At 40.0% G+C, this 56,528-nt stretch overlaps 2 pseudogenes; both read right to left on the bottom strand.

The window, feature by feature from the left end:
* Positions 1 to 23,465: 23,465 nt before the first annotated feature.
* On the bottom strand, positions 23,466 to 54,091 carry LOC118534199 (importin subunit alpha-1 pseudogene; annotated as a pseudogene).
* LOC118534205 (small nucleolar RNA U3) lies at positions 25,740 to 25,846 on the bottom strand (annotated as a pseudogene).
* Positions 54,092 to 56,528: the final 2,437 nt, after the last annotated feature.

Genomic DNA, 56,528 nt, shown 5'->3' with positions numbered 1-56,528 from the left:
AATTTCAAAATCAATACACACCATTTGACTGCTCATAGAGGTCATCCCCGGAGTGTGTTAAACGTTACTCAAAGCAAATATCTATTTCTTGGGAGTGGGGGGAGGTGGTATAAACTTAGCACACGAAAAAGAAAAAACCACCTTCGTCCCTTCCAAATTATAGGAGCAATATTGATACCTGCCTACTGCATTTTTTCACAGTGGCAAGGCGTTTGGTTTTTATTTGTTTTGTTGGAGGGATAGAGGTGGCTTTTGTTTTGTATTTGAAATATCGTAACCTAAAGTTTATTCTATGAAAGGGTTCCTCACGTGTTATGTGCCATCGTTTATCTTCAGTCATGAAGGAGAAATATTGTATTCAACAATGTAACTTGTGTTAAAGAAAATTTCTTAGGATTATATATCTGAACACCAGTAAATCCAGTTTAAAGCAACAGAGTTTACATTTGAGGAGATGAGGATGGTAAAATGTATCGCATTATACGAATGCCTTTTTCATGCCTGTTAGCAACCTAGCAGCACTGTGACAGTCAACTGAACGTTTATGGTTCTAAAAAAAACAAAACTGTATCAATATAAATTATTTCTCATCTTATTTCAGATGCAAGATCAAAATCAATGTTAAACACAACTGATGTTGTTAGTGTAAAATTAATCTGCTAAAAAATTTGGAACTAGGGAACTTAAACACTAGAAAATTCAAGAGAACATTCTCTTTGTTTTGAATATATCGTATTGCTGAATGTTCCATATATTGCTTTGACAACTTACAGTGCACCTAAAGATTTGTAAATAAAGTGAGAGATTCCAATTAGAAAATACGTGTAAAGATAAATGTTGCCTTTATGGGCGCCTGGGTGGTTCAGTTGGTTAAGCGACTGGCTTCAGCTCAGGTCATGATCCTGGAGTCCCGGGATCGAGTCCCGCATCGGGCTCCCTGCTCGGCAGGGAGTCTGCTTCTCCCTCTGACCCTCCCCCCTCTCATGCTCTCTCTCTCTCTCATTCTCTCTCTCAAATAAATAAATAAAATCTTAAAAAAAAAAATGTTGCCTTTATTATTAATACATATTCTCCCAGAACATGTAGCTAAAAATGTAAAAACATACACACACACACACACACTCAGAGCCTCGCCTCTACCTAATCTGCTGAATTAATGTTCCTTCTCAGAAAATATATACTTTGAATAAGATGGATTAAATATGTTGGTTGGATTTTAGAATGCTATAAAATAATTATGTTAAAAATGACCGTCTTTAAAGGGAAAATAGCTAAGTTGGGCTAATTTATTATTATTACTCGTTGCATTTAAAGAAACTTGGCCTAGAGATCAAAGTGCATTTTGATTTGTTTGAAAATTGTAAATGAGCCATTCCCAGATTTCCAACCCCATAAAGTTAGAATGCAGTCTGTGAGTACTCTGTGCTCTAATCAAGAAGGAAGGGGCTTCAGCTTCAAATGTCAATGCTGTAAACATGTTAAATCTGGAAAATATTTTCGAAGCAAGCAACCATGTGTAAAATTTACCGAACTTGTCATGAAAGGGCTGCAGCTGCAAACCTGCAAACTTCCCACTTCCGTGAAGACTCCAGATGCTGAGACGAGGAAGCGAGGTTTTCATCTTGGCTTCCCAGCTGTTGCACCTCGGACTTTGCCTGCCACTATCCTCACCACCAGTTTTTCCCCAGGTAAAGGAGCAGCGACCAGTTCACGCCAGGAAAGCAAATCCTGGGCTTCCTTCAGAAAGTGCTCCATGGCATTTACGACATTGCCAGCCCAACATTCCACCATACATGAGTGGTTGCAATCTATCCGGCTACCCAGAGAAACCAAGTTAGTTTAACAAAAGCTTCCAAAATGCAGAGGGAAAATCATCAGCTAATTATAAAATTAAGCAATTGTCTTGTGCTACAGCCAAAGAGGATTGCCAGTAAATTACACTTATGCATCATTTCACGAAAACTTTTTTAAAACCATGTTTGGTGCGTATAACTAAAAACATCTTGGGATAAATTTAAAACTTTGCTTTACTACAGAAATATAAAATCTGCCAAATATCATCATAAACAAAGACAATTTGATGAATTTTTAAAAATTACTCACACTTTTTAACACCACTACCATTATATGTAATATTTACAATATGCAATCTTCTTTTATAATGTGAAGTGTTTTTAAAATGAAATCTGCACTTAAATGCCAATATCCTCTCCTTCTGGCTTCTCACTTTATGACACTAACATAGGATCTCATTCACCGAGCCAATTGAAATTTTAATAAAAGAAAGCAGGAGTTTCTAATAAACTCCTGCAGTGAGCTGATAATACTAAACATCTTTAGCAGCATGGTGTTTTTTATTATTATTTTAGCTGTATATTAATATGCTAGTATTTCTAAACTCCCCAGTGCCACTAGATTTATTTCAGAAGCCTTCACTACATTCTTCTATTGTGAAAAGTTTATCTGACAAAGAAAAATTCTTTTTCAGTGGTTTTCCACCCAACAACTCCATGACAGGAAAATATATGGTTGACAAATGTGTTGTGACTATGCATTCAGTCCTGGAAGGAAGAGTGACTGATTTCACTTGTGTGGTGCTGGTTCTGGGCTAACCAGGGGAACCGGCATGATCCACAACTGCAAGGGAGGCACTGTTTGTGATTTAGCAAGATATATACTGACCTGCATCCTACGCCACCATACCTCCGAGATAACCTTATCTTCTATTACATCCCCTCAATACCTCCACCGCCCCCCATTTCCCCACCCCAACATCCCAACTAGAACACCATCACTCTTCTATCTGAGCAGTAGGGACTGTGGCTGCATGAAGAGTCCACTTAAAACATAATATACAAGGATCCGTGTTTACAATGTAGTTTGGAGTATGGAATTCAAATAAAACCATGGGGGATATTCTTTTATGATGCTGTGTATGATGTGGAACTGTTACTATCAATGGGCAATGAACTCCAACATATATTGTATGTAATAAGAGTCAACATTTAGACCCTGTTTATTGTGTGTCAGGCGCTGTTCTAGGCAGTTTACATATATGGAGCCCATTTGATCCTTTCCACAGTCCTGTATGGCAGATACCGTTAGTCCCCACCTGATAGATAATAATAAAACTAAGATGCAAGAAAGTGACTTGCCAATGTCATGCAGTTAGAATGACTGTGTCAGATACAAACTCAAGTAGTCTAGGCAGAGAGTCCAGCTATCCATCACTCTGCCTCGGTGAACTACATTGTATTAAGATTGAAACTATTTTAACAGTTAGTTTTCACTGGGGCCGCTCCTATGGATTACACCCGTTCCACTGTTTCTTCACCCACAGTCTCTAAGTAAGCAGGATATCTCTGGTTTTCTTAATCTTAAATTCAGGAAGGGAAATGAATCCCCTCACCCTCAATCAGTACTACTCCTCCCAATCTGATTAGGTAACAACAGTAAATAGATACATGGTTGGTGTCTTTAACACAGAGCTGAAAGGAACACAGAAGTAGCCCAGGCTGTGCTGGCTGTTATGGGCCTTGTGAGTTTAGGATAAAGCCCAGAGGATGCATGACTTGAGAAGCAGGGGATCCTCGCACAAAATTTTTAAAGGTACCCTTTCCTTGAGGCTGTCAGAGCCCAGGTAGAAGGCTTGGTGAGAAGGCTCACCATTTTCAGTGAGCACCCCGTACCGGGCTGGGCTGGTCCAAGGTGAAAGAAAACATATGGGCCCCTGGGGCCTGGCATGGAGAACCCTGATGCCCAAAGCACACATTTCAGGAAAGGAAAACTTTGTTTCTTCCAAAGCCAGGACACCGAATCAGCTCAACAGGATAATGGCAGCCCCAGGGGCGGAGGTTGGGGGAGAGTTTAAGCAGATACACAAAATGCATCAAAGCTAACCCCCAAAATTGCAAGCCTCCGTTTTCCCCAAAACGTCTTGTCTCCATCATAAGGCCAGGTATTGGTTTTCAGCAGGTCGCATAGAGGGCAGCCCCATGCCGTCTCTTGAATTACAGCTCCGATGCGCTCACATTAGATTACTGACCAATATGGCTCCTAATAGTCAATCACATATTGTCCATTAGGCGTTCTGGAACTGGGTTCTACAAGCAGGCTACCAGAAGCTATAGGCACATTTGAAAAAAATAAGGTAACATTTGGTGATAGAAATACCATATATCTTTGTTTAGAAGTAGTGGCTTCTATTAAATTTAATGACTTCCCCTGTGGCTTTAAATCAAGGGCAGCTTCTGTTAAATTTAATTACTTTCCCCTGCGGTTTACATGGCAAAGGTGTCAGTGCTACTTGCCGAGCGCTTCTAGCCAGAGTAAAAGCTTGGGTGTGATTTGCTCCCTTATACGAATGCGTTCCCTCATAATTTTACTTTCTCCCTCTATCCAACATTTTTGTGGACATTTTATTCATGAAATCTGCCTTTGGTATCCTGAAAATTATTCAATTAGTAGCCTACGATTGACAGCTGAAATCTGAAGAAAAAAAGAAATTCTAATAAATTTCAACCCAAACATAGCCTATACTCATTTTGCCGCTTTATTGTACCAATGTTTAGTGTTTGTCACACAACAGCACATTAAAAGTATTATGCGGAATCTGCATAAAGGGGCACTGTCTTAAATTCTCTGGATAAGGCTCTTACTATTGCTTTTGTTTTATTAGTTGCATGCCTAAGCTAACAATTTTTACTACTGGCCATGTCAACAGCAATTCCAATTGCTCTTCTGCCCCCAGTTGTCAAAGTGCACATTCAATTGCAGCTACCTAGGAACGTTGCCCTTTATTGAGTTGCCACTGGGATTATTCACAGAAGTGAATTCCTAAAAGTTTGCTTCTCTCAAGATGAAGTGGATCTTCATTAACATTCTGAAAATGAAATGCAGCTTCATAAAAAAAATAAGGCAGCTTTCAGACCATTTTAGAATTTCAGAGAAATTTTGCATTATCTTTCCCATGATTCTATGCTGATGTCAGGCTGTATTTCAACCGAAATGACAATGAAATCATTTCAATTCCATGCAATGTGCAAAAAAACAGTCAATTTTTCACTTGGCAAGCTGAAGTCTAAAGTAATTAAGCACTGCTGTGTGGGAGGCAGCTTCCTGCTCTGAAGTCAGCCTGAGATAATTATCATATTAAAGTCAAAACATCATGTGCCGCACTGATAGATAGATGGATGGAGAGATTGGGCATCTATTAAATGATCCATTTTGTTATGCTTCCTGGGAAATGTGCCATTGATGCCAATTAAGAAATATATATTCCAAGTGAGTATTTCTAAGTGACAAAACTTCTATCCAGTAAATTGAATTTATTATTTACTGATCATGAAGTACTTAAAGTCATAAAATCTAGATAGAGAGCAACCTATGAGGAGAATTACATGCTCTGACTTGCTTTACAAACCCCTCATTACCCAATTGCCACGTTAGCATAAAGTTCCTCATGATGACATTTCTAGCCAAGGTACTAAGTTTTGTCTGTCAGGAAAACTCGAACTGGAATAATAAATAATAATAATAATAATAATAATAATAATAATAATAGGATATCACAGATAAAATGTAAGCATTCAGAAGATTCAAAGGCACAAACAAGTTCAGTGAAAAATTCATGTTTTATGTGTTTAAAGGAAGGTAAATGAAATACACCTCAATGAGTAATCTTTCTTAAATATCTTTGAATCTCTGCTCATGGCATTGAAAAATGAAATGACTCCCCCCAACACTGAAGTTGGAGACTAATCTAGTCACACAGTACAGCTGAAAGCACTGCAGCAAGATTAAATTATGTTAAAATTCTTAGCAGGCTCATTTATTAAAAGTTAATAATTTATTAATATTCTTTCTCCAGTGACCAAACATATGGTATTATTTATGCTTTTATAATGATACTTGGTTAAGAATATACTTAATAAAGCAGTTTGGTCTGTGATTTAAATCTGTCCCCTCTTTATCAAAGTTCACATTCCATTATAACGGACAATAACAGGCAGTTTATTTTCGTGTAAATATTAGCGAAAGGAGAGAAGACTATGTTGGCTCTCTGAAAGAAGAGGGCATCTCCAAGTCAGGATCTTTTTTTGAGTAAAAAAGAATAGGCACCTCTAGGTCTGCAGTGAAGGTTATGTTTGATCTTCTCTAACTACTTTCTATGGGGTTTATTCGCCATCATTTCCACTAGCTTATTGATACCATAAAGGATGGAGAACTAAAGCAATAGCCCTTTAAAATCAGAGACAAGAACTTTGAGGATCAAAACTAATATTTCTCTGGTTGACAAAAAAAAAAAGTAGACTTTAAAATACAAAAATCCACCCATATAAAGATTAAATGATAATTATTTTCCCAAGGAGGTAATCTAAATAGGCTGCCTTAATATCCGATTCCGTCCATGCCCTCTAGCACATCACTTGATTGGGGTTCCAGTGAGTTAGGCACTCATCTGAGCAAGGCTGGCATCGCTAAATTCCAGGCTGTTCTGATAGACAGTTTCAGGCCTTTGGTTCTCTGTGTTTCAACAGAAATCCTAAAATGAATGCAATTTTAATTACCTGGTATGGGGGAGAAGGAAAAATGGAGTTTTTATTAGGGCTGGTTTTGTGTGCCCTGGAATTTAGTGGGGAAGTTTGCTGCCTGACTTACCGTCCTCCTCCCTGCATTTTCAGCAACACCATTGTCTCTTTACTACAAATGGCTAGAAAAATTGAGAAAAAGTAATAGTAACGGAGAATAGGAAAGAGTAAAGATTTCCTTTGATTCTGTGTATGTGATGTGTACATGTGTTTATAAAGACAGACGCACGCATATCCACACATGCGTATATGCAGTAAAAGCTTCCCATTTTAAACCAAAAAGGGAAGCCTCTGGATGAGTTAAAAATGAAAATCAAGATGTTTTTATTTTGTCCTTAGCAGGAGTTATTTCCTAGTAAACTACAAAATTTTGTTTTGCTTCTACTTTGTTTCTACTTGCAAAATTTTCTGAAATGAAGACATGCATCGTTGAAAAAACAGATTCACTTTTCAAAAACAATTTTTTTTTAATTTAGCAAGAAATATTTAGTCATTTTATAATGCAGTCCAAAACAAAAGGGAGCATATAGGCTTCAGGGTGGGGGAGACCGCTTTGCAGCAGACAGCTCTGCTAGAAGAAACCAGAAAAGGGGTGCCTGGGTGGAGCTCAGTTGGTTAAGGGACTGCCTTTGGCTCGGGTCATGGTCCCGGGGCCCTGGGATCAAGCCCCGTATCGGGCTCCCTGCTCAGCGGGAAGCCTGCTTCTCCCTCTCCCACTACCCCTGCTTGTGTTCCCGCTCTCGCTGTCTCTCTCTCTGTCAAATAAATAAATAAAATCTTTAAAAAAAAAAAAAAGAAACCAGAAAAGAGGCGCGAGGTCTCCTCCAGAGCAGTCAGGAGAGGGAAGCCAGCCCAGGCCGGTGGAAGAGCACTTATCAGGGGCCACTTGTGTCCCATTTTGCAGATGCAAATAAACGAATGCATTTAGAATGGCCCAGAGAGAGGGATTTTGGTTCCGTGACTAGAGCAGCTGTCTGCGAGTAAGGAGATCTAGGTTTCTATTTCTGACCCTGCCACTGACTCACTTTGTAAATTGGGACATTTAGAACGCCAGTCTTCTTTTTCTCCGTCTGTGAAATGGAGGTAGTAATATGCCCAGCTTACCCTTTAGCAAAGCAGAATTAGCAAATAGTCTGAGAAAGAACGTGTGTACATTCAGAGCATGATTCGTTCTGAGAGAATTTCGGTTCTTCATTGTGAGTTCTAGCATCGTTTTCAGCTGCCAAAATCCAGGTGCTATTTAGAGAATTCAACCTCAAACATTGCATTTATTTTCTGCCCTTTAAATGTCCATGGTTTTGAGGGTTTTCTCACCATATTAACTGCAACAGTGAAATTAGATTATTCAGCTTCAGTTTATAGCCCATTTCATTCTTTAATTTCTGTGTTCAGAGATGATGAGTTTTGGTTTGCATTCACCCTGTTCCAGAAAAATAATAGATAAAATGGGTTTTCATTGAAAACATTTAAACTTCATGGAAAAAAAAAAAAATCTGGCTTTCCCTGCCACACTGGAGTATTGTGAATAGAAGTAGAATAATACACGTGAAAGCAGTTTAGGCTTTTCTAAAAACAGAGTCCCCGGCTCTCATTCCCGCCCCCCGGCACACAATTTTGTACAACTAAAACTGAGTTAAAACTACCTTCCGAAGCTTATTTTGATATATTTTGGTTATGTATGGGAAAGCATATCTTTAAGATAGTTCTCCTAACATGCTAAAAACTGAAATAGATTAATTCTATCTCAAACTCCTAAATCAAATAAACAAGACATCAATGCATGTAACCTTTCATTCACACTCCATCCACCACCTCATCCTTTACTCGGCTGCACTTCACCCATGGTAATCTTCCATCTCTCAACAAATGTCATATCCAGGAACTCAATCATACATCTTCATCAAAAGCAGTAAGTGTAGCACCCGACATGAAAGAACACCTACATAAACATAGGCTTTTTTGCCTTCAAGTCTCTCTCATACTGACACTGTTAACACAAGACAGCACTTCTCATCACTAGAAACACACCCCGGAATTCGTTAAGTGTTCAACACCTTCTCTGACATCATATGACGACACCCAGCAGCGGTGTCATCGGATTTTAAAGCAGACTGGCATGGAGGAAGTTTAGGCTTCGGAATTAAGAAGAGATAAAGGGAGTATTTCTTGCACTATCAAGATAGTTCCCCCAAGGTGCTAGAATAATTACCTGACCCTCAAATATTATTTTTATGCCTAATTTGTCCAATCACTCCTGACAACTAAGGCGATAAGAGGGATTTTCTTCTGTCTTCAAATTTCAAACCAAGGCAAAGAAACAAGGTTTTTGGAAGGGATGCGCTAACGGGTTTTCATCAGATGGAGTTTCCCGCCACGTTCACCAACGCCGTCACCTTGGAAAGTATGATCATTTTCACCGTGTACATGGGCGGAGTAAGAAAGGCAGTCATTCTCTTCCCTCTCGTGTTTTTACAACTTGATTTGCCTTCTAATACTGTGGTAATATCACCTTAATAGTCAAGAGGATGCTAACATCTCTGGAGCCCCTTGCACAGAGTCGGCGCCCTGCTGGGTGCCTTCAAGCATCTCACGACAATTCTCACAACAACTCTGTTATGCCAATCTTGTTGCTCCCAATTTTTCACAATGAAGAAAAGTATTAAGCAAATTAGGAGTAAAGCAAGCACGTCACAAGCTGGAAAGTGGCAGTACCAGGCTGGACTACATATAGCAGGCGCTCCACGAATATTTGTTAGTCTGTGTGTGACTCCATACCCAAATACGTTCTACTGCTCAGGACTGCGCTAAATTTTTAGTTTCAGTGTACAGCACCCTACCCCATGACCTTCCATCAGTACAGCTGAGGAAACTGAAGTTCAGAGAAACTGTAGTCGTATGGCTAGTTAATGTCAATACCAGGCTCACAGTTGGATTGCCCCTTCGATGAACTCATATATGGGTATTGATGAAGAAAAACAGACACGGTACCACCAACCAATAAATTTACCACTGGAGAGAAAAGTGATGTTTGTCATGAATCTGTGTAATACTTTTTCCAATCTGCATATCTCGTAGGCACAATTATTGACTTGAGCATACCGAATGCAAGGTCAGGAGATTTGGTTCGAGTCCTGGCTGCGCCACTTATTGCAGATACTCAGTTTGACTTGCAGAAACGGCGAGTGAAGTATCTCCTTCCACTTTGGCTTACCATGCACTCCAGGCATCAGGACCTGGAACAAAGCAAGTCCTCAACAAGCACTTGTTGAAAAGATACATGAAATGATTGTCCTCACAGGCAGTTACACGAGCAGTGCTTGTTCTAAGTGGAGTTGAGGAGTGATAACCCCACGTCTCTAGGCCTTGGGTTTTTGTTTGGGTTGTTTTTTTTTTCCCCATTGAAAATACAAGTTCCTAAATACTTATTTATAGAAAGCAGCTGCCTTTTAAAGTTGTCCAAGACTGTACGTTGTGTAATTTATCTTTTAATAGTTCATTTGAGCTGATTTTTACATTAGTCTTTATTATACTTTAAGCCAATAATTGTCTTCTTACTGTGGTCAGTGCAAAGATTTAGGTCAGGGGTCAACAAACTTTTTCTGTAAATGGCCAGATAATAAATATTTTAGCCTAGTGGGCCATATGGTCTCTGTTAAAACTACGCAACTCAGCCATTAGAGCACAAAATCAGCCAGACAATATGTAGACAAGTGAATGGGCTGAGCTGGGTGTCAATAAAAATTTATTTTAAAAAATAGATGGCAGGCCAGATTTTGGGCTGTATAGTTTGCCAACCTCTGATCTAGTATCTAAGTGACCACCAGAGAGCTGCGTGTCATCATTATGTTATCGCAGGTGCTTTGTAGGTAGTTAGTGCTCAGTACTACTTTGAGGAGCTAAAAAACTTTTTGAGCTGTGCGAGGCACCATACTGTGCATCCTACAGAACATAACGGAAAAGAAGATGGCGGCCTCGATCGCTTCTGTCCAATGTCACACCTGAGAAAAGAGTTTATCAAGAAACACACCCAGGAGGGCTAATTGGTCCATGCAGTCCCTTCCTTGATGTTAACACAGGCAATAGAAGGTGTTATAATAGGATGTTCCTTTTAGGTTTGGGGCACGTTTGTTAACCTACAACATATTCAAGTTTCTGCAATAATAAACTATGAGCTATAATATCACACCAATGACAAATGAGAAGCACACCTGAATGATCCTTGTCAAGTCAAACACTTCAGGAAAAGCTCTTAGCAGGAGCTGATTTTAGAGCTGGTTTTTGAGAGGAAAGCATGTAGAGGGGAAGAGAAAAGAAAAGGCATCCCAGGTGGGAGGGAAAACATATGCAAAGCCATAGAACAAAGCCAAGTAAAAGACAAGTAGATTAGCTTACATGAAATGGTTGGTAAATAACAAGACACAATATCAAAGATTTGCACAAGACCTTGCTCACTCAGAGTTCCTCTTATTTGTACACATTATTTAACTTGAGAACTGGAACTATAGTCTAACAAAAAGTTCTAACAAGCTAGCCACGTGGAGTGAGATGATTTGTGGAAATGGTTCTTCCTAAGCACGTCTACCAGAGGTGAATGTTTTTATATCATGGGTAGTAGACGAATGGCAACAAAGGAGTGAAACTCATAAAGAAATTTCCTGTTGCTCCACTAGCTTTAACCAATCGAGGTTCCATCAGGTAAAATTCCACCTAAGCAGCAGGCTATCCCAAGTATAAGACCCAAGCACAAGAATTTCCTGGACTTGCCAGCGATGCTGAACCACCCTCATTCTACGGTACACGTGTGTATGGTATAGCATCGTTCATCATGTGGCTGTCCCCTATACCGGCTTGAACTGACAGTCCTTGCAACAGGCCACAGCTATCAAAATGCAGCTGCCTTTAGTGGGCAGGTAAACCTCAGGAGCCAAATCTTTTTTTTTTTTATTTTCGCTTTCATAGAAAGCAAAGTTCGTTTTTAAGGCAAGGGGCAAAATAGCTAATCCATATGCTCCGCACTTGGAAAAGCCTCCTGTTTGCCCTGGGGTTAGAGTGTTGGCCTTTCCGCATGAAAAGCTGCTCTCACAGCTGGCTGAGAATATTCAAAGGTCTCTCAGGTCAAGGCAATACATATGGCTCAGAGATGGGGTCTCTCTTCACCATTCATCCTGGAAAAACAAGTGTTAGGGTAGAAGGTGGGAAGAGGCCTTGGTTCACAGACTCGTTTAAGAATTTGTTGGTTAAAAAAAAAAAAAAAAAGATTTTTTAGTTAAAAGAAAACTTAGGTACCTGGAGAGTACCTCGTGAAATACACATTTCATTTTCCTAGCAACTCAAGTTGGCTAGATTTCTAGTTTTGTGGAGCCTCCAAGGTGGCGTAATTCAAACAAGAAAATGAAAAAAGCCTAATCAGTGAAAATTAAAATAAAAAGGCAGAGCACAGAAACAAAACCAAATGGACAAGGCATGTACTTTTGTATGGCAACAAATTATCTCCGAGATTCTCTGTGGTCCCGTAACCTACCCCACACTGCAGCTTTAAAAACCAAAGTCACCCATTACCTAGAATGCTTCAACTGGTAGACTGAATACACTTCTTGGATTGACATTAATTACGATTAGTAAACTGCTTCGTTTCTTTTAAAACACAAGCCTTTTCCTGGAAGACTGAGATGGAATTTGCCTTTGATGGAAAGCAGGAGAGCAAGTGCTTCAAGTGGGCAAAGGCGCCAAGAGGAAGCACCACGTCTCATCTCCTGCACCAGATCTGCAGCGCACATTCTTGAAGACAGAGTGACATCTAAAGGGATTTTGAAATAGCCAGGGCTGCTACATGGCAGCGATCCTGACAAAGTCAAGGGCATGTCATATTTTGGAAAACTGATGAGTTTTCAGGTTTCCTGTGCTTGATTGTCCCAAGTAACCATGAAAAGAGGATCAAATTCCGATTTTAATGACATGCCTCAGGGTGCCCTCAGGACAACTGCCATTTTTATCTTAGATTCTGCAGGTCCTCGGTGAACAAAAGGGGGGAAAATCAGCTTTGAATAGATTCCTTACGCTCTTGTCAAAAGTAATCCAACTCTGAATATCTATATCCCAAAATATCGTCATGTGGGCAGTTTTTATTAACCTAAAGAATTAATAGAGCAGAATATTTAAAATGGGGTTTCAGTTATTGATTCTCCAATTAGATCTTGTGTTCCCTAGGTGCTGTGTGTAATCATGGTTTTTGCTCCGTCTCCCGCGCTCGCTGGCTTGCTGTCGCTGCTTCTCTTTCTCTCGGTGTCTCTGTGTTTCTCATAAGCAGGCATGCTCTGAATACACATGTGGTGCATAATGACCAGATCTGGGAGGCGAGGCTGCATTTGTGGATTCCGATTATGCTTTTGAAAAATACCCCCGACCCCCAAATTTAGTCTTTTCCAAGCTTATAATCCCCGCTCTCCTTCCTCCTGCACAAAATAATTTTTATTTTAGAGTTGACTATCATAGTATGTGGCAGCTTAGCCAGAGAGCAGGGCCTGTGTGCTTGTTAACAGCACCCTGATGTTAACAATGAACTAATTACTTTTACTACTGATGTGCTCTGGGGCATTATTTTCTTTCTGTATGCTTTCCTACTCAACTATTGTCATTACTCAATCAGAGGACTGAGAAAAGCAAAAGCAAACAACAACAACAACAATGAAAAGTGAATACATTTGCCTTCCCAGGGCTGAAAGCAGAGTCCATATCCTAGGTCTCATTTTTCTCCACTTTCTTTAATTGTGCATTCCTTGGGAAGTAGGAATGCCTTCTGATGCATTTTTACTTATTTATGAAAAATAGTATAAAATCATGCAAGGCTCCTGGGATCCTCTATCACATTTATAACCATGATGCCCCAGTGAACTGCTTAAGCATGGATCAGCTGCAGACTGAGAAGTTACTCTTTCTTCTTTACAGAAGCTGCGTCAAAGTGGTAAAACAGTTTGTGGTGTATTCCCTTTTCGATAAAAGCGCCTCTGGAAAGGAGAAGTATGTGCGTTTCTCCATTTGCACCATAGTATTTCCAGTTTTATTGGAGTTGGGGGGCATGGCAGGGAGGGGAAGCGATGAGAAAGGATCACATTAGCCCAGAGAAAGCGATGATCAGAGAACATTTGCAGTGGGATAGCATTTGCAGCAAAAGTGTTATTTTGCCTGAAGATAGAATTTGCTCACACAACTGATTTTCTGTGATTGTTTTTATATAAAACACCCACCCTAGACCCATTCGCACATCTACCCAAACAACAATATTTCACTTTCATGTCAAAAGAAGTTGGCATAGAAAATTCAGAACAAAACATGGAACCTGAGGCATTGAAACGACAAATTATGACAGGACCTTTCAGCTAGTCTTAATAAAGAAGATTAAAGCAACATGTAACCTAAGATGTATGTTAATAAAACAAGCGGTGAAAAATAATAATTTGACTAACCTAATAACAGACGCATATCTTTACATTTCAATTAGTCTTTTGCCAAAGCTGTCTTTTTTTTTTCAACACTTACGAATAGATCGCAATCGTAGAAAAATGATGATTACCAAGCCCGAGTGTTCTCGAAAATATGACTATTTGGGTTGTTGTTTGAAAATAAGTCATCTTTCGCATACGGTAACTTTTCCTTCCAAGCTACCTCAATTAGAGCAAAGATCAATCATTGTGTGTTCAGACGCTGCTCAGTTTCCCAGAGCTGTCAGTGCCCACAGTCTGCCTGCCTCAGAGGGCTGGAATTCTGATAAGAAATCAGAAATGTAAAGGCGGGGATGAGAAATCTTGGGGCAGGGGGGCAATAAGAATTAGAATAGTCTTTATCTCTTCTAATTCACAGACCAGTGTGTAGGGCCAGAAGGAAATCGGCTTCCTACTAATAGTGCAGCTTAAACTTCGTTGCTAAAATATTTCTTCAAGTATGAGTTAGAGATTCTCATTTTGATTCTTTTGTTCTTCCAATAGTTATTTTCGCACTGAGATGTTGAACGTTTAGCTGTTTTCCTGCAGGAGAGAAACTATGCTAATACAATAGGGCTTTGTTCCTGCTTCTTGACCGAGTTGAGCAATAACAACGTGAAAAGAAGCCGTAGAAGTAAGGAAGCAGCCTGATGGCATCCCTCGGCTATTATGCTGTATTCGCTTCACCATTCAATTTGTAAGTCTGGCTCAGTTCTCGTTCTGATGTAAAACTGTAATTTTATGTTGCCATATCAGAATTTTAGGAAGTTGTTTCTTTTATAAAGGAAACATCTTGAAGACAGGATTTATGAAAGAGTACAAAGGTAAGCAGTGAAAACTCTATCAGAAGAAATATCTCTGAGAAGGATTATACTAAGCTATACCACTCAGGTATCTTTCAATAGCTGTAAATAGAATCACAAAACTAAAATGTGGGCCAGTGCATGGATCCAGTGAAAAAATGAAAACCCTAAACGATGTCAAAATTTAAAATCAAACATCACCAGAAGTCGCTGACTTTGTATTTTTAAAGAGGTGAAAAAGCGTCTGATTAGAAACCAGATCATTTAAAGCTTCTATGGTATATTTCAGCGAGAGAGGGAGAAGGACAGAGCGCGAGAGCAACATTTGGGAGTGAGGCTGTCGATTCTTTGCCAACTACAATTTTATTATTTAGCCTCTGTGGATTTTTTCCTGTGTCGTATAAATGATAGACTTGACTTAGACATAAAATTTTTATCTTGGTAAAAATTAAATAAGGCTTGAGCAATACCAAAATTCAACTAATGTTTTTTAAAAATATTTTCTCAGGAGTTTCTACAAGTTTACGTCTGAATTATTCGGCCGCAATTTGGACTTTCTGTTATGAAATACCTGCTTTTCCTTGTATTAAAACAATAATCCATGATATTCCCATGCATCATGTGTCATAATTTTTTTAATTGTATATGATTTAAGCAACAGTGGTGTAGAAGCCAAAATGAAGAGAAGGACAAAACACTTATCTAGACGGCTTTAATTCTATGAGCCTCACGTGGACAAAAGCAGGGTCCCAAGCACTATTTTCTCCTTGACCGGATAACAGTCATTAACATCCGGGGAGAGTACATACAAGGGGTGTTTTGAACAGACTGCGATCAGTTTAAGTCCTAATGAACTGAACGATGCAGAAATTGATGAATTCCACACTGGGCTTTTCCACATATTCATCCATATTGTGATTGGAAAACACAAGATGTAATTACAATGTCGGCTGAGCTTAGCTCTCACTATTTCTATCCTGAGTTACCAACCACTTCCACTCCTGGCTACACAGGCCCCCCCAGCCCCCAAAAGGAGGGTATCTTTTCCTAGTTCTAATTTTAACTTGAAAAATCACATCGCAGGAAACCCAATATCCTTTTTAAGAGTAAGAACAATCAAAAAATGTATAATATATTCAGTTCATAGCAGAGTGAATCATTGGGGCAACTTCCAAGATATGAAAATGTATCTGTTAAAGCTTAGACTTGGCTTTGTCGGAAAAGCAGTATTAAAAATAGCAAGGTGATTATATAACTGTGGGAGGGAAAAGTAAGGCATTAGCAAACAATGAATGAAGGAAAAAAATAAATCTAAATACCATCTTTATGAAGGAATCAAGAAATGAATTGTCCCAGAACAAGAGTGTAAGTTTCCAGCCAATGAGTAATCCATGCAAGAAGACAGATGTATTTTCTTTGGAACTAATGCAGCACAAGTTACTGATAAATACTTGGAATCGCCTTGTACCTTCTCTCAAAGTATGACCCTAGGCTATTTTCTTTCTTGTCATGACTGTGGATTTAGAACAGGTATCCTTAGCACCATTTTGCAGAGTGACAAAGCTGTGGTCTCCATTGAATTCTCCTAATTTTCGTAACATCAACTCAGACCTCTTATCTTTTTCCTTTCTTTTTAAATACCCTAAACCCCATCTAACATAAAAGACACATAAGTGTTTTCTAAGTGTCTATTGAATGAGGAAGCAATTGAATAACTAACTCTGTAGGCAAGGATGTACAAAAAGAAAAAAATATTCTCAAAGCGCAATTCCAAATTTCTGTCTCAATTACTTTTATTACGGACGCTACCTACAGCCAGAAGACATCCCAGATTGGCCACTGCATTCATTTATTCAAGAAATATTAATCAACCACCACTGTGTGACAGGTGCACAGATACAAAGATGAATATAACACGGTTTGTGCTCTCAAGAACCCCAAAGGACTGTGAGACAATGTCCCTATAGTTATAAAATGATATGATAAGTATAATAATAGAGACAGCCACAGGATACTACAGTAGTTCCAAGGAGGAATACAAAATACAGCAGAAAGGTGTGGGAGAGATTCGGAAGCAGCTTATCCAGCTAAAGAGGGAAGGGGACAGGCATGGGCAGGGATTTCAAGCAGAAGGGTTGCATTGGGGTCCCCAAGGCTACCCTCAGGTTTTATGGTTCTCTAGGAGGACATATGGACTCAGCATATACTCACAGCTATGATTTCTTACAATGAAAGGATACAAAGAGAAATTGGCAAGGGGAAAATGTGCATGGCGGTCCAGGGGAAACCACAAATAAGCTTCCAAGAGTCTTCTCCCAACCGAGTCACACGGGATCCACTTAATTCTCTCAGCAGAGTTGTGACAACATGTGAGAAATATTGCCAACCAGGGAAGCTTGTTGGAGACATAGAACCCAGGATTTTTACTGGGGGATAGTCATGGAGGCATCCTTTATCTAGAACGTACCAACATTCCAGACTCTCAGAAGGAAAACAGGTGTTCAGCACAAACCATATTATTTGCATAGTTATCAGCTCCCAGAATGGTTGGAACCCTCCCGAAATCCACATTTCCAGATGCAAGCCAGGGACATCCTTGTCACCAGGCCTTTCAAATGAGAGCCGTTAGGCCTCCTGGATCAACTCTTTTTTACAAAGGGGTTAACATGAATAACTTCAGATAAGCAAAAACTAGCTAAAGGCTTTTGAGTAAAAGGAAGATCAATTAAATGTTAGGCTAGGATGAAAAATGCGCTGGGTATGGACACATGAAGCAATAGTTCTGTGTGGCTAGAGAGAATGAGTCAGGCAAGAGTTGGCTGAGGCTAGATCAGGGAAGGCTTTGAATTTTCAGAAGTTTAGGTTTTATCCATGGGTGGTGGTGAACTAATGAAGAGTTCTCAGTAGGAGAGGGACAAGGCCATAGTTGCCTGGAAACTCTAATATTTTTAATTGATGAGAATCGCAAAAGAGAAACTGCTCCTCCCTTTCCCTCATGTACCAAGGCAATATAATGTGTGGTGAAGAGCATAGACCTAAACCCCACACTCCGACGCTCTAATCCCAATCTGCCACCTACTAGCTGTGACCTTGAACAAGTTAACGCCCCGAGCTTCAATTTACTCACCTCTAAAAATGGATAATAGTTGGTCACTTCATGGGCATTTGTGTAGGAATTAAATGAGCTACCTAAAATTTCATCAATTGGAGTCACCATCCACTGTAAGACACATCAGACAAAAGAAAATACTACCAATTAAACCATGGCTCACTGCCTTTTTATCACTTAAAATTTTGTTTTAGTTACAAGTTAGACATAGCTTTTCCCCAATATTACTATTATGCATACATAAAAGGGAAAATACAATGAAATGAATTGGCTGTTGCTTTACAGGAAAATGTCCAAATTATGAGCAGTCCTCCTACAACATTTGCTTCACTAACACTACATTTTACTGGCTTTTCCTGCTTTTCTGAACACACGCTATCTTTTGGTTTCAGTGCTGAATCATAACGTAATCATTTTTACAGTGTTCACCACTGAAACTCAACGTAGGTACCAAAACTGCATACAGCTCAGCCGAAATGATGACGGTGCGAAACGCCAGCCGTCCCCAAGGTCATCACACACGTAGGCAACAATGACTGTGCTGTGACTTCTGCCTGGATGACAGCAGTCACAAGGTGCCTCAGCTTATAACACATATTCCATTGCCACAGATGTTAAAACGTGGGGGGTGGGGGTGGGGATGTGCATCTCAAAATAAATGAAAGGCAGTAATAGAAGAGGTGGATTATTACGAGCCTCAGGAAGCTTCAGCTTCTCAATCATAGGCCCTTTCCAAAGCCCTGCAGAGAGCCCTAGGAACGTATTCACACGGTCACATTGTCTTGAAAATTTTGTTTATCTATTAAAAAATTAAAAAATAGTTAAAAATCAGTGATCTAAGCTTCTAGTTAAAGAAGCTAGAAAAAGAAGATCATATTAAACCAAAAGTAAATAGAAAAAAAACAAAAATGAAAGTAAAGAGAAAACAATACAATAAGTTAGGAAATCAGTGAACAAGAAAACAGGTAAAACCTAGAGAAAAATCAACAAAGTGAAAAGTTGGTTCCTTGGAAGGATTTATAATATTGATAAACCCTTCGTAAGAGTGATCAAGAAAAGAAATGAGAGAAAATGCAGATAGTTAATAGCAAGAATAAAAACAGGATATCACTTGACAAATATTTAAAAAGATAAGAGGATACTATGAATAACCCTATGCCAATAAATTTGACAGTTTAGATGGAATGAAAAATTGCTTGAAAAACACAACTTAACAAAACTGATAGAGGAATAAATGGAAAATCTGAAACAGCCCCATATGTAGTGGGCAGATTCTAATAATTCCCTAACAATTGTCCCCACCTCCTAGTATTCATGCCCTTGTGTAATTCCCTTCCCTTCAGAGTAGGTGGGACCTGACTTGCTTCTAATAATAATGTAAGGCAAAGTAGGGGGGATGTCACTTCCATGATTATGTTACATAAGACCATGACTCCTATTGTGCTAGCGGACTCTCTACGGACATTCTCCTTTCCCGGCTTAGTGAAATTGCCAGGTAGAGAGGTTCACATGACAAGAAACTGAGAGGAGCCTCCAACCAACAGCCTGCAGGGAATCGAGGCCCCAATTTCATGAAATGAACTAAATCCCATCAACACCCAGATAAGCTTGGAAGCAGATCTTTCTCCACTTGAGCCACAGATGAGACCTCAGTCCTATCCAACCCCTCAATTGCACCCTTGTGAGAAACTCTGAGGGAGAGAACTCAGCTAAGCCATGCCTACCTCTCTGGCTCTCACAAGGTGTGAGGTAATAAATATCTGATGTTTTTAAGCTGCTAAGTTTGTGGTAATTAGTTATACCTGGAGGACAGGCCTTGATGAGAATGAGGGGACATTGTCCCCGAGCTTCCTCATATCTGTCACACCTGCCACCTTTACCCACCTGTCCCTGTTCATTTTATTTATTTATTTATTTATTTATTTATTTATTTTTAAAGATTTATTTATTTCAGCGAGAGAGAAAGAGCAGGAGGGGCAGAGGGAGAGGGAGAGAGAATCTCAAGCAGATGCCATGCTGAGTGCAAAGCCCAACATGGGGCTCGATCTCACAATCCTGAGATGACCACCTGAGCTGAAACCAAGAGTCCCCAATGCTTAACCAACTGAGCCACCCAGGTGCCCCTCACCTGTCCCTGTTCTAACAGTGAAAACTGTCCTTTCTTAGTGTGATCAATCCATTTCCTCAGGCCACAGGGTGACTTCTCCAGTATGGAGGGGGATGAAAACAGTTCATGAGGGGGACGGGGGTCAGTCGGAGTCAGGGTACCTGGGGGATGTAGGGGGTGTTAAAATTCTCCCTGGAGGCAGCACAGGGCAGGGGAAGCAGAGACATGCCCAGTATGTCCTGTTCCATCCCTTAGAAAGCCATCCCTGCAATAGATAAATACAAAACTCATTTTTTATTGAATGTGCAATAATGTTCTCACTTCAAAATTTCAGGGCCAGAAGACTTCAGTGGTGAATCCTATCAAACAACTAAGGAAGAAATAATACTAATCCTACAAAAACGTATTTCAGCATACAGAAGAGGATTTTACGAGGCCAGTATAACCTTGAAATCAAGATCTAACAAAGTTTTTACAAGAGAAGAAAATTACAGACAAATACATTTCCTGAAGATGGATATAAAAATCTTTAACAAAATATAAGCAAATTAAATCCAGAAATATATAAAAGAGAAAACACACCATGACCAAATGAGTTTATTCCAGGAATGGAGACGGCATGGGCAGGGTCAACATTTGAAAATCAATCAATGTAATTCACAGCAGAAGAAATGGGGGGGAGGGGGAAGATCATCTAAATAGAAGCAGGAAAAAAAAATTGGCAATGCCCATCTATGATAAAAACTCTCAGCAAGCTAAGAATAAAAGGGAATTTCCTCACCCTGATAAAGGTATGTAAGAAAAACCTGTAGCTAACGTCATTATTTAATTGTTGAATGTTAAGATTGAAGACAAGGGAAATACGACTGTTCTCACTATTTCTTTTTAACAGTACATTAGAAGCTCTAACTAGTGCAATAAAGGAAGACAAATACATAAAAGACGTAACTATTGAAAAAAATAGTAAAACTGGAATTAGTCATAGACAATATGATCATGTACATATAGAACCCCATGGAATCCACAAAAAATGACAACTGATAAGTGAATTTAGTAAGGTTACAGAATACAAGGTCAATATTAAAAATCAATGTCATTTCTATATACTAGCAATGAACAATTGGAGCATGAAATTTAAAAAAATGCAATTACAATACTACCAAAAAATATCAAATACCTAGGAAAAAATTTAATGAAAATGTGCAAAAATGCTATACCAAATACTATAAAACAGAGCTGAGAAAAGTTAATAAAGATGTACATAGATGGAGAGATACATCATATTCATGGATTGGAAGACTCAATAGTGTTTCTATGTCCATTCTTCCCATGTTTACCTATATCGTCTACCCAATGCAATCCCTATCAAAATTCCAGCAAGCTTTTTTGAAGCAATTGACAAGTTAATTCTAAACCTTAGATGGAATACGATAGATCTAGAATAGCAAAATGTATCTTGAAAAGAAGAGGACCTGTATTACCCAAGTCCAAGAATTATTATGAACCACAATAATCAAGACACTGTGCTACTAGCATAGGATATTAAATCAATGGAAAAATCAGTCAAGAAATAGACCCTCATATAGAAGGTCAATTGATTTTTCACCACAGTACCAAGTTAATGGGGAAAAGAAATATTTTTAAAAAATGGTGCTGGAACAACCAGATAGCTATGTGAAAAACTAATAACAAACCTGAGTCCCCATTTCACTCCACACACAAAAGTTATTTCTAAATGGATCATAGACCTCAATAAACAAACAAAAAAACCCAGAACCATGAAGCTTCTAAAAGAAAACATAGACACAAGAGCATGTTTTTGCAACCTTGAGCTAGGCAAAGAAATCTTGGACAGGACACAAAAAGCAATAACCAAAAAAGAAAAATTTGATAAATTCAACTTCATCAAAATGATGTTTTTCTGCCTATCAAAAGACACCATCAAGCAAAAGAATAGGCAAACCACAAACTGGGAAAAAAATCTTTAAAACATGTATGTATATTGTATGTATATTGAAAGGCCATGTAAATATATACATATATAAAGCATACATAAACAAGTCTTACAAATCAAGAATAAAAAGACAACTAAATTTGAGCACCTGGGTGGCTCAGTCGGTTAAGCATCTGCCTTCGGTTCAGATCATGATCCCAGGGTCCTGGGATCGAGTCCACTGTCGGGCTCCCTGCTCAGTGGGGAGCCTGCTTCTCTCTCTCCTCCCTGCTCGTGCTCTGTCTCTCTCTCACTATCTGTCTCTCTCTCTCAAATAAATAAATAAAATTTTTAAGAAAAAAGACTACTAAATTTTAAAAGAGCAAAAGACTGGGACACTTTACTAAAGAATATAAACAAATGGTCAAAAGCACCATTCAGTGTTCAATATCAGGAAAATGCAAATTAAATCCACAATACGATACCACTTCACACCCACCATAATGAAGAAAATTTAAAATATTAAAAATGCCAAATATGGGTGAGGATGTGGAGCGACTGGAACTCTCACAATGGTGGACATGTATAATGGCATAACCGCTTTGAAGAACAGTGTGGCAATTTCCTGTAAAGTTAAATATACATTCATCCTACAAACCTGGAATTCCATCCTAGGTTCTTGCCAAGAGGAAATAAAAATTATCCACACAAACCATTGTACTAGACTGTCAAAATGTCAAAACCTGGAAACATCTGTTTACTACCCATCAGTAAAACAATGGGTAAACAAATTGCATTATATTCCTAGAATGGAATGCTACTCAGTAATAAAATAGTGAAGTACAAATTCAAGCAACAACACGAATGAATCTCAAAAACATTAAGATGAGGAAAACAATCCCGATGCAGAAATATACTGCATGTTTTCGTTGGTCTGAATTCTAATAATTGGCAATGGAAGTAGGAAGTAGTTGAATTCAAACATGGGCTGGGACTTGATGAAGAGACCTTGAATTCAACTACCTGAGTAGTTGAATTCAAACATGGGCTGGGACTTGATGAAGAGAACTTTCAGGGTGGTGAAAATGTTCTGTTTTGGGGGGAGCAGTGCTTATAGGTTCGGAAGAATTGTCAGAACTCATCAAATGCATAACTGAGATGTGTGCACTTCATTGTATTTTTTTTTTTTTTAAGAAAAGAGTGGAATTGAATCTTTATTTACAGGACACTGCAAGAGAGGAGATTCCACATAGAAATAAGAAACGCACTGAGAGGAGGCGCTTCATACAGGTTGGACAGCTTGGAACTGGTCAAGTAGAGTTTCGTTGTAAAAAGTGCTACAATAACAAAACACATTTAAAAAGAGTTCTTAGTAGAGAAACAGTAAGACAAACTTCTACCAAACAGAGTACACAACCAACAACTTTCTGCCTCAGCTGCACAATCTAAAAGTTAAAGGTCCCAGGAGTGCCATCCTGAACTTGGAACATATAGCCTTCAGAGGTAGTTTCTGGCACAACATTCTGATCTTCCTCTTCCTCTACAGAGAAATACTTCTCAATCAAGTTTAATGAAGCTTTGTACACAGACTCATTTTCATGGTTTTGTAGAGCTTCAATTTTGTCCAAACCTCCACATTCTTCAATCATTATACTAAGTTTCTCAGTTTCACCTAGTTTCTCAGCAGCCTGAAAGATGTTTGAAATGGCATCCAGAATAAACAGAATAATTTTGGTATCTTTTGCAGTTAAGAGGTTCATCAATGGTTCTATTATGCCACAATGAATGAGGTATACACTCTGTTCAACTGTCCCACCACGTGTATAGTTGGTCACAGCCCAGACAGCTTCCTTTTGTGTCTTAAAGTCTGCCTTAGAGAGAACACCAACAAGGAATGGGACTAATCCATGATTCACAACTTGCTGTATCTGGTCCTGGCGACCAGCTGTGATGTTTGACATTGTCCACGTAACTTCCTGCTGAATATAAGTTTTGGGGTTCGTTAGGAGGCTGGGAAAAGCAGCAAGTGCTTCTGCATCTATTACAACCTGAGTCTGTTCATCTGTCCCAGTGACAATATTTCCTATGGCTCTTAGCGCAGGAGTCACAATGGGCAATTCAGTAGCTCCTAGAAGCTTCACAAGCTGGGGCGCAACTCCTGTTTTCACAACCATTTCAATCCATTCATTTGGACCATCAGTAAGGTAGGAAATGGCCCAGCAGGTATCTGCCAATACTTCTGGATCATCATGATGCAGGAGACGAACTAAGGTAGGAAGAATCTGCTCAACAGCATCTAATGGGGGTGCAGGATTCTTGTTGCGACAAAGGTTTGAAAGTGTCCAAGTAAGGTTACGTAAGTAACCACATGCTAAAGATGACATATGAGGAACTGCAAGGAGAGCCAATAGTGGGTCAACTGCACCATACTTGATAACCAAGTCTCGAAAAACTGAACCATCACCTGCAATGTTTCCTAGAGCCCATACAGCTTGTTCACTGATGTGAGCATGGGAAGATGCCAAAAGAGAAATGAATGCTGGGATAGCACCTCCATCTACCACAGCCTTGGTCTGTTCTGATGTCCCAAAAGCAATGTTAGTGAGAGCCCAAGCAGATTCAAACTGAATGGGACTACAATCAGTTCTGCCCAAGAAGGACACAAATTTTGGAATCAAACCAGCCCGGATTTTGTTGTCTATGGGGGGCTGTTTTTCCCTAGAAAGCAGTTTCCTAGCAGCTTGAGTAGCCTGGAGCTGGTTTTCCAAATTGTTGCTACTTATGCCTTTGACAATGTCATCAACAGACCAATTTACAGTGTCCTGGTTGTTGCGGTTTCCTGTAGTGGAGAGGTAGCATCATCAGGAAACGAGCTCACGTTTCTCCTTTTCAGCATCTGGTCATCCTTCTTAGCTTTCCTCAGCTCCACATTAACTTCTATTCGGCGCTGCCTCATTTCTGTACTGTCTTTCCCCTTGTTCTTGCATCTGTTAAGGTGGGCAGCTGGTGAAATAGCATTCTCATTGGTGGACACGGTTATGAGACAGAGGGAGAAAGATCCACGGCCAGCTCAGGCTTCCACAGGAGGCGGTCCGGGGCATGCAGGCTGCGGGTCAGCTGCCCTCAAAACGTCCACCATGGATCACCCCAAAGACGGTGTGGACTTCATTGTATGTTAATTATATGCCAATTAAAAATTTTAAATTCCAAATCAGCAAGCATATATTGAACACCTACTCTTTAGAAAACATTATTGTACTGTGAAAATGGCACATTTTCTGAGATTGAGAGGAAGGTAGATAGATCCACACCCTCAGCCAGGTAGCCCTATCTCAGCCAGCTGGTTAGTTAACAAAAGTTTTATCAAACCTGTATATTCACACCTAATGCACATTTAGGAAATACTTCTGTTCTTAAAACTCAGAAGAAAAAACAATTAAACTTACTCCTCCAGACTAAATGGAAAAACACCTGCCAAGAAATGAGTTTCCTTGAAATGAAAAATCCAGGGCATTCAGACAGGTAGAAAACATCAGAAGTAAATATAAGGTCAGCAGGAGAGGGAGGATAAGGTCGATCACCCAAAGGCCCTTTGGCTAAGATACCGTGACCTCTCCTAGTCATAAAGTGACTGGCTCTATCATTGTTATCACTCATGGCTCCCACCAAGTTTCTCATCACAAAGACCAAGGCCTTATCCAATTAGCACTCACTTTGCAAGCAAGATGGTGGGAAAACCCATTCCACTTGCTTTCAGGTACTCCACATGTTCGGAGAAACTCCTCTAGTAACAAACTATAGAAATGACCCCTGAAAGTATAGTCTTTCCACTTGCTTTCAAAACGCTGCACTAGGTAATTTCATTTGATTTTTAGTGACTTAGTTATTGCAATAACGGGATAAGGGGGACTCTTTATGGAAGGATTTGAACTTAAGGTACCCTGATCAGTTTTTATTTGTATTTTTGTGAGTTTTTTTGCTGCTGCTTAACTTAAATATTTTGTTTTAAAACGAAATAAATTAATTTAAATATTTTCTGGGATCAAGCCTTAGAATGATCTACGTTTGCATTTGATTAAACATCTTCATCCTTCTGGAGGCTTTCTGTGGTTGAAGAAATATTGTGCACTATTTTATAAGCCACATAGAAGCCATGGGGACATACCACATGGTACATAATACATAGGTGCCTGATAAATATTTGTTGCCTGAATAAATGAACAAATGTCATGGTCATAACGAACATTTCATAATGCCCTACCCAAATCCAGAACCGAACATGGTTCAAAATACTGTTCGGATTATGGGCTTTGGGGTCAGTCTCCAAAATCTTGATTCCCAGGTTGCAAAATTATGAGATTATGAGATTATGGGTAAGTGTCTTAATTTTTTTTAGTCTCAATTTTATCCTGTGTAAATGGGGATTAAAAACTATTCTCACCTGGGGTGCCTGGGTGGATTAGTCGGTTGAGCATCCGACTTGGATGCTCTTGGTCTCAACTCAAAGACTCAACGGTTATGAGTTTGAGCCCCATGATGGGTGTGGAGCCTACTTCAAAAAAAAAAAAAAAAACTATTCACACTTAATATCATATAATGCTTACAAAGCATTTTATAGCTGGCTTGTAAAAATCTCTCAACAAGTACTTGTTGCTATTATTTTTAAGTTGTTTTCCATCACTGTTTTATATTATTTTGTTATAGTCTGATAGCAATGGCGCAAACTCTGGAGCTCACCCTCTCTGGCCGTTAGTTTCCCCATCTATAAGATCACCAGTAATGGTGATGGTACCTACTGCATAGGGTTGTAAGGAGGATCAAGTAAGTTAACAAGTGACATGCCTAGAATTGTAAAAACATCAGTAGAGTTAGTTGTTCCTGTTGGTGGCATTAGTGATATGTCCACCTGGGTAAGTGTGCTTTCAGTGTCACCTAGGTTTGAATCCCAGCTCTTCCCATTACTTTGCTATGTGTTCTTGAGCAAGTTAATTAACCATCCTGTGCCTCATTTTCCTCATGTGCAAAGAGAACATAATAACAGTACCCATCACACGAAATTACAGTTAGGATCAACTGAGAGAATACACGTAAAGCACTTAGATGAGGGCCCCGAGGAAAACAAGCAAGTAACGAGCATTTGCTGGTATTGTGAGGGAGTAGCGATCATCATCAACCTCATCATCCCTGCCAAAGGAATCCACACTTACAGTTGAAAACATCAACAGATAAGAGCTCTGTCTAGAAAGAATGCATAGGCAAGATTCTCATGTAGCATTTCTTTCATACCCGAACCTAAGAGTTCATGGTTTAAAGGTCCTAAATCTCTGAGCTGTTTTTTTCATTTTCTTACCCATCTAAATAGTTCAAAACCTCCCACCAACAAAGGCAACCCTTCCACATTAGCTTTGGAGACCATTTTCACATGAATTCTGTTATTTCTTTAAAACTAAAAATATAATAACTGCAAATCCTGCCCCATAAAAATCAAGACTTGTGAATTCTGTGCCCAAAATTGCCACTAAATTAAATGTCCTTGGCTTACTCATCAGTTCTCTGAGTTGTGTACATTCTTCCTCAGTAAATATGTCCACAAACTAACCTATAAACTTAGGTACACCCAAGGCTGCCTGCGAAAAATAAACCAACTCAGGACACCAAACAAATACTCTACATTGGTTGTAATTACCATCATTAAAATTCCAAGAAACTGCATCAGGGATGTGGTTGTAGTTGACCTTCAGTATTATTGGCCAGAGCTGGCTATTGTAAACCAGCCATGCCTCCTTAACTCTGTCCAGTGGGCAAGCATTATTCAACAGCTACCAGAAAAAAGAAGAAAGAAAGAAAGAAAGAATTAAAAGACCCCAAAGCTGAGCGGGAAGAGCTATTAGAGACCAATCTGCGTAAGGAGAAAATGATAGTAAAAGATGTTAAGTAACTTGACCAACACTATAAATTATTTGGGGTAAACTTAGAAGTCAATTACTAGTGATGGTAATAAGAATATCTTATTCAGAAAGCCCTTTACAATTTTCAGAGCACTTTTAGACTATTGTATTTGATCCTCATGGCAACTTGATGAGGTAGAAAAAAAAAATAAGTATTATTATCTACATTTTACAGCTACAGAAACAGGCTAAGAGTGGTGACATGATTTAACCAAAGTAACCCAGCAAGTGCATAGCAGAGCAGAGATCAGAAGTCAGTGCACCTGGATTCCTGTCTCCTGCTTTTATCTACTGTCTTAGACTATAGTATCAAGTCATCTAATAAAAGAAAAGCTATACATTATTATGGTCTGAATGTGTACCCTCAAAACTCATGTGTCAAAATCCTAACTCCCAAAGATGATGGTGTTAGGAAGTAGAAGCTTTGGGAAGTACTCAGCTCATACAGGTGAAGCCTCCAGGAATGGGACTGGTGCTTTATAAAAGAGGCTCCGGAGAGAACCCCAGCTCCTCCACCAGGTGAGGACACAGCAGGAAGGCATTGGCTATGAGCTAGGAAGAGGGCCTTGCAGAACATGATCATGTTGGTGCCTCGACCTTAGACTTCCCAGAACAGTGAGAAATAAATGTCTATTGTTTACAAGCTACCCAGTCTGTAGTATTTTGTTATAGCAGCCTGTAAGATTAAGACATTAGGTTTCAAGTGTGTGGCTTCACTATTTGTTTTGTGGTAGGAAGAATACAGAATATTTCTTATGTATTTTCCTCATATTGTAGAGACAGAAGGATCTCTGAGACTTTGTTTTATCCTCCTGGATCAAAGCAGGATTTCATATAGGTCATATCTGGCAGACCAGGCATCTATTTGAAGATAATGTGTTTTTCAGAATCCTCAGGGAATGTAGTCTCAAACAACTTCATCCACAATATATTTTTTACAAAATAATTTGACCAAATTGGTCTTTTATGCTTTACCTAATATTTTATGGAATTCGTAGAAAACTAAGATTTCTTTTGTATTCTAATTCAGAATAATTCAACTACTCTAAAAGTGAAGAGTACGTTTGAGCATCAATATATATTTTATTTTAAAATAGCAAAAATAATTGGTGGCTTAAATACTTATAAAGGCCCCGATTAACCGAATCTTACCAGTGAAACGCATCTCTCGGGCTATTGTGATTGGTTCAATGATGGGCACATAACCCAGTCTGGACCAATGAGTCAACAGAAGATGTTTCCTAAGGCTTCCGGGAAAGGAGCAATATTTTCACTTCCTGCTGGATGTGGAAGAAAAGGCACAGTACCTCAGGAGCTGTTCAAAGCACTTTGATTCAGCAGCCTTGGGTGAAAGCCAACACTGGAAGTTTGGAAAACAGCAACAACAAAACCAGGAGTTTGGTGAAATGGCTGATGCACAATATACAGCCTTGTTTAAAACATATCCTATTTATTCACTTTAAGTGACTTGAGCCACTAAATGCCCTTAACTCTTTAGTCATTCTGATACCAAGTTCCCGGTTCAAATGCAGTGTATGCAGTGTGTGTGTGTGTGTGTGTCTGTGTGTGTGTGTGTGTGTGTGTGTGTGTAGCAGGCCGCAGATCCTGGTCCTTCCATGAGGCAGAGGAAACAGAGAGAGGGAAGAGGCCTTTCTCTGGCCACACAGACAAGTGACATGTGGCATTACTAAGCAATGTATCTTGTGGCCTGGCCAGCAGGAGATAGCCGATGATACACTGGCAGGACCCCAGGGGGATGGAAATGCTGCCCACTTCCCTGGGGAGTCTTCTTCACTTGCCCAGTGGTCCAGGAACCTAAAAGATGTAGACAACACAAGCTTTGATATCAAGGCCTTTAGGAGCTAGTACATCAGGCTACCAAAAGCTAAATGCTCTAGGAGCTAGTAGATCAGCCATCATGACCTAGAGACAGAAAAACTTTGCTACTCAGTCATACCCCCAACTATTGATGCCTAAGGATAAGAGGTGCCTCCAGGTGAAGCGGCTGATGGGGGAGTGTCCGTCATTTTTTGAGCACTTTTCCTTTTTCATTTCACAAGTATCAGGTACCTCAAAATAGTGGATAAAAGCCCTACATCGGAAACAAGATTACAAGAGAAATTTCATCTCCACCAACCTGCTACTTCCACCCTTGCTTAATGGAGAGACTGCCAGCTTCTGTGGCCTGTCGTGCTACAGAAAATTCAACTGCAGCTCTTAGAAGCTTTCAAAGCTCGTAAGAGGACTGTTTAAAATTGTCCAAGTTTTAATGGACCCATCCTAAGACTAACAATCAATTATTATAAGTTGGATCCTTGAAGAATAACTCTGCTGCCCACTTCCTGTAGACAGCAAATCCAGCCACATCCTTGGCTTATAGAACTCACCACACTCCTCAAACCACAACACTCCTTTAATAGTAACTATAGCTTACAGTCATATGACCCCTCCCTTTCCTCAAATTACATACAGTAGGAAATAACATGTCCTTAGAATGACCCTTAGGAAATCCTTGGGTAAGCCGAGGAATGGGATCATCATTTAGCAGAAGTTCTTGGATAGGATGTTTCATGGGAGATAGTCTGGCTTTTCCCTAAACCCATACGCACCACTAAGCCACAGAAAGAAGCTGAGGAGGGATATATGTGGTTTTTCACTAATGCTTTTGGTCTTCCAAGCACAATTTCTTTTTTCCTGGACATCCCCCTCATATTCTGCTTACCATATTCTACTTAATAACAGGAGTACTCAGGAAGGAAGTGCTAGTGTCTTAGTCCATTCAGGCAGCTATAACAAAGCACTAGAGACTGGCTGGTTGACAGACAGTAGAAATTTATGTCTCATAGTTCTGGAGGCTGGAAGTCTGAGATCAGGATGCCAGCATGGTCAAGTTCTAGTGAGAGCCCTCTGTGGGTCACAGACTGCTGACTTCTCATGGTATCCTCACACAGCAGAGAGCAGAGGAATGCAGGATTTCGTGATTGTTATAAGGGCACTAATTCCAATCAGGGGGGCTCCACCCTCATGATTTTATCTAATCCTAATTACCTCTCAAAGGTCCCACCTTCAAATACCATCACATGCTGTGTGTGTGCGGGGGGTGGGGGGAAGGGGGTTCAACATATAGATTTGGGGGACACAAACATTCAGTCTATAACACCAAGATACACTGAGATATCTTGGCCAGCTTAAATACTTGATCCTTTGGAAAGTGTGTAGCCCAGATCGCCAGTTGCAGGAATATGACTCCTACTTCATACCTCTTTTCATCAGATGTTAACTCTGAGTAAATCAGGAAAACCCCAGCCCATTTATACCTTCAAACTAGTCCAGTACTCTCAACAGCTATAATATTTTGCCTCCTGTTTGCCCTAAACATGTCTTATCTTATTTCTATAATATATAGAAGATAGTTTCACCTGTTTTCAATGTGTTCCCTAACACTGAAAATGTAGTCCCAATCTAATTTTTAAGTATACTCACTAGAGTTATGTATTTCCTAACTGATAGTGTCTAGTTTAAAAGGTAACTTTCTCTCTATAGGGAACATTTTCTTGATTTGGGGCTTTAGTCAGGCTATCCCTTATCAGTTTGTAAGATCCATGACTCTTTTTCTGGAAAGTAGGTAGACTCTCAGAAGAGCAGAATGAATATCAGACATTGACACATTAATGAAAGGTATATAAATAATTGTATTAATATGTGAACAACAACTTTGAGTGAGTCATAAATTCTTTCTATCACTTAAGCCCAGAACAGACTGGCACTAGGGAAAAAAAATCAGAGACTCTTCTTTCCCTTCTTCCTGTAATTTTCTTGCAAAGAGCATATTCACTGATGTTTTTGGAGAGCTCAGTTACTGAAATCTTAGGAGAAGTAGGCTATAAGATTAAATTATCAATTGATAGTTACCATATTTCCTGCAAGAAATAACCTCTTTCTCATGTTCAAAAAAAAAAAAAACAAAAACAAAAACCTAGAATATCTTCAGGTAACCAAATTCAAATAGTTACTAGACAATTATGTACGGCATTTTGTAGGACATGAAAAGAAGCAACATACCATTTCTGATCTTAAAAGCACACAAACTTGGTCAGAAAGATAGTAAAGATTTATAAATGCTAGGATATAGTAATTTTTCTTTAAAATAGAGAGCCACATTTTTTGAGACCAACAAAAAAGCTTTATGGAGATGGAAACTTCAAATCAGGTCTTGAGAAATTAGGTAAGATTCCAGAAGGAGCACTCTGGGAAAGATTGAAGTAAGTCGGTGAGGAAATAAGTAAACTCATTGATTAATTAAGTTATGTGTTAACAACGGAACTAAGAAGCTCCCAAATGAGAGCATAATAAATTGTTGCATATAATAAATAAGTAAATAGTATATGCACAAGTAATAAATACATGAAACTTTTCAGCTGTTTCATCTGGAAGGATGTGGCCCTCAACAAGAACACTTGATGTTACCCTCTGGCAAGATACAGCTGGAACTGTGAAGTTGAGTGCCAGTGGTTTAAATTAAGAAACAGCTTGTGATATTAAAATTAAGACACTTTTGAATAAAGCAACAAGACATATCACAAAATTCACAGAGCTATAGAGCCTTTCATATGGTTCAGCAAATACAGGAGCAGGATTCTCTTTATTTATTAATTTGATATGCATTCATTAGGTACCAACTGTCTACCCCATATTGCACTAATTACTAGGAAGATGTAAAAGAAAGCATGGAAAGAGTCCTCTCCCAACAGGTTGCCTAATATCTAAGAGGTGAAATAAAATGTGTTAAAAAAGTGGGAGGAAATTTCTAGACAAAATATGAGAAATTGAGAAATGCAAATGCTACCTACAGTTTTTCTCTCTCCCAGGGGGCTCACAGCACATCATAATTACCTGGCAGAGAGTATCATTCTCATAAGCATTTTGCAATGTGATTGGCAGGGATGCAGAGAATCTAAGCGATCTGCATAAAAACCTTGTGAGCTGAGTGGGAGAACTAGAAATTAGTTTTCTATATGGTATATTGCCAGGAATACTGGTAGGTCCAGGGTCAGAATTCCTCAAGGTTATTTTTTACTCCACTTTTGAGGCATCAGGTGATTCCAGAAAAGTTATTTCATATCTCTGAAATAAGGTTTCTCCATCTGGGGATGATATCCTGGGATATCTAGTTTGTCTACCTCACAGGGGTCCTGTGTGAATTGAATGAGTTGAGCGAGGGGGTAGGGAATTTTAAAGAGCTTCATAATCCACAAAACATTTTGTAAGTATATGGTAAAATATCATTATTGATTGATTGATTGTGAGCCTTACACAATGTAGGTGAAAGGGGAAGGATGTGTTCTGTAAAGACTGACCATCTGGAGAAATCTGCTCTTCCAGTTGGTAAGCATGCCAGTAGGCACAGTGTGAAACTTTGGGTGGCAGAAGAAGTGAGAAGAAGAGCTGAAAAATAGATAAAAAAGCCTCAGGTGCCCAGGCTCAAAACTAGAGGATAATAGAGGCAGCTGTGGAAGTGTCTAGATTACAGAGGATCTGGGCAGCCCCACTGCATCTCTCTCAACTCTGAAAAAAAGCACTGAAGTCTTTCCAATCCCACAAGATAGGTTCATAAATTAACTGAAAAAGAGAGAAAGCCAGCTGGCCCAAATGTGACTCCCTGGTTGTCACAGAGAAGTACCACAAGAGAAAGCAGTAAAGACCATAAAATCGGGGACAGTGTAGAAACACGGGGATCTGGCTGCTCGGTGAGCACCAGCGTGGAACAATGATCATTCCTGGAGACCTGCTCCAGCACAGACAGACACCACTGAATGGCCGATTAATTTCTAGATGATGCCATCCAGCTATGTCATTCCCTCGGAATGTTGATGCCAGGAAAAGTAAGGTGAAAAGTAAAGACTGGCAAAATCACGACCAATTGAGTTTCAATATGAAATGACTAAGAAAACCATGAAGTGACTGGGGTCACCTAGAATGAACTAGAAACATTTTCCACCATGAGAGAGTATAGAAAACCTGACATAGAAGTGAGGTATGGAAAAATTTGAAGCAGAAGATCTGTGTACCATAAAGAAAGGAATGGGGAGATGTTGACAGAAGCAAGTGGATGGCGGGAGCACACTATAGGGCAGGCCCTAGTAGTCTAGCTCCGTGATCCTTAAATTGTAATGTGCACACAAATCACCTAGGGGGTTTGTTAAAATGCAAATTCGGATTTTTACTGGTCTTGAGGGTGTCACTGCATTCTCAGTTTCCAGCAAACGCCAGGTGAGGCTGAGGCTCCAGTCCACGGAGCAAGGGTCTAGGTGACAGGTGACCTAAACCTGAACGAGGCAGTGACAATGGAAACCCAGAAGAGAAGACATGGCTGAGAAGCAGTCAGGAAGTAGAAATGACAAGACTCGGTGACTGATTAGGGAAAGAGGAAACATTCATGATGACTCCAAGATTTTTAGGCCTGGACAATAGGGCGGTTCATAGTGCTATTAACGGAGTCCTTGGTAAATAAAGGTTTGTGCAGAAACACCGCAAGACCTTTCCACATGTGTGTTTTATGCATACTTATTTCTACCAAATTACTGAGACACACTCCTACTGTGTGAGATTGTTTTTGGAGTCGTTTGAGATTGGGATCCATCTCTCTTTGCTTAGTGGGTTTGGGCTACTTTGTTTTCATTGCGCATTGTTCATGGCTTGCCTCTGAATAAACTGAAAATACACCATTAGGGAGACTGGCAGACATGGAATGTAGAAGTACTCTATGGCAGCATGAGAGCTATAAAGGGAGTCCTTCCTAAGTAGGAGGAAAACATGGCGAACACGTGCTTTAAGATTTTCCAAGTAATAGTCCAGAGAGGGCCCTGGACGCCAGCAGCCATCTTCACTCGCTTGTGAGTTTAGCTTTGCGTCCGAGAGAATGATAAAGAGATCAGTAGAGACCTCAGCTTCTGCTGATGCTCAAGAGTCATTATGGGCGCAGCAGAGAGTTAAGAGTGGTCCACGTGGTTGCCAAAAAGCATTCACGGAGAAGAACTTTTGGACATGGTTGTGAGATTCTAGTTCTTGTTTCAGATTCTTAGTGAATTCAGAGCAGATTAGACTCAAGCCCCAATCTGTGCTCTGTGTGCGTGTTAGGAGGGAGGGGGGCCCGAGGGACAGAATGACAAGGGGGGCGGGAAGCGTGGTGTTGTGCTTCTGTGGACTGATTTCCTTAATGCATGGAGGTAGCACTTACAGCAGTTCATGGCTTCCCCAGGAAACCATTCTAAGTGGGCCACGTGCCCAATGGTTTCTATCCCAGTTAAGTAAATAAATGAAATATGCTAATTAGCACCCTATTAGCTCACAGCAGGGAGTAATCCATGGCATTTTGATTGGAAAGAATTCTGTCATCCAAAAGACTGGTCTGTAACAGAATGCAAACTGGCCCAATTTCCTCCCTCCCTTCCCCGTGGCAGTTGTCCAAATGTCTGAGAAGCAGACCTCACAACTGTGTGCAATTCCAAGGGTGTCGCGGGGCTCTATGAGAGCACCTCCTGGCCTCCGCGGAATCTGGCGCTGCGCTGCACTCTGAGAACAGATTGATACAATCCAGAAATGTGGGCCAGAGCTCAGAAACATCGAGCAGGTTTGGGAGGATCTTTAGGGGGCAGCTCTTATTTCTTTCGTTATGAGAATATCCCCACTTTTATTCTCTGGCCCTCCCCGACTCCAATCCAGAATGCATTTCCTTGACTCAGGTAGGCAGGCATGTGGCCACAGTGCGGTTCCGTGGAAGGAGGCCTTCTTATTAAAATGGTAGAGCTGCAGGGTTTCAGTTGGGGAAAGGAAAGCTTGGGTAGGTTCATATTTTTATTGTTTCGGCTGCAGGGAAATTCCACCTAGCTCCTGTTCTCCTAGCCCTATTTAAATGCCTGGATTCACATCTTGCCTATCTCCTACCAGTTTGCAGAAGGAGGGATTTGGGGGCAGCATGGACCCTGAAGGAAAAAGCTCAGGACAAAGACATGTGTTTTCCAATTTGCTCTTTTAAAACATCCACTTTCCAAGAGCTCTGGGTGTTTACAGGGATTGGACATCATGACACACGTGTCAGGTTGCCTCAGAATCTATCAGAAATCCCCATCAGAGTGGGACTTCGGCAATGAAGCTTACTTATATCACAGTGAGGCTTCGAATACTTTTTCTGTTCTTGATACCAAACATTACAGGGATCACCTTGTATTTGCTGACGGCTGCTTAATAAAAGGGGTGGGGTGGGGAGATAAGGTTTTTAATCATCTGAATGTTATAGAGGTAAGTTGCCAGTATTTTTTTTTTTCTTAAGTTTGGTCCTTTGTATGATGACCTACAAGAGCCAAATAGATTATTGAATGCCTATGACAAGCCACATGAAAACACTTTTCTCTGCACGCTCTTGTATTTCCTCCCTGATAAAAAAGTGATGATACTTAAAGTTTAAAATTGTTAATGGAATGTATTGGTTACAAGTACATCACTCTTTTTTCTCCCCCACCCCATACTAGTTTTTCTTTTACCTAGGAAGAGAATCTATTTATCTTGATTAGATATAAATTCAAATCGAATGCTGAATACCAGCTGTTTTATCAGCAGCATTTTAAAATTCAACTTTAAATGAAATCTTTAAGAAAGCAAGTCCAAGAAAAATCTTATAGTAAAATTTGTGTCTCACTCACTAACATTACTGCACTACATTGATTGCAGTACCTGAAGAAATCGTTAGGCACCATATGACAGTGATGTCTGTTTAGAATGTTTTTTTTTTTTTAATCCTGTATTGGAAAATGAAGCACATTACCTAAATGATTCAAATGGCAAAAAAAAAAAAAAAAAAGTCATTCCTAAAAGCCATCTGTGAATTAGCATATGGGCTTCTGGAACCCAACATCTTGGTTCTGTATGTGAGTCAGAAGAAAAAAAAGAAGGAAGAAGGAAAGGAAGAAAATGGGATCCTGTCTTTAAATATGAAACATGGAATGATTTTCTCCAATCAAGGGGACTTCAAAGAGGGAAGACATTCATGACAATGAAGCAGTCAGCTGGACCTCACAGCAGCTTGCCCCAAGACTGGTCCCAAGAGCAGTCACAAAACTCTTAAGTGAGCCAAGACCAGACTCTGCTAATGGAAAAATGTGTTCCTGAACCGGGGCTCTATAAATCTAGGCACGTTCTGTATGCAGTATAGGCTCTGTTGCTTTGGCAAATCTGTCTTGAACTGGAAAGCAGTTGAGTAAGGAACTAAGCGAGAATGGATATGAGTTAAAAACAAGAAGCCTAGCAGTGGTAGCAGCCACTGAGATTACTAGGCCAGTGTTAGTGAGCATTAAAAGACCCACATCGGCACCACTCCCTGCCCCCAACCCAGTTGTCAAAGTGTAACTTTTCTGCTTGGTAAAAAGCTGAATGTTCCTCTTGCATTTATCAGACACTGTGTATCTGGCTTGAATATGTAAGTTGATATAACCTAGCCAAGTCATGCAGATAGAGGGATGACACCTACATGCTTTTATATATTTTGGGTTTCTGGGGAAAATTTTTCCTTGAAATTCACATGTTCCAAATATCTGTCTTACTTTGAGCCTGAATTCAAAATGGAGAACTCACAACCTGGGAGTGAGAACAAAAGACAGAAAGAAACTCTCTGTTGACACTTTAGACGTGGTTGCGAGACCACTCAAGATGACAACCACCCCCACCGCAGTCCCAACTGACAGATTACAAGCAAACATGCCCGCTACCTGATAATTCTACCTGCTAATTACTTGGAAAGATTCAGATACTCAACAACCAACCTGAATGTTTTCGTGAGTTTGAGAACCAATGAGGGAGGGGTGGGGGATGACTATAAAAACCGCACAGTGAAGTTGACCCTCCTCAGTCAAGAGCTGTTGAAATTCTATCCAAAATATTCTTGCAGCATAATGAAGCTTTTCAGGCAGTCAATCTCCCCAGACTTTTGCTTTTGCCAACAGTTACAACAATAAGGAAAACTTTATTAGTGGATATGAGTTAAAAACAAGAAGCCTAGCAGTGGTAGCAGCCACTGAGATTCCTAGGCCAGTGTCAGTGAGCATTAAAAGACAATTGTGTGTGTGTGCTGACTACAGAAACACCCACTGAGCTGTTCGCAACCTCTGCCAAGTGGCAGGTGCACAGTGAATTTCAGATAAGAGAAGACTTTGGATTCCAGCCCTAGAGTGATACTTGGGAGGTGCATGTGTGTCTTTCTGCATGGAGGAGAGCAGAGAGTGTGTGTGTGTGTGTGTGTGTGTGTGTGTGTGTGTGTTAGGGAAGCAAGAAGGATGAAAAGAAGCAGATGAAGAAATGCAGAGACAAGCGGACACTCCTCCTTTTGCTTGTTTTTCTCCTACTTCTTCTCAGTCCTCTCAGTGAAATCCTGGGACCTCTCCCATGGTGATGGCCAACATTAGTGCTGTGGCTGGCTCTGGCTGTGAAAAGAACAGACCCCTGAAGGGATTCCTGGCCATGGAGCACTTACTGAGGCAGAGCTGAGAAATTCAGATGGTGAATGATTTGGCAAGGTCACACAAGTTGCCATTCAAGGTAAGAGTAATTAGTTCATTCATTCAGTGGACATTTCCTGAGTGCCCATTATGTGCTAGATGGTAGAGATACATGGTCCCTATATGTAATTTAAGCACAATCATAGCTGCTATGGAACTCATTTACTAAAAGGAGAAAAAAGCACAGTTCCCTACCTCTAGGAAGCTCATAGTTCTAGAAATAATAACTATCCTTATATCTTTACTTTGTACTGTGACAAAAGCTATTTTATTGTATCCTCACTATACCCCTTATAAGGTAAAGAGTATTATCTCATAAATTTATAATTGGGGAAAATGAGCCTTGACCTTGCTCAACGTCACACAGCTAGGAAGCAGCAGCACCAGAACTTGAAGTCAGGTGTCTTGATTCCTGTGTCTGGGACCATCATCCCTGCTGTCTGGACCTTGGCACACTTGTGAGTTTTGATGTAGCAAAACTCAATTGAAAGTCATACCTGAGATCTCCAAGCCCCACTGGAAGCTGTCCACACTCAGACCACATGCCAGACTCTTATTACAAAGATGCAAGAAGAGACACAAAAAAGACAAGAAAGATTTCAAATCAATAACTTAAATTTACAACTTAAGGAATTAGAAAAAGAAGAACAAACTAAACCCAAAGCTAGTGGAAGGAAGGAAATTATGAAGATTAGAACAGAGATAAATTAAATAGAAAACCAACAGAGAAAATTAACAAAACCAAAAGTAGGTTCTTCAAAAAGATCAACAAAATTGACAAAACTTTAGCTAGGTGAACTAGGAAAAAAGAATACTCAAATTATTAAGATCAAAAATGAAAGTGTGAACATTTCTGCTGATTTTACAGAAACAAGAAGGATGATAAGAGAGTGCAATGAGCAACTACATACCAATAAACTGAATGACCTAGATGAAATGGAAAAGTTCCTGGAAACACAAAACCTACCAAGACTCAACCACAAAACAAATAGAAAATCTGAATAGACTTCTAGCTAGTAGAGAGATTTAACCAGTAGTCAAAAATCTCCCAACAATAACAGCAAAAAGCCCTGAGCTGATGACTTCACTGGTGAATTCTACCAACAATTTTAAGAAGAACTAACACCAGACCTTCTCAAATTTTTTTCAAAAAATTGAAGATGAGGGGCCACTCCATAATTCATTTTATGAGACCAGCATTACCCTAATACCAATGGCAGACAAAGGTACTACAAGAAAAGAAAACTATAGATCAATATCCCTTATGAACACTGGTGCAAAAATGCTCAACAAAATATCAGCAAACCAAATTCAGCAGCATATTAAAGGGATTACTACACCAAGAGCAAGTGGAATTTATTCCTGGGTTGCAAGGATTGTTCAACATAGGAAAATTGACCAATATAAAACACCACATTAACAGAATGAAGGAAAAAAACCCATATGATCGTTTCAATTGATAAAAAAATTCAACACCCTTTCACGATAAAAGCATTCAGAAAACCAGTAAGAGAAGGAAACTACCTCAACATAATAAAAGCAATATATGAAAAAAAAAAACAGCAAATATATCCGATGATGTAAGACTAGAAGCTTCTCTTCTAAGATCGGGAACAAAGCAAGATGCCTGCTTTCATCACTTCCATTCAACATAGTACTGGAGGTCCTAGCCAGAGCAATTAGGCAGAAAAAGAAGTAAAAGGCATCTAAATTGGAAAAGAAGTAAAATGATTCTCCTCACAGATGACTGATCTTACATATAGAAAATTAAAGATTCCACACACACACAAAAAAAACCCTGTTGGAACTAAATAACAAATTCAGCAAAGAAGCAGGATACATAGTTGACACAAAAATCAATTGCATTTTTATACACTAGCAATGAACAATCTAGAAAACGAAGTTAAGAAAATAATTTTACTTATAAAAGCATCAAAAAGAATAATACTTAGGAATTAACTAACCAAGGAGGTGAAAGATTTGCACAATGACAACTATAAAGCATTTCTAAGAGAAATTAAAGAAGACAATTAAATGGAAAGATATCCCACGTTCATGGATTGGGAGACTTAACATTGTTAAGATTTTGATGCTACCCAAAGCAATCTCCAGACATAATGTAATCCTTACCAAGTCCCAGTGATGTTTTTTGTAGAAATAGAAAAATTCATCCTAAAATTCATATGGTATCTCATCATCCTAGAAAGGAAGAAGCTAGAGAACTCACACTTCCTAATTTCAAAACTTACTATAAAGCTACAGCAATCAAAATAGGATGGTACTTGCACAAAGACACACATGCAGACCAAAGGAATAGAACAGTCCAAAAATCCACCCTCATATATACGGTCAAATGATGTTCAGGGGCGCCTGGGTGGCTCAATTGGTTAAGTATCTGACCCTTGATTTTGGCTTGGGGTCATGATCTCAGGGCCATAAGATAGAGCCCCATGACAGGCTCCATGCTCAGCCGGGAGTCCGCTTGAGATTCTTTTCCTCTGTCCCTCTCCCCACTCACGCATGCTCTCTCTCTCTAAAATAAGTAAATAAAATCTTTAAAAAAAAAATGATGTTCAACAAGGATACCCCAACCATTCAATGGTGAAAAGACAGTCTTTTCAACAAATGGTGCTGGGAAAACTGGCTATCCACATGTAAAAGAATGAAGTTAGACTCTTACATTACACCATACACAAAAAGTGACTCAAACGGGCCATTGAGTTGGTCCCCAAATGACCTGAAACATAAAATTCTTAGGAGAAAATACAGGGCAAAGGCTTCATGAAATTGGATTTGGCAATGATTTTTTGGATATCACCAAAGACAAGAGTAACAAAAGAAAAAATAAACAAATTGGACTTTATGAAAATTAAAAACTGTGCATAAAAAAACACTAATAAACAGAGTAAAAATACAAATCACACAGGTCACAGTCAAGCTGTCGCCTAGTACTGCAGCTATCTGAAAGCTTGACTGAGATTCAAGGATCTGCCAAAAAGATTCAATCACATGGCTGGTGGTGGGCGGCCTCAGTTCCTTGTTGTCTCTTGGCAGGAACTATCAATTCTTCACCAAGTGGACCTCTCCATAGGGCTCCCTGAATGTCCTTTCAAAATGGCAGCTGTCTTCTCCCAGAGTAAATGGTTCAAGAGCAAGGAGGAAGCCACATGCTTCCTATGACCAAGGCTTGGAAGCCCCACATTATCACCACATTCTGTTTGTTAGAATCAAGTCACTAAGTCCAGCCCTCACCTAAAGGGAAGAATTAGCTTATATCTTTTGAAAGGAGGATTATCAAAGAATTTATGGATATATTTTAAAATCACCACAGTAATCATATTAAGGTTATAAGAGTGTAAGTAAGTTTTTCTTTATTAACCAATTTTCTGTATTGTATTTTTACAGTAAAAAAACTTGAAAAGATAAACTTGCCTTTCATTATAAACATTATCTATGTATTTCAATGCACTCAGCAAAATTTTGTTCAGAAAAAGATACCTCCAAAGGTCAAATTCAACTCTGTCAATTACTCCTTTGGTCTTTATCACACCCCCTGAAAGTAATACACAGACAGTTCATCCTCAAACGGCCACCATACTCTGAGAGGAAGGAAGATTTGGGGAAGCAAACCTAAAGCACAGGCCTCACATCTCTCTACTCCCTGAGGCATTTTTGTGTCTATCCCTCAGTCCAGGCTGACCTCCACATCAGCCTAGCTGCCCTTAGAATTGTCTTAAGTTGTACGAAAGCCCTGTGCCTTTAGCTTTTCTCGGTTCTTACAAGAAATAGCCATCTGAAACCTGTTAGTAAAAATTTGGTAAATCTGTTTTCAAGGACACTAAATACTATGCCTCTCAGTACCATTTATAAAAGATCCCATCGGAGAGATATCTTTTAGAAGGGTCTGCCAGGAAAAAAATTGCTCCCGTGAAGAATAAGTGCGCTTAGACATCTCTGAGTTATAAAGCTTGACGTTTTCTTTCTTTGTTCTGGCTACAAGGAAACTCACAGTAATGTACTGTCTTTTGCAATTAACATAGGTCTCTTCTTTTACATTATGTTGATTTTACAATACTGTAACCTTATTTTACATCAGCCCTTTATTCAAAGCAATGAAAAGTATTTTTTTTTTTTTTTAGAAAAAAAGCAGGTAGGAACAACCGCTACTATTTTAGTGCTTATTATATGTTAACCACTAGCTAGATCTGTATATGTGTAGTGAGGTCTGCAGTAAAGGAGGAACTTTTATTTTCTTTTCAAGCAATAGAAGTTCAATGTGGGAGTGGTTTACAGTTTTCCGTTCTCCAGATAGAGACCTTTGGAATATCCTATTGGGAGTAGGAGGTTGAGATTATTACCAGGAAAATGTACTGTTAATAATGCAAAGCAAGTTCCTATCCATAGTTTTTTTGGGAGAAAAAAAACTGGATGTCGCCATAAATTTTAATGATCATGAAACTAAGATAGTGAATGTCTTGTTTATTTCTACAATATAAACTAGATTGAGCTTTAACTATGCTATATCTTGGCAGATGTTGAGAAATGTGTTTCCAAAACATAGATTTAGACTGAATTTAGAGCCCACACATAACATTGCTTAAGTTGGAAAAAGCCTACTTTTTGAACAATATACTCTCAGCTTTTTAGCTTGATTGTCTTGTCAGGACAATGATGTTCAGAACATGCATCTGGGTGGGGTTAGGAGCTTCCCTGAAGGAAATACAAATTTCCACTGTCAGGTGGGAAACAACATGGCCTTGGACAGAGGGAGGGGAGGTGTTCACACCCCAATCTCATGCTGAGGACTGAAACGGGTGGGGGGTCTGAAGTGAAAAGCACTGTGATTTCTAGACAGTCTCATGATGAGTGGGACCTCTCCTGCATGGAAGCCAGTGGGGAGCAAAGCAAAGACCTTCAAATGGGGGTCAGAGCCTATAAACCCCAAAAGTAATTACCACTGGCAGTAGTGTATATCATAATTTTTACGCCTTCACTGAACATTTATTGAGGACTTTCTCTTAACCAAGTAGTGTGATTTTTATATATACTTCTAACTGACTTAATGTTATTGGCCACAATACTGGCTTATATTTGTTTTACTCTAAAATGTTTTCCTCAGGGGCGCCTGGGTGGCTCAGTCGGTTAAGTGTCTGCCTTCAGCTCAGGTCATGATTCCAGGGTCCTGGGATCGAGCCCCATGTCGGGCTCCCTGCTCAGCGGAGAGCGTGCTTCTCCCTCTCCCTCTGCCTGCCGCTCTGCCTACTTGTGCTCTCTCAATCTCTCTGTCAAATAAATAAATAAATAATCTTAAAAAAAATTAAATTAAATTAAATATTTTCCTCAAAATAAAAAAATTTAGAACATAAGCATTTAATTGGCCATCCACTATAGTCCACATACTGCCGTATGGATAATACATGAGAGCTGGGGGTGCCAAGGAACAAGGGAGTTGGATGCTGCAGACACTCTCAAAGAGTAGAGCGCATTCTGTAATCTTCACTCCTCTGTTTTTCTCTTCCTGCCATTTATTTTTGGCAAATAGTTCTGATGCATAATAGCTAACAAAGGTAAGCAAATGAAGTGTTCAATTTGCCACAAAGAATGAGAATTATACTCAATCGCTCAAATGCAAGTTTTCCGGCCAGTCAAGGATACAGTAGACCAAACCAAGGGTAAAGATCAGCAAGCAGTAGGGCTTGGTGGGTCTTTTTACATTAAGAAGGACTTCATAAATATCACTGCAGAATGGAAGGGTATGCCAACATTCTTATAAACGGTATCTGTGAGAAACTAACAGCCAGAGGCATGTCATAGCCTGTCTGCTCTTATATCCCTTAGAATGTTAATTCATATCAACCCTATTTTTTTGCAGATTAGGAAACCAGAATCCCAGAAAGTTTTGGGAAAAGCTACTGAATGTTTCCAGCTAAGAATTATTATACAGCCAGTGTTTGGACACAAGCAATCTGACTCTAGAACCCACTTAATGGGTCACTTTAACTGCCTTCAGCTCTCTGTAGTATTATTTTCTTATTCTTCTCTGTATTCAGTTAGACTTCATCAAATAAGGCTCAATGGTTTTGAGCTGGTAGATGGGGTAATGGTAAGGGAGTGACTGGGTCCATGTTTAGAGCAAAGTAGAACTGGGAGAAAAACCTAGTGAGAAATTACCAGTTGCCTACCTCCAACATCCATTTTCCCCTCCTCCTCAATAATAGAATCACCATATAACCATGTACCCAGCTAATAAGTTAACATTTCTGTTTCCTTTTCAGACACGTGTGTCATATGATTATTTTTTTGTCAATAAGATTTATGCAAAATGATCCTTATAAGCACATGGGCATGCCCACTTCATCCCCTCCTCCTTCCTACCACTTAGGACTTGGATAAAATAGTGTGAGCTCCACGGCGATCATGGGCCATCAGATGACCCTGACGATGGGAGCCATATACTGAGGATAGTGGAACAGAAAAACAGGAACCTAGTGCTCTCATGACACTATCAAGTGGTCAAATCAGTCCTAGAAGTTCTACTTCATTTGCATGAGCAGGAAATAAGCTATTATTTTGTTTAAGCTAGTATTACTTTGGGATTTTCCATTACATGTAGCGAGGGATTGCCCTGTGGGTCATGGTTGTATTGAGTTTTTTATTGCCCAAAAGTATCTGACAGAATAAGAGGGATGGGGCCTGAAATCCAGCCTGAACCCCTCAACAAACCATAATCTTGAGATGAAGCTGAGTGCATTTGGATAAAGAGGATACCATTTTCTCACTCATCCAAAGGACTAATCTTCTCCTGGAGGCCATGACCCTATCTAGTGGGGACACCTTTTGCACTATATGGGCTAGCTGAGGTTTCATTTTAACTGATTCAAGTTCAGAGAAGTGAGGTATGCAATGGCATGGGGTTATAGGGGGGTATCTGGAGCAGACATCTTTCAGAGAAATAATAACTACCAGGATTAATTTGCAGGACTTGTATTTTTTCTGGTATTCCCAGAAATAACTTGGAGAAAGGGGATCCAATGGAAAACCGGCCTTCCTACAATCACTAAGATGAGGGCCGAGGGTTCATTTTTGGAAGGGAATGTGACTTTACTTTTTAATCATGGGCTATTGTGCATTCATTACCTCATTTAATCCTCAAAACTACTTTAAATTTGCCATTCTCCCAGTTTTACAGAAGAGAAAACAAACTGAGAGTAAAGAAGTTGTTCAAGAGCACAGCTTAATAAAGGGCAAAGCCAGGACTCTAACCTCGATCTGTCTGCCTCCCAGACCTGTGCACGTAGCCACCACTCTATATGTCAGCCTGGCTGCACCTACCTTGTCGCGTGTCCAAATCAGCGAAGTACTAAATTTGGTTGAGCTTAAGCTTGGTGGAAACTTAAAAACACTTTATGACGGGCCCCGCTGATGTGTGAGAATCCTGTTGTTTAGAAAAAAGAGGTTGCCTCCCTTCTGCAGTTATTTCTGTCTCTGAGAAGACGAACACCCCACAGATGTGTGAGGCAGCCAGGATTCCCACTCAGCATGACACAGCCCACCCAGCATGGAGAAGCCAGGCCCGGAACCCTCTGTGGAAAAGGGCGAGTCCTCTTGAATGAAATTTCTCCTCTGGAGCTGCAGCTTCCTTCCCTCCGGTGCTCAACTCTGAGTTCATCTTGGGATCACCCTAACCTAAGTTATTTTAAGGCAGTATTAATGTTTTATGACTCATTTCCTAGTTTCCTGCTGGGAAAAAAAAAAAAATCACAGCCTAGGCATTCGGTCTCAGACACTGAAAACAGCTGATGTGTAATTTGGAGACGTGTATTTTATTGTGAGTGGGAGGATATGCAAGAAATAGGAAAAGATTTCTGTTGGAGCAATATCTGCTCCTTGTCCTCCCTTTATCTTGGTGCCCCTGCAACCACACACATATACACCTGGGCTTCTGCGGACTTCTGCGCGCACATTTCCTCTATGACTGTAAACTCTCCCCTGGAGACACGAAGTGTTGATACGCAGCAATTTTTGCCTCAAAAAGTTGACTCAGGATCATCTCAGGGATATGTCCTTGGATTATCTTACTTTTTTATTCTCTCGGCATCTTCTTTAGCCTCAGATGTGTGTGTGTGTGTGTGTGTGTGTGTGTGTGTGTGTGTGAATGTGAGTGGGCATTCGTGTGTGTGTGTGTTTAACCATTTGAAATAATATGTATTTCTTCCTCCAAATAAAAGCCAATGCCAAATAAAGAGAATACTAATGTAATTGGCCTAGTACCTAGGTGAGGTCAGTAATGCATGCTTTTGCACGTGGTTGAGAAGAAAGGGAATTGTTAGTATCTCCCTGTGAGGGACACAAAAGGCCCTGGGCTGAATCCATTCCCAGGGAGTTCTCCCACTGACCCCATGCACAGGCAATCCAGTCATTCCTGAGGCATGCTCCTGGGACTACTTCACCCACACCACTCAGAGGGGAGAAACAGGTTTCCTATGGGCAATTGGTGCAAATGGTGCTAAAAATAAAAGCAAAAGCAAAGACAAAACAAACAAGGGGAAAAAAACTAGGAAGAATGGCTTACAAAAACAAATTCTGAAGAGTCACTCACTCCACCCCACGGTTGAGACGTGAGGTGCTAGGGTCAGGGAGCTAGCCATAGTCAAAGCTGTGAGGACAAGTGTACGTTAGAGTTAAAAGGCATTTTGGAGAGCAGAGGTCTGCCACCATCTTACATTTGCATACTGGCAAATCTGTATGAATTTCTACAGACTGGTAGGATTTTAAATATACATCCTAGTGGTGCCTGGGTGACTCAGTTGGTTAAGCGTCTGCCTTCAGCTCAGGTCATGATCCCAGGGTCCTGGGATCGAGCCCCGCATCGGGCTCCCTGCTCTGCGGGGAGACTGCTTCTCCCTCTCCCTCTGCCTGCCACTCCCCCTGCTTGTGCTCTCTCTCTTCTGTCAAATAAATAAATAAATAAGATCTTTAAAAAATAAATATATATCCTAAAGAAAAGTATTTCTTTGTCTCATGTTAGAAAAGAACTTTGGGGGGTTGGGAAAGAACTGACTTTCTTAATCTCAAATACTTAGGTCCCTTTTTAAAAAAATGTTAACAATCGTTGAGGGATGACTTTATGCTAATCACATTATATGTTATCTCATTTACTCATCACATGTTCATACCTGACATTGGTATTATCTTTCTCCCCTTTTAAGGGATAAGGAACCTGAGGCATAGAGACTAAGTGGCCTATTCAAGGCCATACACATTTGAAACAGACCCGTCCTGTCCTAGCACTCAAGTTTTGCAACCAAACTTATGCTCCCAGATGCTTTGTCTAGATTTGTTCAGCAGGAGATGGGGGAAGGAGGTATTAGGGCAGACTATTGGAGCATGTGTTAGGGAAAAAGACTAAAATTGTAGGAGGACCTTCTGTGACACAACGTTCTGTGTACACCAGTAAATGAGAGCATAATTTTCATGATGCACTATCTTAGTACAATAGTTTAAAGACTGCACATTTTCTTTGTAATAACCTTACAATAAACTATTGTACATTTTTCCATAGACCAAAGTGATAAAATTATAAGCTCATGAATGATCACAAACAACTTGTAGATTCCTACTGAGCAAGGCATCATAATGCTCAATAAATTGAAACTATTACATTGTTGTTCTTGTTCTTATTATGGAGACATAGTATCTTGATGTCTTTAGAGCAAAAGCATCTCCACAGTCCATCTCTAACCAAACCATGGAACCTATCAGGGCTAATCTTAAATGAATCTTCTCTTCATTCAATCACCAAACATTTATTGAGGGCCTTCTCTAGGCCTGGCACTATTCTAGGCTCTGGAGATACTGCAGTGAAGGAAATAAAATCCCTACATTCTAGGGATCCTACATTCCAGAGGGAAAGACAAGCTTTGAACAAATAACAAATGTACGTTGTATGTATAGAAAAGGTAAGCTGATTAAGGGACAGAAAGGAGTAGTGCTTATTAGCTGGCCCTAATATAGACAGGGTAGTTGGGGAAGTGCTCCCTGAAGAGGTGATATTTAAGCAGAAACTGGAATGACGTGGCTATGTGGGGGGATGGGCATCCAGGCATGGGAAGCAATGAGAGGGAAAGTCTTAAGGTGGGACCTTCACTTCTGTGTGGTGGGGAAATGGGGAAGAGGCCCGTGGGGTTGGAACACAGTGAATAAGGGAGAAAATGAGGAGATGAGTTGCAGAGTAGACCGAGCCAGGTCTCTTAGGGGCGTCTAGGCCATGCAAGGAAGGCTCTGACTTTTATTCTAGGTAAGATGGGAAGCCCCTGGATGACACTGAGCAGGAGAGTACTTATTATCTGACAAATTTTAAAGAATCACTCCACTCTGGCTGCTATTTCAAAAATAGACCATAATAACTTGTGGTGAGCATGGCATAATGTATAGACGTGTCCAGTCACTGCGTCGTACACCTGAAACTAAAGCAACCCTGTGTGCTAAGTATACTTCAGCAAAAAATAATAATAAATAACGAAACAGACCGTAATATCTAATGATACTAATGATAGGTGACAGCCACTTAGCGGTTTGGAGGTGACCGTGGTACTGAATGTCAACTGCACTGATTGCTGGTGTCTCCACCCTCAGCACACACAGAAACTGAGCCAAGGCAATTCAAACCTGCCCCCGAGGGAAAATGTTAAGGTGGGGGTATATGAATTGAGCAGGAATGTGAACTGAAATCATAAATATGAACTTAAAAAGTATACATGTTTTTTTTTTAAGGTATTTATTTATTTATTTATTTATTTATTTGAGAGAGAGAGCACATGCCTACGAGCCAGGGAGAGGGTAAGAGGGAGAGGAAGAAGCAGCCTTCCAGCTGAGCAGGGAGCCCTGGGGCTGGATCCCAGGACCTGAGATTATGACCTGAGCTGAAGGCAGATGTTTACCCAACTGAGTCATCCAGGCACCCCAGAAAGTTTACATGTTTCTACTGAAGCCATTATGCTACAAAGTAACAGACTTCTGTTCTGGCATAAAGTGAGCGGGCACACCTCCAGAAATCCCAAACTCTTCCCTCCCCTCTGAGATGGACAAGGAGACACTGATGGAGTAACACAGGAATGGTCCAACTGCAGAGTGAGCTGGTGATTATTTATTCGCCTCAGATTAGGGCCAGGCGAGAAGGGGAAGAGGGAAGGACAGGCATGAAAGGAGAAAGCCAGGGTGATGGGAAGCAAAGTGGGTCTGCAGGAAATTTACTAGGAGGAAATTAACACTGCAGGCCTATGAGGCACCAGGCTCCACACAAATGTGATCTTGTTTAACTGGCACAACAACCCTGTGAGGAAAATGAGGCTCGGATATGTTCAATAGCTAGTCCAAGGTCACGCAATTGGTGAGTGACAGAGCAGACATTTAAGATCAGGCTTTTTACTTTTTCCCCAAAGCGTGTGCTTTTTTATGCAACATCTAGTTATACTGATGGAGTAGGCACAGCAACAGTGAGAAGATTGTCCTAAATAAATGTAAAAATAAATCTTGGGCTATTCATCACCCAGGGTTTATAAACAAGCCATCTCCCTGTGGCAGGACCAAGCTGCAGAGAAATCTCAGTGCACACATAAAAAAGCATCATTTAGTTTACAGTGCCCTCACCTGCTGGATGAGAGGGGTGGGGTGTAGAGGAGGAAATATCCCCAAAACTCTTTTACCTGGAACCCAATAAATAAAAAGGGAAACAGAATTCCAGCTGATGAAAAAAAGACCTCTCACATCAAGCTCTCCCTTTCATGCAGGAAACATTCATTGTTAGTTTTAACCAATTCTTATTAAATCTCTACCTACTTTGGAATTCTACAGAGAACCTAAATTGCAAAATGTTTTTAAATCATAGTCAGCAGCCTGAGTCCACCTCCATGAATATCATCATCACTGGTTAATGCTTTCTTTTATGCCTTCATTCAACGAATGCTTATTGAACATCAATTTTGTGCCAGGCACTGGGATAATTTGACAAAGAAATTTCTAAATCCTGCTGGTGTTCATTCTGAAGCAACCAAGTCTCCCTGACACATCACTAATTCTTAAAAACAAATACCGACCAGAAAGATCCCCAGTTAAATTGTATATAAAATCTACTGCATTTGGAATTTGGAAATTTACACGATATGAAAAAATATGACATACCATTTATTGCCCTTTATTTTTCAGTAGTCTTGCATCTTGTTCTCATTCTCTTAAGTCTGGTTATTATTAAGTAGAGAGCATTCTCAGCACACTACAGCATATTAATTTCCTTTGGCAAACTGTCAACTGGAATGACTGATTTTTATGTGTGGTTGGCATGTGCGTGGACAGAGGCAGAGGTTGCTAAAGCTTCCTCATGAGTTATGAAACTCAGGCCTGAGTGTGGGGAGATGAGAATCCCTTCATGGACCAGTGCTGCCCATCTGGCTCACCACCTTCTGGTTCCACCAGCATCTCCGGAGTTAATATTTGGAGGCCCTCCAAGGAAATGTTCTCCGTGGCCAGTACCCCATTGAACCTCAAGTCATGCTGCTGGAATTATTCACACCAGAAGAGAGTATGGATTTATCTCGAAGGCCATCACTGTACTATTAGACCAGGGTGTGCTCCCTTCCTGGAGTTCTGCATGTCAGAGACACTAATCCTCCTGCCTGAGGAGGATGAAATCAGGCCAAGGTGACCAAACTGCCAAACCAGGCAGCCCCACATTAGTCAGAGACCTCCCTGGGATAGCTAGATACAGAGAATGGAGAACTTTGGAACAAAGACCACCACAGAGCCAGTGGTGAGCTATAATACATTAAAAACTGGAATCACCGTGTTGAAGTTGAGAGCTGAAAGGGAGCTCTGTCAACCTCTCATTTTACAGATGAGGAAAGAGCCATCCAGAGGAAGTAGGTGCTTTCTCTAAAGACATTCCACCTTGAATTGCAAAGCCAGGCCTGGACTCCACGACCCTAGATCTCCCACCCCAGCTGTGTATTTGGAGCCATCATGAGCAAATCTCCCTGGTGCTGTGTTTTCCAGAGCTGTGTTCTCGATGCACTGTCCAAGAAGCCCCCAATAACATGGTAGCTGATAACATGTGTAGGCCTCTCCATAGGTGCTTCTCTCCCCAACCCTTTTTTTAAATAATCTCAAACTCATAGAAAATTTGTACATAGAGTACAAAGAGTTGTTTTCCCTAAACCATTTGAAAATAAGTTGCTAACAGGATATCCTGAATCCCTAAGTACTAGAGTTTATACGTCTATAAACACAGATAAATCTCCTATATCATTTTTCAAATTCTCAATATATTTCTCTTATATTATCAAATACAATCATCAAAATTAGGAAATTAACACTGATACATTACTACCATCTACTCCACAGATCCCATTCAAGTTTCCTGTTTCTGAAAAACATCCTTTAGAGCAGAAGAGTCCAGTCAGAATCATGAAATATACATGTAGTTGTTACAGCCTTCTTCAACGTGGAATGGTTCCTGGGTGTTTTCTTGACTTCCATGACCTCGACACTTTCAAAGATTCCAGGACAGTTTTGAGGAATGAACTCCCTTTATCTTTGTCTGGTAAGAGTCAGGTTTTTACACTTTGGGCCAGAATATCAGAGAAATGATATATAATCAGGCTGCACATGATTTGGGCTTTTCTTACTCCTGATGATGTTACCATTGATTACTTACTTAAAGCCAGGCTTCTCCACTGAAAAGTGATTTTTCTTCCTTTTCTAATTAGTAAGTATTTTGTGAGGAATGATTCAACCTACACAGTTGTCCCATTCCTCATCAAACTTTCAATGTATTCATTCAGTTACATATATCAGCATGAGTACACAGATTCCTAGTTTATTCAAAAGGTTGTATATAATCTGTTAGCAGTGTTATTTGTTTTGATCCTCACGTTGTCCCAGGATTGGCCAGTGAGAGCCCCAATCAAGCTGGATCCTGTGTCCTTTTGGCATGTTCTCATCATTCTTTGAACTGAGTGCTTCCAAAACAACCAGAATTTGCAGACTCATCTTGTTCTTTTCCTGCCCAGCTACTGAATCAGCCAAAGAGCTGGGTGTTTGGTATGTTTGTTGCTATAGGTCTGTGACCCTCGGTGTACAGGACTGGGAAGTATATATATACACACACCAAAAACAAAAACAAAAACAAAACAAAACAAACAAACAAACAAAAACAAGGCATACTCTTATATTTGTTCCTGAATCTCTCTCCACATATTGAAAATCATGAGTTCACATTGAAACCCCAATTCTAATACAACACTATAGTGTTCAATTTCATTTTCCCAATCCCATGTGTGGAATTCCCTTTTCTAGCAGTGGAAAATCTGCTTCACATTATACTGAATATATTTACTTATCTGATCAATCTCTACTGCGGCCACTGCAGTCTTCTCCTGCAGACACCTGCCTCCTGTGCTTGAACTCTGACATCACATGGAGACACTTCTGTGGGCAGCCCTGCTTGCCTCGCTTTAACTCTAACACCCCAAACTGGGCTGTGACCAGCTGTGTGGACACTTTTCTCCGCCTGTTTGGAAGGCCCACAGAAGCTTCCTCTCACCTCCTGGAGACAACTGGTAGGGGGTGCCTGGGCAGCTCGGTCGGTTAAGCATCTGACTCTTGATTTCGCTCAGGTCATGATCTCAGGGTCATGAGATCAAGCCCTGTGTCAGGCTCCCTGTGGCTCCATGCTGGGTGTGGGGGCTGCTTAAGATTCTCTCTCTCCCTCTCCCTCTGACCCACCACTCCGCTCTCTCTCTCTCTCTCTCTCAAAAAAAAAAAGACAACTCCGTAGATTCAGCCCTCCCTAAGGGCTTTGTGGAGAATTGTTCAGGGGGGAAAATGAAAAAAAAAGAAGAAACCCTCCTCCCCTTTTTTTTCCACATGACCAACTCTGATCCTCAGCTCCAGCCTCACACTACTCCATAGTCTCCCGAATCCCCCATCACTCCTTTCTAATGTGTAAAATGGCATGAATCCCATTGTATGGTAATCATTCGTACACGTATCTGTCCTTCTCACTGACTCTGACCTACTTGAGGCAGGAATTATATATAGCCTACTCATTTTTATACCCATGATCCAGAATAATACTTGACATAGAGTAGGGACACAATATATACTTGTTGAATAAATTAAATATTACATAAAAGAATGGATGAACACTTAAGTTATAACCATCTATTCACTCCTTAGAAGCATTTTCCTTTTAATTAATGTCTCTTAAAGATTAAATGTTTTCTAGAGCCAAATGAACAAAATAGTTTGGTTTGGTAGGAGTAGATAGACCTTAGTCCATGAGTCCATTTGGGCTGCCATAACAAAAATACCATAAACTAGGTAGCTCTTAAACAACAGAAACTTATTTCTCACAATTCTAGAGGCTTGAAAATTCAAGATCAAGTTGTTAACAGAGTCAGTGTCTGCTGAGAGTCCACTTCCTGGTTCATAGACGGCTGTTTCCTTGCTTTGTCCCCACATGGTATAAGGGGAAAGGTTGCTCTCGGGAGTCTCTTTTGTAAGGACACAAATTTCACTCATGCGGGCCCTATCCTCACGATCTAATCACCTCACAAAGGACGAAATTCCTAATACCATCACGATGGGAGTTAGGATTTCAACATATGAATTTGGGGAGAACACAGATACTCAGCCTATAGCAGTGGGAATGATATTTTTATACAGGAACTGGGGTATTTTGGATCTTTCAAATCAACTATTCTGTAGGAGCTCCTTGCTTTGCCATCTTGAGGAGTTAGCCATGTAATAATAAATGTAATAAATTCTGTGTTTACAATGCTTGAGGTACTTAACAAAAAGGTGCTCTACCTGATGCCTTACGTTTCTTCTTTTCTACCTTTCCATAAGTTACTTGACCTTCCAGGCCTAGGTCACCCCTTATGCCATCCAACTGTGACTCTTTCCTCAATGACTGTAATCCATATGAACTCCTGTTGCCTGAATTTCTATTGCACTGATAGTCAGTACAACAAAGCCAGCACTATATTTTTATTTAAATTATCTCTCGAAATAGGCTATAAATACCTTGGAATTAGTGACCATCCTTTTACTTTTTTGTTATTTCCTGCAGTGTCTAAAAAAAATATTAGGTGCCTAATAAATATTTCACTGATTGATTGGTTGATTGATTAACATCTGGTAAGTGGCAAGAGTGGTGTTAGTAGTCAATATCCTTTAACCTATCGTTTTAATACATACCTACTACTTTGAATAATTTCAGCTGGCTCTGGGACATAGGGGCTCTCTGTGGTTGTCTGGTACCTGGTCCAGAGTGTGAGAGCCTAATAAGTGAGATGACTAGGGATTTAATCAACTGCTCAATAATGGGAACAGAATGGTCTCTCTAGCCATGGGCTCAAAATTGGGTCAAGACAGTATTTTTTAGAAATGTATTATATTAAAACTTATTGTGCCAAAAAGAAATGAGCTATCAAGCCATGAAAAGATATGGGGGAATCGTAAATACACACTGCTAAATGAAAGAAGCCAATCTAAAAAGTCTACATACTATACAATTCTGATTATATGACATTGTGGAAAAGAGAAAGAATGGGGACAATTATGACACCATTATGCAATGAAAAGAAGGACAAAGGTAGGTGACAGAACCCTGTTATTACTAAAAGACAATCTAGAAAACAAAACCAGAGTCATAGGATATTTATGGGAGGCAGGCTACATGCCAACCACCACAAGAAGTATTCAAATAATGGGACATTATCTCATGTAATCTCATTTAATCCTTATTTATTCCTCACATAAATGTGTTTTTAACCCATTTTAAGATGAGGAAACTGGGGATCAAAGTTGGTAGGTGGCTTGTCCAATTTGATTAATTCAAGAAAGCAGGGTTGTCTCCAGTGGACCAAGGAGTGTGTTACACTGAGAAGATCCTACAATAAGTAAGGACCATCTTCTGTAGACCTGACAATTTTAAGAGAAGGCAGCCATCCAACCCACTAACCATATAGCATTCAGGGCATAGGAAATGGAGAAATGCATGAAACAACAGACTTCACTTGGAAGGCATAAGAAGGCTCCATAAACAAGATAGCATTAGAGCTGGGACCTGAAAGATGAGTACAATTTCTAATAAGCATGAAATGTAGGACAAAGTATTTCTGATGGGAATAATGGCAAAGGCAAAGAGGTGTAAAGAGCAGGAGGCCCAGAGTAGATGAAGTATGGCCCCAAAGAGAAATAGAGAGCCACTGCATCCCTTGAGGAGGAAGGTTACACAGTTCAATATATAGTTTTGGAATATTATTTGTGGCAAATATCAAATGTCCTTTGGAATATCACTGTGACAGTGTGGGACTGCCAATTAGAGAGAACCAATGCTGGGGACAAGGAGACCAGAAGGAGGCAAGGGTGCTACAATGACATCCAACAAAGGCAAAGGCAGAGCAGGGTTTATGGAAGGATAAAGCAATCAAGTCAGAAGTACTGAGGTTTTGGGCACCTGGGTTGCTCAATCCATTAAGCATCTGACTCTTGATTTTGGTTCAGGTCATGATCTCAGAGTCATAGGATGGAGCCTCAAGTTGGGTTCTGCACTCAGTGCAGAGTCTGCTTCTCTCCCTCTCCCTCTTCCCCTGTTTGCTCACTCTTTCTCTCTCAAAAATAAATAAATAAATAAAAATTTTTTTTTAAAGTACTGAGGTTTTACTCAGAAAAATTATAGTACACTCTTCAAATTGCTTCTGAGTAACTTTTATCTCAAATGTTTGTCTAAATATCATCTCAGTGAGGTCACTTCTAACCACCCTATTTAAAATTGCAACTTCACCTCAGAGTCCCAATCCCCTTCATGTGCCTTACTCTTTTTTTCATAAAACTTATCAATATAACTGCTAACATTCTATATAATTTACATTTATAATTGTTTATTGTTTTTTTTTCTGTTTGTCTTCCCTCACTGGAATAGAAGTTTCATAAAGAAAGACATGTCTGGGAG

Source organism: Halichoerus grypus, chromosome 5 (assembly GCF_964656455.1).
Source record: "Halichoerus grypus chromosome 5, mHalGry1.hap1.1, whole genome shotgun sequence".
Classification (NCBI taxonomy): domain Eukaryota; kingdom Metazoa; phylum Chordata; class Mammalia; order Carnivora; family Phocidae; genus Halichoerus; species Halichoerus grypus.
Note: the sequence above shows the minus strand (reverse complement) of the source record. Positions and strands in the feature narration are given on the sequence as shown.